This window comes from Chlamydotis macqueenii, chromosome W, assembly GCF_036417535.1.
Source record: "Chlamydotis macqueenii isolate bChlMac1 chromosome W, bChlMac1.mat, whole genome shotgun sequence".
NCBI classification, from domain to species: domain Eukaryota; kingdom Metazoa; phylum Chordata; class Aves; order Otidiformes; family Otididae; genus Chlamydotis; species Chlamydotis macqueenii.
Genome location: NC_141592.1, coordinates 50,582,498 through 50,654,586, shown reverse-complemented (window position 1 = coordinate 50,654,586; position 72,089 = coordinate 50,582,498). Strand labels below are relative to the sequence as shown.

General features: G+C 42.8%; 1 protein-coding gene across 1 annotated transcript; it reads right to left on the bottom strand.

Moving 5' to 3' along the window:
* Positions 1–13,870: 13,870 nt before the first annotated feature.
* On the bottom strand, positions 13,871–68,169 carry LOC104476742 (Golgi phosphoprotein 3). The gene is made up of 4 exons (XM_086769556.1): positions 67,869–68,169; positions 30,380–30,511; positions 19,572–19,686; positions 13,871–14,365 (listed from the first exon to the last, which is right to left on the bottom strand). Exons 1-4 carry the CDS (start codon positions 68,079–68,081, stop codon positions 13,941–13,943), a joined length of 885 nt encoding a protein of 294 aa, XP_086625682.1. The 5' UTR covers positions 68,082–68,169; the 3' UTR covers positions 13,871–13,940.
* Between the last annotated feature and the right edge of the window lie 3,920 nt (positions 68,170–72,089).

Here is a 72,089-nt window from a genome sequence, read left to right as displayed (position 1 = left end):
ATGGAAAGGAGAAACCTTATCTCCCCTATGGGAAGGACCTTTTCTTGTCTTGTTAACAACAGATACTGCCATCCGGACTGCAGAGAAGGGGTGGACTCACGTGTCACGAGTTAAAGGACCCATTTCTGAGTGGACCGTGACTTCGAGACCAGGGGAGACCAAAATAGTGTTACAACGAAAGTGAACCTGGATCGAGGCTGCTGACAACAGAATTAAACACCTCAATAAGCTAAGTAACTGGGAAATTTCATTGTGGCAACTCCTGTAGCAATCTGAAAAGGTTCTAAGTAAACATAATAACAAAGGTTCTTTTAAAATATATTGAAGACTGGTGTAGAGGAAGTATAAACTTTTGGGACATAGCATACAGGTTTTAAAAGGATGGTTAACAACTGCACAGAAATTACTTTCTGATCCCATTTGACCCTTAAAGGAACCACCCCTTTGGAACACCAAAGGTAAAGGAGAGGGCAAGACCAGAGTGGGAACCGGTGCTGTGGTTTCTTAAGTCTGCCAAGGGCTGCAACCCCTTCGGGCCGTGACTACCGAGCACTATGGTCCTAACCGGACCTCTTCTAACCGTGTTAGGGGTGAGATTCCTGACTCTGGTGATGACAGTGAGTAACTGTAGTCAGTGTGTGGTGACCACAAGGAGGGGAAGAATAACCTCCCTGACTTTGGTCTATCATACTATTTATGACTGTAAGGGTCAGAAGTTGGGAAACTGTATTAATAACCGGACGTGGTATACCTTGTGAAACAAAACTGTATGCTATGATCTAAAAGAACTCCCTTATCAATATTAGGTTGAAATTAGAACAAACAAAATCTATGGGACAGGAGAAGACCCAGGCATTGTTTTGAATTTAAAAAATTAAATAAAAGTCTAGAGAATCAATACAACACCAGTTATTGTTTAACTCTTTTTACCATGAGATGCAAACAGGAGTGAAATATGAAATTCCCAAAGTTGCTAAAAATATAGTTGTGAATCTTGCAGAAAACATAGCTAAATCATTAAATGTAACTAACTTATGTTTGTGGTGGAACAAATCAAGGTGAACTATGGCCACGGGAGGCTATGGAAAGCAACATAAGTGAACCCCAAATATGGAAAACAATGGGAAAAGGTAATAGGAAACAATGATGTGTACTCCAAACAAATATAATTGGAAAAAGTTGTTGGCAAAATTTAAGGGACAATGGGAGTCAAGTAGGTAACCTGGAGTGTGAAGGAGGTTACCTATAGAATGAAACTCGGAATAATTGGGATAAGTGGGGAAGCCCCCTGGAAATAAATAATCAATTTAAGAATTGAACCAATGGAACAAATATACCAAATGGTTGGCCAACTCCTGAAGGACATTGTTGGATTTGTGGCAAATCAGCTTACGCATATTTGCCAAAGAATTGGACAGGATCCTGTGTATTAGGAACTATAAGACCCAGGTTTTTTTTCCTGTTACCCATAAATAGGGGAGAACGGCTAGGGGTTCAGGTGTATACTGAAGCCGAAGTGTTAAGAAAAAGGCGCCATAAGCGAGACTTACAGATTGGAAATTGGAAAGATAACGAATGGCCTCCTGAAAGAATCATTGCCTATTATGATCCAGCTACATGGGCAGAAAATGGATCCTGGGGCTACAGAACCCCAATATATATGCTTAATAGAATAATAAGGTTACAAGCTGTAGTAGAAATAGTTGTAAATAGAAACGGAAATGCACTTGGATTAATTGCAAAACAGAACACTAAGATGAGAACTGCCTTATATCAAAATCGCTTAGCTTTGGATTATTTGCTAGCACAAGAAGGGGATGTTTGTGGAAAATTTAATCTTAGTAACTGATGTCTAGAAATTGATGATGAAGGAAAAGCTATAACTGAGCTTGTAAAGGAAATGAATAAAATTGCGCGTGTTCCAGTTCAGACTTGGAATGGAATCAATTTAGGGGAAGTATGGGAGACTTCATGGGCAGTGATTGGCTTACAAAAATTGGAATAGTTATATTGGGAATATGTGGAGGATTATTAATAATTCCATGTTTAATACCTTGCTGTACTAAGCTAATACATTCAGTGATACCTATTGATCCAGAACCAGGGAAAGAAAGAAACCATTCCCTGAAGATAATAAAAACAAAAGAGGATCCAGAATTAACATCAATTCGGCAAGTGTTAGTATATGGAATCTTTAATTATCCTGTTTGTTCTTCTATAGCCACAGGCTTAGGGGAAACAGGAAGATATGTACATAGTTCCATAAGTTTTGTTTCAAGTTATAAACGTCTTTGGGAGGTTTATTTAAGGTATTAAAAATGTGTTTGGCAGGATTCACTCCTGCCTTAGTAGTTTGACATAATTAAGGATTTTACCTGCTTAACAGCGCTGTTTGCATAAGAAGGACACTTGACAATGGAGGGAACAAAAGGCGGGAAAAGCGGGCTGGGGGCTGATGACCACAGGCTTGTAAACAACCCCAAATATGGGATCAGCCCCTTCTGTACTTTTAGCCAATTAACACCTGTATAGTGGCTAGTGATACGCTCTTGGCCAATCAGTACCTGCCGTGAACGGTGTGAGTAACCAATGCAGTGTAGATTGTGAGCTCCCAAAAAGGAGACAGGCACGATGGGGGGACCGGGAGAGGTTATAAATACTGTAACTGTAAACAAAGGGGTGTGCGTCTTGGTGGAGCGAAGACTCCCAGCGCACCCAGCGCTGTTTGCTTGTTTCTATTCAATAAATTGGAAACTATAATTGGAATCCTGTTTTGGGACTCAACTCATTTATAACAGTCAGGATACTAGCCTTAGAAATGTCGGACACTTGCACAGTATCAGCATCAGGTTAACCCTATCTGCCGGCTCTCTTGCCAGCCAACCACCCCATGATGCACCGGAGCCCCACCCTGGGGAAAGCAGGGCATTACACGGATACCGTCAAGCCAAGCCTTCAATTTAATGCTGCGCAACACAGGGTTAAATACCCATACACCTGCTACGCACACGAACGCACCCTCCCCCTGCACTCATGGACTTATCCGTGCCTAGCGCGCGAATCACCGTGGACCGCCCCTTCTGCATACATGCAGCCCTGCTAACGTTACCCCACACTATCCAAATAAAGCACGAAAAAGAAGCATAAGGCTCCCAGTCTCTTGTTTTCCTCACATCAAGGTAGGCAGGATGTTTTACCAGAAAATCTGATTTAGGCAGAACCTGTGACGCACAGTGGGGAAACAGATACAGCTTTTGGTCAAGAGACTGGAGTAGATTTACTAGCAGTCTCTCTTCACCATGAAAGTCACATTTACTAACAGTAAAGTACCATGGGATAAAGCGCTACAGGGAAGAGGGGCCCAGGAAAGTTGCTTGATATTCAAGAAGCACCTCCTCCAACTCTGGAGCAATGCATCCCAACAAAGAGGAAGTTGGGCAAAAACGCCAGGAGGCGTGCATGGATGAACAAGGAGCTTCTGGACAAACTTAAACACAAAAAGGAAGCCTACAGAGGGTGGAAGCAAGGACAGGCAGCCTGGGAGGAATACAAAGAAATTGTCTGAGTAGACAGGGATCAGGTTACGAAAGCTAAAGCCGTGACAGAATTAAATATGGCCAGGGACATCAAGGACAACAAGAAAAGACTCTATAGGTACGCTTGGGATAAAAGGAAGACCAGGGAAAATGTGGGCCCTCTCCAGAAGGAAAAAGAAAATGTGATTACCCGGGACATGGAGAAGGCTGAGGTACTTAAGGAATTTTTTGCCACACTCTTCACTGGCAAGGGCTCTTGCCACATCGCCCAAGTCACAGAAGACAAAAGCAGGGACAGGAACAATGAAGAACTGCCCACTGTAGCAGAAGAGCAGGTTTGGGACGATCTAAGGAACCTGAAGGTGCACAAGTCCATGCGATCCTCAGCAAGTGCACCTTCAGCAAGTTTGTAGATGACACCAACCTGTGTGGTGCAGTGGACATGCTGGAGGGAAGGGATGCCACCCAGAGGGACATTGACAGGCTGGAGAGGTGGGCCCGTGCCAACCTCATGAAGATCAACCAGGCCAAGTGCAAGGTCCTGCACCTGGGTCATGGCAATCCCAGGCGCAAATACAGGCTGGGTGGGGAATGGATTGAGAGCAGCCCTGAGGAGAAGGACTTGAGGGTGCTGGTGGACAAGAAGCTCAATATGAGCAGGCAGTGCGCCCTTGAGGCCCAGAAGGCCAACCGCATCCTGGGCTGCATCAAGAGGAGTGTGGCCAGCAGGTCGAGGGAGGTGATTTTTGCCCCTCTACTCTGCCCTGGTGAGACCCCACCTGGAGTACTGTGTCCAGTTCTGGAGCCCCCAACACAAGAAGGACATGGACCAGTTGGAGAGGGTCCAGAGGAAGGCCACGAAGATGATAAGAGGGCTGGAGCACCTCTCTTATGAGGCCAGGCTGAGAGAGTTGGGGCTGTTCAGCCTGGAGAAGAGGAGGCTCCGGGGAGACCTTATAGCGGTCTTCCAATAACTAAAGGGGGCCTACAGGAAAGACGGAGAGAAACTCTTCAGCAGGGTCTGTTGTGGCAGGACAAGGGATAATGGTTTCAAAATAGATGGAGGTAGATTTAGATTAGATATTAGGAAAAAAATTTTTTACAATGAGGATGGTAGAACACAGGAACAGGTTGCCCAGAGAGGTGGTGGAGGCCCCATCCCTGGAAATGTTCAAGGCCAGGTTGGATGAGGCTCTGAGCAGCCTGATCTAGTGGGGGATGTCCCTGCTCCTTGCAGGGAGGTAGGACTAGATGACCTTTAAAGGTCCCTTCCAATCCCAATGATTCTATGATTCTGTGATTCTTGTATAGGTAGCTGATGATGCTACTGAACAATATTAGCCCCAATCTACTACTGGAGCCCAGTGGTTGTGATGGTTTAGCCCGAATCACCACACAGTTTCTCGCTCACCCTCCCCCTCCCCAGGGGGATGGGGGAGAGAATTGGGAAGGAAGGAGAACTCGTGGGTTGAGATGAAGACAATTTACTAAAATAACAAGGGAAAACTACAATAATAACAGAATATAAGGATATCAAAAATATACAAAGTGAACAATATGTGTTTTCTCACCACCCGATGTCCCAATGACCGATACAGCCCGTCCCGAGCAGCGATCACGGAAACAAAACCGAGCAGCAAGCAAAGGAGCAAAAGGGAGCCAGCAAGGTAGGGGGAACAATGCCAACAAAACAAGCAGGAAAGATGGATGCCAGGAAGGCAGATACCCACCCTTGCCTGCCCCCACTTATATACTGAGCATGACGTTTATGGCATGGAATACTCTCTTTGGCCAGTTTGGATCAATTATTCTGTCTGTCTTTCTCCCAGCTTCCTGCATCTGCAAATTAGCGAGACTTGGAAAGCAGGACGGTGTCCTTGGTCTCATTCACAACAACTGGTATCATCAGGGTGTTTATCAACATTCTTCACACACGAAATACAAGACATACCAGCTACTGAGAGGAAAAATTAATTCCATCCCTGCCAAAACCAGGACAGTGGCCCAGCCAGTTTTCACCCCACCTAACAGTCCAGTCTTCCAGCCCATACTTCCACAGCTTCCTTCCAAGAGTGCTGTAAGGATGATGTTGAAAGCTTTACTGAAGCCAAGACATTTCTACTCTTCCTGGCTCACAAATCCTTAACCCTTGCACTGACTTTCAACCATGTGATCTTGGCAGCAGGTCCTGTCTCTTCTCTACAGAAGTAAAAGAAAATAAAAAGAGGATACTTCAGTATGATCAAAATATTACTTTGCTTCCTCTTAACAAAAAATGTAAGTTAGTTTAAATGTCTATAAATGCTGTGTACAAATTCCCCTGCATGTCAGTGCTGCTTGCACAGAAGGGATTCTGTATGTCTTTGGCTCTGTCTCAGATTTGAGTATATTAAAACACATGTAAATCTTCAGTTGAATCTCAGAAGGAAGCTCTCAATAGCTAGTGCCTAACATCAGGCAACAAGCCTGCAGCAAGCCATTTATTAATGCAGTGAATTTAGCTCCATCTCTTGTTTGCAATGTATCCAACAAACAGACCTCAGTTGTTATTCCAAATGTGTTAATAATTGCATTTTATTTCAGGCCTGTTTTATTTGTACATATTCCAGTTTATGGAAGGTCATATGCACCCCCTTGTTTCAAGTACAATCGTTCACCCACATGATGTGATGTAGGGCATGAGAAGACTTTGTTATGGTAACCTGGGATAGTTCACTCCTTCCCGTCCAAGTATGTAGAGTCCCAAGCATGTTTTATCTCATCGTCACAGTAACCCAGGATAGAATCATAGTAGATAGTTTGCTTCCCCCTCATCTGCACCTACTTTTGCAGGGGCACCAACATGAGGGCCAGCTGCGGATCTCAGAATTCAGACAACAGGACCTGCATTACATCAGCAAGTTCACTAATGAGCAAAATAGGATATTGCATACGTATGATATGTTAATCAGCACAAGTTGTATTATCCACCCCAGTGGCACTTTCCCTTGAGCTTCACTCCCGAGCAGGGCTCTGCTGTGTTGAGTCCCTATTTTGACTAGTGTCAGTGTCCTGGGAGTCCCACCATGGTAACACTATGCTTTCAATAAAGCCAAAGCTTTCATTTGCTGAGTGTTATGTGCTTCATCCCTGAGGGATCCACATCTGCTTTTCACTCCTAACATGTGGTGTTTTCCTGGATGACTGAAACCTTTGTGAACAGCCAGCTGTTCCTCTCCCACACAGGCACAAGCACAGCCACAGACACATCTGCAGCATATTGACCGTTGAGCACAAGCCAGACCCCTCAATGCACAGCTCTCCAGTCTCCTCTGCTGTGCTCAGAGAAACTCTTCAACTCCAAAGGTCTCCTTGGTGCACATGGAGTGGGACCACTGGGAGAGCAAGGGGAAGATGCTCAGGTCTATCATGGCTATTAGGGTTCATAGCCTGCCCGGATGGAGAGCAGCACCCACATCACCCAAGAGGCAGTAAGTCTTCCTAGCCTCTGGCCCATGGCCAACTCCACTTTCACCATGGGTGGGGAAGGGGAAAGAGTAATGAAGCATGTATCTGTACAAGATCTTTTTGAAATGTCATTAAGAACATTGCATAAGATTAACTGTCTCAGCTATCTCAGACCTTTTCAGGAGAGGAAGCTCCCTTGGACCGGTTTTTGTTCAGGCACCAGCATAACTTCTCTGTCAAGGGCTCTGCTTACTTTCACAGCTGAAGCGGGTTACTGCAAGATTGCTGCTTGGAGAAATGACCTGGTTTTGCTAAATTTCTTCTGCAAGTCCTCCAAATGCAGGGTCTGAGATTTTTAATGGTGTATAGGCATTGTTCCATTTAGCACTGCAAAACTTATACATAACTTAGCTAAATCTTATTTTCAGAAGTGACTGAGGTCCTCAGGAGCTTAAGGAGTCAGAGCAGCATTTTAAAAGCTGGTTGGTTGAAACATGATTTGGTTTCATTTTGTTCTGGTTTTCTTCAGTGAAGGGTGGCTGAGGTGGTAGCTTCTGGAAGAAGCTGCTAGAAGTTGCTCCCCTTTGTTCAGTGGACTCGGCCGGGTCTAGGGCAGACCCGCTGCTGGCCAAGGCCGAGCCAATTGGTAGCAGAATGTTCCATGATAACGCCTCTGCAGTAACATATTTAAGAAGGGGAAAACAGAAAAAAAAAAAAAAAAAAGGAGAGAAGATGTGAAGGAGCTGAGCGGGGGCAGAGAGGGGAAGGAGCGAGCCTTGTGGGCCTTGCAGGCCTCACCCTCTGGACTCCTGCCGGGCAGCAGACTGGGCCTGACTCAGCCCGGCCCGGCTGCAAGAAGTGAAGAGGAAATGAGAAGTGAATGAGATGCGAAAAGATCCTGAGAGGCATCTGCCAGCCTGTTGCGTAGAATTTTTCTTGTGAGAGGAACAGCTGCAGACGCCAAGGTCAGTGAAGAAGGAGGGGGAGGAGTAATGCGGATCCTGGCCAAGATTCCCCTGCAGCCTGTGGTGATGACCATGGTGGAGCAGGTTGTCCCCCTGCAGCCCATGGAGGTCCATGGAGGAGCAGAGATCCACCTGCAGCCCATGGAGGACCCCAGGCTGGGGCAGGTGGATGCCTGAAGGCAGCTGTGGCCAGTGGAGGGCCCGCTGGGACAGCTGTTCTGGAGGGACTGCACCCCGTGGAAGAGATGACCCATGCTGGAGCAGTTTCAGGAAGGACTATAGCCCGTGGGAGGGACCCCACGATGGAGCAGGGGAGGAATGTGAGGAGTTCTTCCCCTGACCATGAAGCAGCGGCATAAAACGTGTGATGGACTGACCATAACCCCCATTCCCTTTTCCCCCCTGTGCTGCTCGGGATGGGAAGGTAGTAGAGATAATGTTAAGCCTGGGAAGAGGGAGGGGTGGGGGGAGGTTATCTTGCTCTCTGTCTCATTATCCTGCTGTTTGTAGTAATAAATGAATAGTTTTCCCCAAGTCGAGTCTGTTTTGCCCGCAACGGTAACTCCCCGTCCTTATCTCAAACCTTGAGCCTTTTTCCTATATTATCTCTCCCTATTCTCTCAGAGGGTGGGGGGAGTGAGAGAGAGACTGCGTAGTCTGGCCCCGACTGAGGCTGAACTACAACACATTTGAACAGAGAGGAAACAAAGAAGGACCTACAAAGACACCCTGTCAGTGGCAAAGAAAGCTTATGAACTGCCTGTCATTTCACTTTACAACAAACCACCAAAGTCTTCTCCTAACGCCTACCTTCAAGATCAATACCAGGGCAAAGGGGAAAAAAAACCCAAACAAAAAAGCCCAAGGTTTAAAGAAATGTACAAAAGGAAGGGGCAACACATGATAAATGCTGAAGGACTAGTACATTATATGATGGCAAATCCTTCCTGAGTAGACATCAGATGCACCAGATGGGAAGGAATTGAGTAATGTATTGGGAGTGAAGAAAGCAAACAATTTAAGTGTCTATAACTTCCATAAAAATAAATGGCCAAATAGAGAAGATGCTTTTTAGAGCTGCAACACAAACTCAGCTCTTTTTTTTTAACAAGCAGAGAGCCCAAAAGGGAGGGCTAGGGTTAGGGTTAGGGAAGGCTCTCATTGTAGGAAAAGCTTTAGTAAGAGATAGTAAGTCCTTAGAGCGCTGACTCGGGAACATCTACTCACATTAGAGAACTGGCAAAATCATAATCCTCAGCTGTAAGTCCTCTCTGCTGCACGGAGAACTGCTTGCTTTTGAAGCAAGCAAAGAGAAGTTTCAAGGTAAATTAACATCAGTTTTTGTTCACCTTAACAAACCATGTGTTATAAGCTGTAGCAGGCAGCCAGCTGCTTCAGTTCAGCCACTGAGGCAGCTAGTATTGACAAACATATTTGTTAAAGGAGAGGTTCCTTGAAGCATCAGCAGGGAATCAGAGCAGAGGGGAAAGCAACTCTGAGGACAGCGTAAAGGAGAGTTGAGCTTGAGTTGACTGTAAAACTGAAAGCAATTAAAGGTTAGTAATAAAAAGGTAAGAATGGAAACATCTAAGGTTGGAAATCACTACAGATTGTTCACAAAAGAGGAATTCACCAAGCAACAGGGAAATGAGAAGAAACAGAGAAGACCAGGGGCCAAAGTCAAGAGAGGAAAAAAGCCGAAACAGCAAGTTGCTTGGAAGTACAGAAAGGTAGGAGGGGGAAAAAAAAGCCAAAGGCTACTACTCATATCTTTCCCTATTTTTTTTCTGCTGTCTTGAGAACCATCTTTTCTTCTCACTGTTTCTACAAAAGCTCCTTCTTCCCCTGAGTCAGATGGCATTTCTTACCATCAGCTTTTCACAGGCTTTGTGCTGCTGCTTTGTAGGCAGGAGAAAACAAATCTCAATGGAAGGAAACTCCAGATCTTATTCAGAGATTAACACAGGCAGCAGTTCTGACTATGTTTCTTCCCCATCCAAAGATCCTCCCCTCCTACCCAAGAAGGTCACCTTTTACACACACCTGAAATCACATTTTATATTTGACACTTACAAAGCACTTGACAAGAAATGAGATGCTAAGTAATTAAACTGTTGTATATATTAAGCATTACCACAGAATAAATGAGTTACTTTTCCAAGAAATTTGTACTTCTCTGAGTCTGGAAAACCCCTTCCATATAGAAAAATAGATGGACACAATAGGGGAAACTAGGACATAACAGGATTTGACTACCTGAAGTGCCTGAAGCCCAGTTTAGGCAGAACTGAGGCTTTGATCTTAAAGTTCTGTTTCCCAAACTGGTAAAGACCAGAGCCTCAGGAAAAATTGGAAATTACTTTAAAAAATGAAAAAAAAAAATCCTTTAAGTATTGCATGCATGTGATACACAGTAACCATTTGCAGTTCATAGCTTGAAAGGGTGCTTTATTTCGTTTTGGTACAGATTCAGTCCAGTTTACAGAGAACACATTAGTTAATACATATCTTCACTTTGTAGGAGAAATGGCCATGAACACATGAGCACTCAGTCACCAGCCTTTTATAGCTAATTTATGCAACTTTTGCCTCTACAGCATCATGTATGGCACACAGGTTTCACTAACATCCCATATAGAAGCACTGTAACATAATCTCTAGAAATACAGGAGAGGAGGATATAAATCTCAAGGACTGTAAAATTATATATATACTGCTTTTGGATTTATCTTTCAGAATCATGTTTTTGACATTAACTTGAAAGTTTGTTTTAAATGAATGAGTCCCTGAATAATATATGTTCTTCCTTGAGGTGCAGGTTCAAGTTCAGGCTATGATAGCAATCTTCACTTTAAGCAGCCATTAAAAGCTAAGGACTTGGAGCAGCCAAAACTATCTTAAAACCAGGCCTTGGTGAGCTGCAGTAGCAGCTAATAGGAAGAAGAGTACCTGAATCTCAGCAGAACAAAGCAGTTTCCCATATTTAATCATTTTATTAGAACCTGAAATACCAACGAAGGCAAGGATGTTTGTTAAATCAGTCCCTGTAAACCTACCAAACTTACCTTCATTGTTAAATATGAAGGTAAGTTTGTTAATATGTTAAATGTCTGGTAGCACTCATGAGGCTTTGGATTTTTTAAAGCACAACATAGGATTCAAGACTCCAAAAGCTCATCTATTTCCCCCACACATACAGGCTTATGCCAGGTGGTCTAGCAAAAGATACTGTCACTCTTCACAAAGCCTTTGTTACTTACATGAAAGTTCTTTGATACACTCAATACAAACTCTCCCCATCACAGACAGAGGCTCTATCTTTAAGCAAAATAAAGCTGATAACTGCCTACAGTATTTATCTTCTATGTGAAAAAAACAAACAAACCCAAAACAAAACAACAAACACTCTCTCTGCAAGGGATTGAAGAAAGGTGACTTTTTCTTTAAACCATGTTGGCTGTAAGGGTGACAAAAACCCAATATCCTCCACAATGTAACATGAAACCTGCAGGAACATGAAAAATACTGACAGAACGCAGATGAGAGGACAGAAAAGGGACTATGAAAGATACTTTCAGTCTGAAGCATGTTTCAAGTAGCTTACATTTTCAAAGCCATTTTAAAGTTTTGTGCACTCAACTTGCTCGAGAATACTCCACTATTTTTTCTGACTTTTCCACCTAATTACTTTTCTCTCCTCTCAAAGAGCAACAGAAAATGAGAAAACAGATCACAGGAGAGAGAGACAATGAAAGCAGTGAGTTAGCATATACTATCAAGTACAGAAAGTATTCTGTAAGCTGTCAAATATAAGAGCAACACAGCAACTTTCATTTTCCCTCCACTTAAAGCAAATTTTGAAAATGTTTAAAAGAAAATGTCCAAAGTTCATGCCCAAGCTCCTCAAAGTTTTAAACACAGCATCTTACAACTGGGAGAACACCATTTATATTTTATTATTTGTAAACCAAAGTTTGAAATACCTTACAATATACTTCTAATTTAATTTTTCTAAAGAAACATAATTTAAGAACTGAAAGAACAGTGTGACACTAAATGTTAAGGATCATATTTTAAAAACCTTTATTAAAAAAAGGTTATATTCATAGGTATGATGAATTTAAGTTGCATTTTAAAGTCAACTACTTAAGCATCTAAATGATTTAAAATGAAGTGCAAAATTGGAAGTCCAGTTACAGATGAGACTGTAGAGTTGTACTCAAGATAGAAGAGGTCTACCCATGGCAGGCACAGCTGCACACTCATAAGCTAACTTAGTCTGTCTCAGCCATGAATCCTGCAGATCTGAGTGACACTGTTGATTAGGTCAGTTTGATCTACTTAATATAAACTCTCCCTTTCTAATAAGAAGGATATTAACTAAAGCTTTCAGTTAAACAATAAAACCTTTCTAATTAGCAACAAAAAATAAAAAGTATATGCTTGCTCTGTTTCAGGCACTTTTAAGATCATAGTTTATTTACTGTAAGTAAAAAGCTAGTATACAGATTAAGGGATCCCTTAAATTTCAACTCTACAGTTATATACCATCTAGTATTCTTGCTCTGAATATTAACAAAAAAAGGTTTCTAAATACCTGTTATGAGAAAAAAAAAAAAAAACAAAAACCCAAAAAAACAATGCTTAATTTGTTCAATGCATAATATTTACACTGTGAAACCAATGGGAGATAACAAGCAGTGGCAAAGAGGCAATAAATTTTAAAAAGCCAAAGTTTTATATATTTTTTTCACAATAGTGTGCTAATCAACATAATTGTATATAAAAAATTAAAATATAGCAGAGCGTCCCATTACAGAAATTTTAATCATCTGAACTGCAGTCATTACTTGCTAACTATTTACATGCAACACCTGCTAGGACCAACTTTTTGTTTTTAAAGTGTAAAATATATTACTAGGTTTAAGAGACAAACACTAATTTGTGTACAAACAAAATAAAAAACTGCACTCAAGAACGGTACTGGTCACAAGCCTCTTCCATACAGGAGGGGGGAAAAAAAAAAGTACAAACTATGATAGAAAGTGGTCTCTTTCTATACACTAAATATCAAAGGCAATGCATAGACTGAGAATACGTAGATGGCAAACTCGGTAGACACTGGAAACAAATAGCTTTCACATATATGCTCTTTATAGGAGGCCTTTCTTTCCATCAAATGGCAACAGCTGATAGAAAATAAGGGGCACCAGGTATACAGCTAAGTAGATCTTGCAAAATACTAAGATGGGGCAGTTGATAATATACAATTTGAACTATATATACAATATAATGAAATCTATCCCATCCTAAAACTGGTTTATGAAACAATTGAACCTTTCTACACTAGCCTTATGACTCAGCTATCATTCTAATGATAACATTAGAAGTATACAAGAGACTTGCATGAAAAGTAAAATTTGTGGGGCATTTTACAGGACAAAGCTGCTTAATGGCATTTCTGCTTTTAAAGTAAATTTGTTAGATATAATTGAAACAATGTCTGTGTATAAAGTGTCCTGGCTAACACTTCAACATGGAATTTGGTGATTTTAAAAGGCCCTTTTTCAATCTGTTATGAATTGTACTGCAGAAGTATTGATGCATGCACACATCTGTGTCAGCTGAGACTAGTGATCCAACTGCATGCACATTTCCTCCTTGAGGTACTTTCCATGTTAAACTACTTCAATAACAGTAAGATGAAAAACAGATTAAACAGTTTTTCAGATAACTCAAACTGAATAGGAAACAGAATGCCAATATGGCAGTAAACCCTTTTTCTGTTGTTTTTAAACAGGAAGGTCTCTTGTACCAGCAGAATCCTGCTTACAGATAAACAGAGAAGGAGGGAATGCACCACTTATAATTCCTATTAAACAAAAGCTGATTCATCATGTGAGAAGGTACAAATTACAGAAAACATGAATAGTCAATAGAAGAAAAACAACTGGTTTACATGAAAGAAGAGAGAACACTTCAGTCCGAACAGTTATTTTGTGAAAGCTGCAACAACAGCCCACAGAATCTCATTCGTGTTGGCTTTCATACATTCAACCTCAGGGTCTAAATCCAGAAGCTGCCGCACTCTCTTTGTGGCTAAGTCATACTGCTCATCCAAAAGGGGGGCAAAAGCGTTCTCCAGAACATCTGAAGCATGTGCTAAATAAATGAGTGCCAGCAAGCGCTTGTCCATGCGGTGAGGGTCATTCACCCATTTGTCAAGAACTGCTTCCTGAACCTTCTTGATGAGGCGCTGTTTGATATTGTTGTTGGTGAGAGGGTGCGTAGTCATGTCAAAAAGAAGGAAGTTCTGTTTCTCTGTTGTCAGTACACCTTTTTCCACTAGATTCTTGGCTAACCGTTCACGGACATTTCGCAATTGGTAGTGCAACTTCAATGGGTTCCATGTTTCACCTAAAAAAAACAAGCAAAAAAGCCAAGAGTCAGGCAAAGTTTAAGCTGTACTATTACAGTGATTCTCCCCCCCCACCACTGCAGAATGAGCTGTCAAATTCATATTGCTGACTATTATACTAAGATATTGTGCTCATGTCAGCATTTCTCTGATCTCTGACCTACCCAGATATATGATTCTATGATTCTATATGCATAGAGACAGAGACCACAAAAGCCTCTGAGGAGTTTCAGTGTACATTTAAGGTTTGGATAAAATGCTAGCTAAGACATGTCTTGATTAGGGATATGAGAAGGTTCAGAGGAGGGCCATGAAGATGATCAGAGGGCTGGAGCACCTTTCCCATGAGGACAGGCTGAGAGAGTTGGGGCTGTTCAGCCTGGAGAAGAGAAGGCTCCGGGGAGACCTGATAGCAGTCTTCCAGTACCTCAAGGGGGCCTACAAGAAAGATGGGGAAAGGCTGTTCAGTAGGGCCTGTTGTGATAGGATGAGGGGCAATGGTTTTAAAATAGAGGGAGGTAGATTTAGATTGGATATTAGGAAAAAATTTTTTACAATGCGAGTTGTAGAACACTGGAACATATTGCCCAGAGAAGTGGTGGATGCCCCATCCCTGGAAATGTTCAAGGCCAGGCTGGATGAGGCTCTGAGCAACCTGATCTAGTTGGAGATGTCCCTGCTCCTTGCAGGGGGGTTGGACTAGATGACCTTTGAAGGTCCCTTCCAACTCTAATCACTCTACGATTCTATGATTCTAAATAAGCACTCTTGTACTGAAGGAAAAGAAAACAAGCAAACAAAAAAACCACTCCCCCCCCAACAAACCACCAAACAAAACACCACACACAGTCACGAAGAAAAAGTTAATAAAAACAAAAAAAAACATCTCCTCCAATCTTGTCCATTTGTCTACTTCCAGCCTTTTATAAATTCAGAAGCTTCCTTCTCCCTTCCTGCTCCCCACCAGGTGAAGCAGTGACATGCACTGTGTGAGTGTGGGTGTGCACATTACACATGGGCACATGTTTGGCAGAGCTTTGATGTTTCTATAAAAATTATTTCTAATGTTTTTTTGTTAAGACAGCAGAACTGGGCACTTCAGAGTGTGTGCACTTAGAGGAGGGAATTTTAAAAGCACAAAATCAGCATCAATAGCTACTGAGAAAGCTAAAGTTGCCAAGCACCGAGAAATCCATCTTTGCTTAAAAGTTTACTTAAAAGCTAAAATTTTAGTTCCAGCCTACCTAAGTATTTATTGTAAGTATTAAAATCCCTTCCTGATATAAAAGAGCCTATGCATTTTAAGAGGCTAGAGAAGGAACTGCATAAAGTATTTCTTAAATAGATGGAGTTTTTCCCATAAATGATGTGAGAATTTCTATATCAGAAAGCTTTTAAAAAAATCATTGATAACGAATAATAATAATAATAACGCACAGATTACTTTAAGGTTTCTCCCATTGTAATGGAAGGTGATGTACACTGTATCCAAGTAACAGACAAGCAAACAAATGAGTTGACACCAACTGCATAGTGACCCACCCAAGCCTGAACTCCAGAAGTCCCTGTAGGAATCACATTCTCATTGAATGTGATTCCCCAGCTTGACCGTGAATGAAGCTATCACACACCAAAAAAAACCCATAATTTCCTAGATGTTTCTAAATTTGTTAGGTGGATGTAGCTATACAATAATATATATTAAGTACTGTGGTGACACCTTGTTACCAATCTCCTCAATTACACAGGCACTTGCTTGTTCAAACACAATGTTTATTACATCTAGAGGAAGACCTGCCATCTTGATCCAAACTTCTATAGTCCCTTGTTCTGGTTTTGTTAGTAAGGGGGGGCCCAAGGTGGTAGCTTCTGTAGGAAACTGCTAGAAGTTGCTCCCCTTTGTTTAGTGGACTCGGCCGGGCCTAGGGCGGACCTGCTGCTGGCCAAGGCCGAGCCAATTGGTAGCAGAATGTCCCGTGATAACACCTCTGCGATAACGTATTTAAGAAGGGGAAAACAGAAAAAAGAGGAGGAGAAGATGTGAAGTAGCTGAGTGGGGAGCAGAGAGGGGGAGGTGCGAGCCTTGTGGGCCTTGCAGGCCTCACCCTCTGGCCTCCTGCCGGGCAGCAGACTGGGCCCAACTCGGCCCAGCCTGGCTGCAAGAAGTGGAGAGGAGATGAGAAGTTGAAGTGAATAAGATGTAAAAAGGATCCCGAGAGGCGTCTGCCAGCCTGTTGTGAGGAACGGCTGCAGACGCCAAGGTCAGTGAAGAAGGAGGGGGAGGAGTAATGCGGCTCCTGGCCAAGATTCCCCTGCAGCCTGTGGTGATGACCATGGTGGAGCAGGTTGTCCCCCTGCAGCCCATGGAGGTCCACGGAGGGGCAGAGATCCACCTGCAGCCCGTGGAGGACCCCACACCGGAGCAGGTGGAGGCCTGAAGGAGGCTGTGGCCCATGGAGGGCCCGCTGGGACAGCTGTTCTAGAGGGACTGCACCCCGTGGAAGAGATGACCCACGCCAGAGCAGTTTCACAAAGGACTGTGGCCCGTGGGAGGGACCCCACGCTGGAGCAGAGGAGGAATGCGAGGAGTTCTTCCCCCGACGATGACACAGCAGCGTAAAACAACGCGTGATGAACTGACCGCGACCCCCATTCCCTTTTCCCCCCTGTGCCACTCAGGGAGGGGAAGGTAGTAGAGATAATGTTAAGCCCGGGAAGAGGGAGGGGTGGGGGGAGGTTATCTTGTTCCCTGTCTCATTCTCCTGCTAATTTTAGAAATAAATGAATAGTTTTCCCCAAGTCGAGTCCGTTTTGCCCGTGACGGTAACTTTAAGGATTTCTCCCCGTCCTTATCTCAAACCTTGAGCCGTTTTTCTTATATCATCTCCCCCTATTCTCTCGGAGGGTGGGGGGAGTGAGAGAGAGACTGCGTAGTCTGGTCCCAATCGGGCCTGAACTACAACATCCCTATACTTGTTTCCCTTAGAGGCTGTCTTATAAACAAGATCAGCCTGGCAAACATCGCCTTAAATGTCCATATAAATATTTCCATGATGGCTTTGAACACTAACTTAAAGCAGCATTCTTCGCATCACTAATTATGAATAGAGTAGCTATTTTCCAGGATCAGGTCTGTCCTGGTTCTGGCCAGGATAGAGTTAATATTTACCTGAGCTGGGTGGAGAACTGAAGCCGGTAGCCCCTATGGCTGGGATAGTTAACTAATTAGCTAACAGCTGGGGTTCATTTACCCAAATTAGCCAAAGGGCTATTCCATCCCATCTGACATCATGCTCAGTATATAAGTGAGGAGGGTGCTGAAGGGAGGCCCCCTCCTAGTTGGAAGAGACTGGGTGTGGAGATCTGTTGTGAGCTATTGTACTGTATTTGTGTTCCATCACTCTCTTGTTTTCTTCTGTCATTACTGTTAAATTTACTTTTTGTTCAATCTCAACCCGCATGTTTGTTTTTTTTTTTCCTGGTTTTCTTTTGTTTGTCAAATCTCCTCCTATTCTCTTGGAGAGTGGGGGGAGTGAGAGAGAGACTGCGTAGTCTGGTCCCTGTTGGGGCTGAACTACGACAAGGTCCTAAAGGAAAATTCTAAAAAAGTTACATTTACAAAAAACCCAAAACAAAACACCTAATTATTTTTCTTCAAAGGGCAGTTCTCTAAACTACGGGAAACCCAAAGAACCCTAATACCATCCAAGAACTAGTAATTAAATATTCATGTGTAAGTAAAAATGATTGATCTAAGTCTCAGCCACAGCACTGACGATAACTATCTTCCAAGAACCCTTAGCTCAAGGAAAACCTACAACTTTGTTCATTCATTAGTTGACCTTTTTTGAATCAGTACTAACTTGATGTGTTCCATACTGTGAGAGAAGGTGAAATGTCAGCACAAATTAAGTATTTGGGACAAGAAAAATTAATTGTTTTTGCAGGCTGTAAAAGTGAAGGAGAACTGAGCAAGAACTAAACTGCAAGGCTATGCAGCAGCCATGCCTCCTACTGACAAGGGCTGCTTTGTTCTCCTCTCTCTCCTCTGCCTGACAGTCAAGGAGCAAGAGGGGAGGGATGGCAAGGGCACCAAGTATGAACTGTATGCAAGTATGCAAGAAAGGCTGCTTCAGGTGGTGCAGGATGAATGGGAAGAACATAATGAAAACAAGAAGGCAGAGAAAGCTGGAGAGATTTTGCTCATTTTTGAAACTCTTACTTATCTGTTGTTACAAGTAACAAATAGATTTAGATAGACAACTTCAAGTCTCATTATTTCCTACCTCCCAAAGTCATATTGTTGACAAAACAGTGGGTTTTATTCCTGCACTGTTTGCACAACTAAATACAGCTCTGATCTACTCCAGGGAAGCTGCATTTTGTGCGTTTCATCACCTTAGTGATGAATTTTAGCTACAGAAAAAAAAACCACAAATAAAACCCCAATAAAAGCATTACATGTTAAAAGATGGTCATTGTTAATTTCAGTTTAATTTATGCGGCCTGAGAATACAAATGTTGTCGAGGTATATGAAAAGTGTTAACTGCAATTGTAAAGATGAAATCTAATTGACATTTAATTATTTTTTTTTTTGCAACAATTTATTAGCTTTACAGGAAGAGCTGTGTGCAAAGTACTCATCTTGAAGATTTTGTTTTGAACAACTAGAAGTATCTAATATTTGAAAATATTTTTTAAATTTCTCCAGTTAATGGAAAAATAGAAAGAACTCCGGACTCTTTATTGTTTCTTTATGATTAATGGCCAAATCACCCTCAATTTTTACATCTGAACAGTGAACTCCTTATCTCCTTTCTTTATCAAAAGATCTGAATACTGAATCCATACGGCTATACTCCAAACTTCCACTAACTCTCATTTCCAATTACAGAGAAAGGCAGTTATATCTCCAGGGTGCAGTGCTGATTTACTTCAGGATCAGCGGAAGACACCTTTTTCACAGAGTAGAGATGTCCTCTGACACTTCCATCTAGATTCTTTCTGTACTAAGTTAAGTCAAAAACAACATTTACTTGTATTTGTTTAAAGGCTACAATCAACAAGAGACTACTCTAAAGGACACACTAATTAACTTTTTTTGCATACTTTCTCCTCAAAAATCTTACAGTATAATCTCTAGTGATGCCAGATAATTAGCTTTACTGGGGAGGGGAAGCAAATACATTATGTTCAAGGCTTACCACTAAGCAGTTCAATCCAATTTTGTACTGTTTCAGGAGGCTGGGTCTCTTTTACGTGTTTCAGAGCTTCATCAAGCAAAACATCCCCCGTAAGAGCATCTGACTTGCAAATCACCTAGGACAGAATAAAACGCAGTCAGTATTTTGACTTAATTCATATACCATAAACATCCAACAATAAAAACTGGAAAAATCTACCTATTATCAGAACCAAGGAGAATTTTAAGGAGTGAGGAATCTTCTCTAAGAATATTCAAGTTTAAAAAATACCTAGTTGTTAAAAAAAAACTATTTAGGATTTTAATTACAAAGCTACATTAAGTCTTAAGTTATCTATAACCTAAATAAACCTTAACTGACTAAAACTATAGTATTAATAACATGCTTAATACCTAATTTTTTAAGGGAGATAATCCACTAACCTGGCCAGGTCCTTCGCTTCCTCCCCAAAACAAAGTATACTAGTGTTAAATTGCTCTGTGATGGCAGTCAATTTTACTGCTTCAAGTCAATTTATTGAGAATACTACAATTAAACAATTAGGCCACATGAAACTGAGAAATCAATTAGAAACTGAAAAAGCAGGAAATCTGGTTTTCTTCTTCCATATATTGATTGATAAAAATAGGTTCAAGACAACATCTATAAGTTTTACAGCTCTGAAGAACATGTTGACCAGCAACACTATGTTCCATTCACTAACAGTTAAAATACACGTATTAGGAAAAATATGTATGTACCAATAAACCCCTTAATATGTAATAATAAATGTAATATCACTTAAGTTTGTTATTTAATAATTTTTACAATTATTTGAGTTCTTCCCCCAAGAGAGCGGAAAAAAAATTAACAGTAATATAATAAAATGTAAGAATTTGAGTAACTGCTTGTTTACCAGTATATATATCTATCTATCTTCAAGAAAAGAAGAATTACTACTGTTTCAAAGCTATTTATGAAAATGATGATTAAATCTGGCAATTTAAATAGTTTTACAAGTTAGCACTTTATAAGCATCAGGAAAAAGATAACAGGCAACTGACACATCAAAACAATTCCACATGTACAAGAGAAGCAGCAGGTGAAAGATCTTATTTTTAGTAAAGCTTCACAGTGTCAGAAATGTGTCCAGGAAAAGCTTTAAGTGTCCTATTTAAATATATCACAAGTTCAGTTCTGTTCCATAGTTCTAATAATCTTTACTACAAACAATAGAGGAGTACAATACATTTTCATAGGGTCTGTAGATGACCCCGAAATGAGTTGCAATGGTAAGACAGCTGGCAAGATAATCTCAAACTGGAGATGTGTACAAAGGTTAAATTAAAAAGAAATGCAAAGTAGTATAGTTAGGATGAGAAAACAGAAAACAAATATAAAAGACATAATAAACTACGATATAGTTCAGAATGGCAAAAAAATATCTAGTAATTCTAGCAGTAGACTACAAACAAAAGCCAAGTCTTTTGACAAAATAAGAATTTCATTCTAAGCTGTATTAACAGGAAATTGCTGGAGAGATCTTTGTGAATACCTAACAGGTCATAGCTGGAACATCATGTCCAATTTAGATGGTGTTTATAAAGCACAGAAACTAAGATTTTGTGTGAGGGATTTCAGTGATGGTCCATGTAGGGCCACTGTGGGAAATTACAAGCTGCACACAGCTGTGAGAACATGACCTTGGAGAGGGGAGCTAGGAGGGTTGTTATTGAGCAGTATGTTGCTGCTATCCAGGAACCGCTGTTAGCCAGCAGGGCACGTACTTGACAGGCCTCGTTGCATGTGCTGGCCACGCGTGCATCAACACCTGGTCAGTACTCTTCCACTGAATCTGCTGAGGGTATAAACAGAGGTGGCTCGGAGCGGAGTGAGAAAGCACCCAGAGCACACTCTACGAACAACAGGGGACGCCCTGAAGGTGCTGCGCCTACCTCCCTTCTCTGCTCTGACCCCGCTGATCATCATCCTCCTGCTCGGCGGCGTCTCTGCCTTAGTCAAAGTGGTAAGACTCTCACAAAGGGAAAACAATACACTGGTAACTGCTCATGCTAGGAGCTGTAACTGCTTATGCTGGTAACTGCTTATGCAAGGCTATAATAGAGCAATAAATACTGTTGTGCTTTTGAATATCATATGTTGGGTGAACTTTGTGCATAGGAATCCTACGAACCGGTTACATAAATTGGCGACGAGGATGGGATTCCTGTAGCACAAACGACCCAGGGAGTGGGAAGTACGGAGCGAGTGGACGGGGCTTGGTCAGTGGGGTGCATGCTGTGCCAAGAGTGCACTGTCCCATGTGGGTGGGGAGCAAGGAGCCCTCAGTCTTTGGAGCTTGGACTCCCTGTGATAGAGGTGGCGTGTTTGTGTGTGTGTCCTTTGTGTTGACGGTGTCATACTTATTTTTTTGTGTGTGTGGTTGTGTGTCCTTTTTGTTGACAGTGTCATACTTTTGTTACTGTTTGGTGTTGTTGATGTGGACTTAAGCTTATTCCAGCTGATTTATATTTGTACTATAGCTTAGTGTTTTTGTGTGTGCAGTGTCGCAGGTCAACCCCGTTAGAACAAGTGATACATCCAGATTGATATTGTTGCCGTGCAAGGCGCAGCATTAAGTTGTAAGATGTTTAAGTGGAAACGGATAGGCAGTGCAAACAGACAAATTAACAGATTATAGTCCGGAGGAAATTACAAGTTTCCTAGACAGGTATAGGCAGTCTGTGTGTATATGTATAAGCATGAAGTAGATGGTATGGAATAAGGGGTGAATACTGTCCTGATTTTGGCAGGGATGGAGTTAATTTTCCTCTCAGTAGCTTTGGGTTTTGTATGTGAAGAATGTTGATAAAAACACTCTGATGATCAGGGTTGTTGTTAATGAGACCAAGGTCACTGTCCGGCTTTCCAAGTCTCATTAACGTGCAGGTGCAGGAAGCTGGGCCAAAGACAGACAGAGTATCGGTCATTTGGACATCGGGTGGTGAGAAATTATACATTGTTCTTTTTATATATATATATATTGATGTCCTTATATTTTGTTATTATTGTAGGTTTCCTCTTAGTAGTCCCGTACAGGGAGGGGAAGGAGGTGGAGATGGTGTTAAGCCCGGGAAGAGGGAGGGGTGGGAGGAAGTTATCTTGTTCCCTTTCTCATTATCCTGCTTTGGTTTTAGTAATGAATGGTTTTCCCCAGGTTGAGGCTGTTTTGCCTGTAAGGGTAGCTTTAAGGATCTCTCCCTGTTCTTGTCTCAAACCTCAAGCCTTTTTTTTTTTTTCTTCTGTGCCCGGTGAGCGGCCACTAGTAGATATGCAAATGCTTATACTACTATTTGCTATGGAACACCAATCGAAATACAATCAGACAATGGTTCTCATTTTAGAAATCATACAGTAGCAAATTGGGCCGCTGAAAGAGAGAGACAGTGGGTGTGGCATTTACCTTACCACTCACAGGGTGCAGGATTGGCGGAATGCCTTAATGGCCTATTGAAACAGCAACTGCATAGATTAGGAGGTACAAAATGCATGCAATGGGTACATCATCTGCCCACCGCCGTGCGTGTGTTGAACAACCACACGGTGGCAGGAGATAAAATGCCCCTCCTACTGATGAAAAATTACCAAGCCAGGCCAATAAAAGTACCACTCACTCTGTTGCAATACCCTGAGTGGCACTGAATTTGCATTGACCACTGAGTGGGAATTCTTATCTCTTTATTCTGATCCCTGCAGGCCTTTTGGCACCTGTGTATTTCTGGATGATGCCCCCACTCCACATTGAACCCAACCCTGTATTGCAAATGTTTGCGGGTGCATGTGTTTGGTATCACCCCCCTGGGAAGCCAGGACCAGTTGCAGCTGAAGTGGTGGCTGCTGATGATTCACAGGCCATCACCATTGCCCTTACTGGTGAATCAAATGAGTTGCATGTACCTGTGCAGCAACTGAGATGCAGAGAATGAAGAAAAAAAAAAAAAAAAAAAAAAAAAAAAAAAAAAGACAAAAGGGGTGGGGGGTGGGGGGGGTGTTAACCTTGTTTTTTTCTGTTTTTTTTTTTTTGTTTTGACAGGTTTATGCACACACATTTCCCCTGTGAGTAAAACGTATGGGTGACACTGGCAAAGGTGACCGGACAAGATACCCTTTGTCTCAGCACAGCGACTCCCCGGAACCCACTTACAATGAGCTTGGTAGAAGTACCCCTCACCGCAAGTGAGTTCACCAACACAGTTACACAGTTGCCCAAACTCGTAAAAACACCAGGGGTTGCCTGAACTTATAAACCAGTGGGACAGCTGGCTGCCGTATCTGGGTAAATCACCTACATTACCCCCACAAGAACTTCAAATCCTGGGAACATTGGACGCAGACAATTGTACCTATTTCAAATATACTAGTAACACTACAAGTGTTGTTTTTTTTCTGATTTGTTACTTGATGTAGATAGTATACACCATGCTACGCTTCAAAATCACACTGCTATTGACTTTTTACTCCTAGCTCATGGATGTGGATGTGAGGACTTGGATGGTTAGTGTTGCATGAACTTAAGTGACCCCTCAAAGTCCATCCATGCACAATTGCAAGAGATATGCCAATTGAACCAGCAATTAATGGAAGCAACTGGATGGAACCTGTTCACTGGATGGACATGGGGGTGGGGTTGGTTAAAACAGCTACTGTTGATCTTGTGTGTAGATGGTATTTGTTTGCCATGCCTGGTTTGTTTTATACCATGTCTAGTTAGTATTGTTTGGACTATCGTTGATACAGCTTTACACTGATTAAGAGTACGGGTTGTGGAGTACCACAGTGTCCCAACTACGGACCACGTGGTGGCATGTGTGAGAGATTTCAGTGATGGTCCGTGTAGGGCCACTATGGGAAATTACAAGCTTAAGAGTGCAGGTTGTGGAGTGAGTACCACAGTGTCCCAACTACGGACCACGTGGTGGCATGTGCGAGGGATTTCAGTGATGGTCCATGTAGGGCCACTGTGGGAAATTACAAGCTGCACACAGCTGTGAGAACATGACCTTGGAGAGGGGAGCTAGGAGGGTTGTTATTGAGCAGTATGTTGCTGCTATCCAGGAACCACTGTTAGCCAGCAGGGCACATACTTGGCAGGCCTTGTTGCATGTGCTAGCCACGTGTGCATCAACACCTGGTCAGTACTCTGCCACTGAATCTGCTGAGGGTATAAACAGAGGCGGCTCGGAGCAGAGGAGAGAGAAAGGACCCAGAGCTCACTCTACGAACAACAGGGGACGCCCTGAAGGTGCTGCATCTACCTCCCTTCTCTGCTCTGACCCCGCTGATCATCATCCTCCTGCTCGGCGGCGTCTCTGGCGTAGTCGGGGTGGTAAGACTCTCACAAAGGGAAAACAATACACTGGTAACTGCTTATGCTAGGAACTGCTTATGCTAGTAACTGCTTATGCAAGGCTATAATAGAGCAATAAATACTGTTGTGCTTTTAAATATCATATGCTGGGTGAGCTTTGTGCATAGGAATCCTACGAACTGGTTACAGATTTTAATAAAAATCAGCAAGAATGAACCAATCCCCAATACCAGGCTAAAAAGAATGACATTTGTTTAGATCTAAAAAGAAGCATGTAAGATATTTTTACAAAAAGAGTATCAAACAGTAGTTTAGGGTGTCTACTTTAGGAAAAAATAAAATATGCCAGCTTGTTATGGAAGATGGAGGATGTATTGTCAAAAACTTCAACATGCAAATTAAACATCCAGTTGCATTCAGTGGAGAATTTTAAGACTAAACATCTGCCAGGGAGGGACCAGAGAAACCTGATTTTCTGTTACTACATCAAGATTAAATGGTGTCTTGAGATGCTGCCCAGATCTTCATTTTTAGAAGCTGAAGATCACTCCAACCATAAATCTCAGATATTTGGTTTTAAGAAAAAAACCTATATTTTAATCCAGAAAATCCCTATTTGAAACTAAACACACACCAATGCATATTTATCTTCCTGATTTATAAGCTTGCACCATAGCATCACTCAAAACCTTTATTAACCACATATAATAATGTTACATATCTTCTAATTTTATATCAAGACTCAAGTTTTGGAAGTTTCGCTTCTTTAATTATATAGAAGCATACTTTAAGTTGGATTTTTAAGCTGCTACATTGTGGCTATTAATACCCTCCCTTCAGATATGTTGTGGTTTAGCCCGAGTCACCACACAGTTTCTCGCTCACCCTCTTCCTCCCCAGCAGGATAGCAGAGAGAAATTGGGAAGAAAGGAAAACTCATGGGTTGAGATGAAGACAGTTTACTAAAATAACAAGGGAAAACTACAATAATAACAGAATATAAGGATATTAAAATATACAAAATGAACAATGCACGATTTCTCACCACCCGATGTCCCAATGACCGATACAGCCTGTCCTGAGCAGCGATCATGGAAACGAAACCGAGCAGAAAGCAAAGGAGTGAAAGGGAGCCAGCAAGGTAGAGGGAACGATGCCAGCGAGCAAGAGAGATGGAAGTCCCCCTCCTTGGCTAACTCCCACTTATATACTGAGCATGATGAAGCAGATCCTTCACATACAAAATCCAAAACACACCGGCTACTGAGAGGAAAATTAACTCCATCCTGTCGAAACCAGGACAAACCTCAACATTCATTTATTTGTTTCTAAAAGTGATACCAGTAGATAGGACTCCAAAATGATGCAATGATTACATAGTCTGAAGCCAAATTTACAACTATGTTGCAACATAAAATATGTCATATTGACTTTCATAAGTTTCACTAACATTCATTAAGTCCTTATCTGCCAGTTTCCCAGTCTCATTTGTCTTTCTATGGCATTCAAGCATGGATTTAATGCATCTTGATCGCTTCTGAAGTTGTGTCTTAGAAATTGCAAAAAATAATCAGCAAAGATCCACCTCATTTAATGCTTGAAGTGGAAATCATTGTAGCTAGCAATATTTTAAGTCAACTGTGTAACCAAGGCCACTGTTAGCTGGTTATAAATTCATATTACTGCCCAAGGAACTAGTTCTACCTTCTTCTTGTTCTTACCTTATTGCTTGTGCCAGCAGTCTCACTTGTGTCCCACCTGATAACAAGATCAAGAAAGTGATTGTGGCAGGTACACCCGTCCTAGGCTAGGAAGGTTCTAGAATCATGTGGCTGTTGTACAGTGGAGTCTTCAGCCAATGAGAACTGACGTAATCATATATGACCACAGATCAGATTCGACTAGGGTATAAATGGAGCCCCTGCCGGAGGGTGAGCTTGAGCCAGTCCTCCTTGGAGCAGTGGGTCTGCAGTTGGGAACTCTCCCCTTAGGTTGGGACGCTGCCTAAGCAAACTCATCAAGATTGAGAGCCCTCCCTTTGTTAGGTGAGTGATTGTGCATTTTGGATCATCAGAATTCCTGAGTGCATTATTAATTCCTGAGTGACATTTTGAACCTGTGAATTGTTCATGATATCAGAGTCTCAAAGTAATTTTGGTTAAAATGAAGAGCTAAGTTTGAATTCACTATCAGTTTGTTACAAACAAATCCTGTTTGAGTTTATCACCTCATCTAATTTAATTTTTGTGAGTTTCTGTGACAGTGATTCAAATAAAACCTAAACTGGTTGAGTGTTCTGGTTTTGTTAGTGAGGGGAGACCTAAGGTGGTAGCTTCTGTAGGAAACTGCTAGAAGTCGCTCCCCTTTCTTCAGTGGACTCGGACGGGCCTAGGGCGGACCTGCTGCTGGCCAAGGCCGAGCCGATTGGTAGCAGAATGTCCTGTGATAACGCCTCTGCGATAACTATTTAAGAAGGGGAAAACAGAAAAAAAAGAGAGAGGAGAAGATGTGAAGCAGCTGAGTGGGGGGCAGAGAGGGGGAGGCGCGAGCCTCATGGGCCTTGCAGGCCTCACCCTCTGGCCTCTTGCCAGGCAGCCAACTGGGCCCAACTCGGCCCGGCCCGGCTGCAAGAAGTGGAGAGGAGATGAGAAGTGAATAAGATGTAAAAAGGATCCTGAGAGGTGTCTGCCAGCCTGTTGTGAGGAACGGCTGCAGACGCCAAGGTCAGTGAAGAAGGAGGGGGAGGAGTAATATGGCTCCTGGCCAAGATTCCTCTGCAACTCGTGGTGAAGACCATGGTGGAGCAGCTTGTCCCCCTGCAGCCCGTGGAGGTCCACGGAGGGGCAGAGATCCACCTGCAGCCCGTGGAGGACCCCACGCCAGAGCAGGTGGAGGCCTGAAGGAGGCTGTGGCCAGTGGAGGGCCTGCTGGGACAGCTGTTCTAGAGGGACTGCACCCCGTGGAAGAGATGACCCACGCCGGAGCAGTTTCACAAAGGACTGTGGCCCGTGGGAGGGACCCCACGCTGGAGCAGAGGAGGAATGCGAGGAGTTCTTCCCCCGACGATGACACAGCGGTGTAAAACAACGCGTGATGAACTGACCGTGACCCCCATTCCCTTTCCCCCCACCCCGTGCCGCTCGGGAGGGGAAGGTAGTAGAGATAATGTTAAGCCCGGGAAGAGGGAGGGGTGTGGGGAGGTTATCTTGTTCCCTGTCTCATTCTCCTGCTAATTTTAGAAATAAATGAATAGTTTTCCCCAAGTCGAGTCTGTTTTGCCCGTGACGGTAACTTTAAGGATTTCTCCCCGTCCTTATCTCAAACCTTGAGCCATTTTCCTTATATCATCTCCTCCTATTCTCTCGGAGGGTGGGGGGAGCAAGAGAGAGACTGCATAGTCTGGTCCTGATCGGGGCTGAACTACGACATTGAAGAAGTGAATTAGTTTTCAGCCAGAGTGGTTACCTGACAAGTCTGCACAAACACTAGTAACCACCCAAGAGAGACTCCAATAATAAGCTTCTTTGCAAAGACAGGACTACCCTTCTCAGCTGCAGCACAGGCTGAAGTGACTGAAGCCTAAACTCCTCCCTTCAGACCATGGCTTGAAGATACAGAGTTTCGAGTCACAAATCAAAGCTTCAGTTTTAATGAGATTTTACCTTTCCACAAAGTCCCAGAATGGAGTAGGGGCAGGGAGGGCTAGCCTGAGGGGCAGAAGCTATATAAAAATGGTATTGCCACTGAAACTCCACCTCACTGAATCACAACCTTGGATGCAACTAGACAGCTCATTCCACTCACTAAGCACAGTATTTAATTCACAGAGAAAGCTGAGGGCAATGGGAGCAAAGCCTGCAAAAGGGAGATGAGGGGGACACTTGGTAGAGTTGAGACAATTAAATCTAGCAAACACAGAAATTAGACTGAAATTTAGTGTTAATGCAAAACTTCAAATAAGGTATAAAACAACATAAGTCATTCATGAGAAGGATTTCTAAACTGAGAGAGGTGGGGCAAGCAGAGAAGAAACATCATATGTATCAGTAGTTAGGGATTTTATTTGCAAGAAATTCCTTAAGCAGAAATCAATCTTCACTTGAATTTTATATTAAGCCTTTTTCATAGAACCCTCCTGCCTGCAAAAAGAATCTCTTGATTGCCTTACAAAAGCAGAAAGAACAAAGCATTTAATATTGGGTAGCTTTTAGCTCTCCTTAAACAATGGGGGAAAAAATAAAAATTGAAACAAACACACCAATCCACCCCCAAAAATCACATAATAAAATTTTAAAAAGGAAAACAATAATTTTGCTTGTACTCTTTATTGAAGATATGCACAGGTTATTTTTCCGTTTTCCTGAAAAGACACAGTTAAAATTTCAGTTAGATAGAGCTGACAAGGTTTGTGTAGAATGAAAATAACTGCTAAAGAACATTCCTGAATGCCTAAGGAGCCAAAAGCTTTGGAAGAAAAAAAAATTGTACAAACCAATGAATGCTGAATATGCTTAAATTAAACTAAGAGAAGTAGGAGCTGTTTGTCTGAACAGAGGTTTGATTCTTCAGAAGAGGAGGAAGCTGGGAGAAGGTTGGGGAATTTGTAAGCTTTCCTTTAAAACATTTAGCAAGGGATAATATTGACAGGGAAATGTGCCATAAAAGAGAATTTATTTGTGACTGATAGACAAGAGCTGACCATGTTTTCAATAAACTTATTTTACAAGTATCCTCTAATGCTGATGAAGTAAAAATTCTTCAGTGTGACTTTGCACATTTTGTACTAAGAAAAAAAATCCAGTGGCAAGAGTAATAAAGGCGCCTCAAATCTTCAGCCTAATTCAATAAAGAACCTTAAAAATTCGCCCATCTTAAAGGTCAGTGAGTACAACAAATTTAACACACTGGTCACATGCTTAAGCTAGATACAGTTTTGTGTTCTCAGGGGCCCAAGGTACAAGGATCATTTCCTTCCCATGCATTGTAAGTGCTAAGTGCAACACTGTGTACACCAGAATTAAACTGGTGACTTGCAGGATACATCTGGCAGGCTGTCAGTTAGCCACCCCTCTCAGCCCCAGCCCACATCTCACCAACACTGCAAAATCCAGTTCCTTCAGCAGATTACAACTGGTGCTACTGGCTCAGCAGCAACCACTGCCACTGCACCCTGGCCAGAGCTACTGTCAACTGTGCAAAGTTACCAACGGTAGCAGGAATACATCAAGAGAACAAACAGAAGCAGAGAACAAGTACAGATGATTTTACAAGGCACTTCAGCTCACCGTTTAAACTCTTCAGGTAATAACTTTCTGCATCTAACTTAAGTCACTACTCAGAATCCCTATCCCCATTTAAAGAAAACACAGTTTTCTTTTTCTTACAACCAGTTGTAATTTATAGCTACTGTATTGCCTGAAGCATGACACAAAAGTAAATGTGACCATTTTCCTCCACTTACCTTTCTTGTTAACAGACTTTTGCGCCTCATTCCACAAGCCTCTAACTGAAGACGCCCTCGCAATGCCAACTCAATTAACATACAGCCACGCAATCCTGAGGAGATGCAATCATTCCAGAATGATGTGTAGCCCTGTGAAGAATGAAAGACAGTAAGATATTTCCATCTTCACTTGAAAGCAAATAGAAAAAGAGGCTTACTGCATTCTCTAAGCAGTTCTCCGGTCCTCATATACTTTTGAAGTAGCATCACTAGTCAACTACCATTCCTATACTGAAAACATGAAAGAAAAAACAGACTCATCCCCTATTAGTTTCAACACTTAGTCTCCTCTCTTTGAAGAGCAGAGAAACTTCAGGAAAGTGATACAGACCAAAACAGTAAGATATCAAGACTACGAGATATAAAATGTAGTTTATATGTAGTTGAAATAAACTTATTACATTTTTAAGACATCAAGCATTTGGCATTACCGACATCACACAGGCTTATTTGAATTTCCTGAGAAATATTAACATGATTTTACATCTATAAACAATATGGCACCAATGAAGTAATAATAACCTGAAAAAACTGATATTATATAAAATATGGAGTATATTGTAAATTCAAAGTCCAAACACAAATGTGGCAATCGGCACAAACCACAGAATAGATTTTTCAGCTTGAATATAGTAAACCAAAAGACAAAAGTTTTCAAGCAAATATTTGGAACTGCTACTATTTTGTCATTAAAATCCTTTGAAAACATATATTTCTAAAACTTGATGCATGTTTTTATTATATGGACTGCAAAACTGCAAGCCACATTTATTCTATGAACCACGCCACATCTACCACATTTTTTTCATCTATATTTGTACATTGACAGCTGTCTGCTTAAATGGCAGAACAGAATATTTGACCCAATACACTTACTCAATATCTAGAAATACATGTATTGATTTTGGTACTCCACTGTTCAACAATTATGACCCCACCCTCCCAAAAAACCTTATAAAAAGGATGCTATTTTAATTACAGAGTAGTCAACAGTTAAATACTAAAAACCATGCAAGAACAGTATCTAAGATGAAACAAAATAATTCTGAGAAATTATTTTTCTTTTGAAAAATGACTGCAGAAACACTTGGTATGATCCGGAAAGACCTTCCAAAACTCCTCTAGTAATGGATCTCTGTGAAAACATCGATTTTGGGATTCATTAGAGAAAAGTACAGGAAACAAAAAACAAGAAAAAAGAGAACACTCCCTTTCATAAAATGTATACTAATCAGTAACAAAGACTAGCTTAAATCAAGAGCAACACAATTTTATTCTATTTGCAAATAAAAGCTGCCAACGTATATAGATATCAGATGCATACATCTGAAGTCTGCTAAACACATAAACCAGTCAGTAACACATGCCATTAAATATAGATTTACAGGAATATGATAATATTTGTTTCCATTTAGCACTTAGCTATTTTCAAGAGCTGTATTATACAGATGACCAATACTTCCGAAAATTCTACAAAGCTCTGAATCTCTAGAAAGTAATTACTGAAATATGTCACAGACACATATTTTAAAGGTCATAAATATAAGGTTGGAAAGGCATTTGAGAAGTTATCTAATAAGCCTTCTACTCAGAGCTGATACTTTGCGAGTATCAGCTACTCTCATAAGTCAGTCATTCTGTAAATTAAGATTTTGGTTGGCACCAGACATTTCTTTGCCAAAAAACATGCAAGATAAGGTGTAGTATTTGCTTGATGGAAAAAAAACCCAAAACAAAAATAAAAAAGATGACTCCTACATTCTATTATTTTCAATCAAATAGCCTCTTCACATAAAAATAATTTTTGAAATCAGACAACACACATGCAAACTAAAAACCTATTGGACAAACTTACAGCTGTGGCATGACAAATATACACTTCTTCCTATTCACAAAAAGTGTTATATTATTATATATATATATGGTTGGTGACAGCCAACATGGCTTCACCAAGGGCAGATCATGCCTGACCAATTTGGTGGCCTTCTATGACAGGGTGACAGCATCAGTGGACAACAGACGAGCAACTGACATCATCTACCTGGACTTGTGCATTTGACACTGTCCCGCACAACATCCTTCTCTCTAAACTAGAGAGGCATGGCTGTGATGGACAGACCACTCGGTGGATAAGGAGCTGGCTAGATGGCTGCACTCAGAGAGTGGTGGTCAACGGCTCAATGTCCACGTGGAGACCGGTGATGAGTGGCGTCCCTCAGGGGTCTGTGTTGGGCCTGGCCCTGTTCAACATCTTTGTCGGCGACATGGACAGTGGGATAGAGTGCACCCTCAGCAAGTTCACCAATGACACCAAGTTGTGTGGTGCAGCTGACACACTGGAGGGGAGGGATGCCATCCAGAGGGACCTTGACAGGCTGGAGAGGTGGGCCTGTGCCAACCTCATGAAGTTCAACCAGGCCAAGTGCAAGGTCCTGCACCTGGGTCAGGGCAATCCCAGGCACAAATACAGGCTGGGCGGAGAAGGGATTGACAGCAGCCCTGAGGAGAAGGACTTGGGAGTGCTGGTGGACGAGAAGCTCAACATGAGCAGGCAATGCGCCCTTGAGGCCCAGAAGGCCAACCGCATCCTGGGCTGCATCAAGAGAAGCGTGGCCAGCAGGTCGAGGGAGGTGATTCTCCCCCTCTACTCTGCCCTGGTGAGACCCCACCTGGAGTACTGTGTCCAGTTCTGGAGCCCCCAACACAAGAAGGACATGGACCAGTTGGAGAAGGTCCAGAGGAGGGCCACGAAGACGATAAAAGGGCTGGAGCACCTCTCTTATGAGGACAGGCTGAGAGAGTTGGGGCTGTTCAGCCTGCAGAAGAGGAGGCTCCGGGGAGACCTGATAGCGGTCTTCCAGCACCTCAAGGGGGCCTACAGGAAAGATGGGGAGAGACTGTTCAGTAGGGCCTGTTGTGATAGGATGAGGAATAATGGTTTTAAAATAGATGGAGGTAGATTCAGATTAGATATTAGGAAAAAAATTTTTTACACTGAGGATTGTAAGAACACAGGAACAGGTTGCCCAGAGAGGTGGTGGATGCCCCATCCCTAGAAACATTCAAGGCCAGGCTGGATGAGGCTCTGAGCAACCTGATCTAGTGGGGGATGTCCCTGCTCCTTGCAGGGGAGTTGGACTAGATGACCTTTGAAGGTTGGAAGGGTCCAACCCTAACCATTCTATGATTTTATGATTATTATGCAAACAATTCAACCACTAGAAATTTGTTTCCCTTGTTTAGTAATGAAACTGAATTTATTTTGAAGTTATTATTTTTCAATGAAGTGACATTAACTGCACCACTCCTGGCAGTAATTACCAGATGTAAACTCCTCTGCTCCAGCAGTTATTCAACAGTCCTCAGGCTGTGGGTTGCAGAGAAATACAGGATCATAGGATAATTCAGGTGGGAAGGGACCACAGGAGATCTCCAGTCCAACCTCCTGCTCAAAGCAGGTTCAGCTATGAAGTCAGATCAAGTTGCTCAGGGTTCTATCCAGGCAAGTCCTGAAAACCTCCAAGGATAGAGACTGCACAACCATCTAACAGTTTTTAATCAAGTGATCCTGAAAGTCAGCTCAAAAAGATTATGGTCTTCATAAATGGAACTGCTTGCTCTAGTGGGCTAGATGACATTAAAGTCACAGAACGTATACTGCCTCACCTTCTGTTTTGGTTTTTATTTTGGTGTTTATTTTTCCCAGGCTCAGAGTTTGCAGGTGATCCACAAGAGAAGGAACATCATATTTCAATATACAGGGATTATACTGCTATTAAACAGTGAGGAAAAACATATATTATTGTTCTGGTTTTGTTAGTGAGGGGGGGCCTAAGGTGGCAGCTTCTGTAGGAAACTGCTAGAAGTCGCTCCCCTTTGTTCAGTGGACTCGGCCGGGCCTAGGGCGGACCCGCTGCTGGCCAAGGCCAAGCCAATTGGTAGCAGAATGTCCCGTGATAACACTGTAATAAACTGTGAGCTGTTTGTTCATCAAACCATGTCAGAACAATGGAGAGTTATATGAAATACACAAAGTCGGCCACAAGAAAGTTACATTAAATACACAAGGTCAGCCACAGGCACCTGGCTATGTAAAAACGGCATGCAGGACTGCAAAAGGAGGGAGCGGGGGGGGGCTCATAAAGATGAAGGGTATAAAACCAGTAACTTTCTAACCATATAGTTTGAAGAAGCAATTAGTGGGAGGGGGAAGTCTGGTTTGGAGCAAGAAACAGTCTCACATTATCTCGAGGGAGTGAGGGAGTGATTAAAAGGAGCAAGGATTCGAAAACAGGATGGCACCCATCACATAAATCTCCTTGTTCAAGAAGGACACGAATCGGCTCAGACTGATAAGGACACTGCCAACTTGTGGGAACAGCACATTCCAGGCAAAGGTGAAAAGTACACCGTGAAGAAGACCTACGGCCTTCCTCCCAAAAGACCCCCGAAGACCCTCGCCCACAATTCCTGGGAGAATTTGCGCAAGGACTGATAAGCTAATTAACATACGAAGCGAGAGTAGGTGGGTTTAGGTAATGAATATGTATAAGCATCAACGAAATATTTATTGTTTTTACTGTATAAGAATGGGGCGGTTTGCTATCTCGGCGCGCGCCGTTGGCGGAGCAGGAGACTCCCCGGCCGCCCAGCGCTGTTTTGCTTACTGGTCGCTTGCTTTAATAAACCAAATTTTTAATTGGCCAATCTCTGTCAGTTAATTGGACAAAGAGGGCAGATAAACTATAACAATTTTGGTGCCGTGACTCGGATAAAGGCAATCTGGCCTGAGGTCCTTGGCAGGGGAGGCGCCCCGCTGAATAAGCGGCCCTTGTCAGGGTGCTTCTATGCTAAATCCTTTACCGACGAACCTTAAATTAGACAGTAAGCAAATAAAACCGGTTAACCCCATAATCTTTGTGCACGAAGCCCCGGACGAAGACGCAGGACGCGTGAGTATAGGCCGGTTATCCGTTCGGTTGGGGTTGGGTATCCTGAAGCGTGCTTGTGTGAGACGTCCATTGGGCTCAGTAGTCCACCGGGCAAAGTGAGTGCGGACCCTCAGTAGTGCGGTTCCCAAACCCCGCGAGGGGCTGGGCCACGAACCAGGGGAAGTGAGTGTGTGAGTGAAAGAAGGCGCTTCGGAAGATGGGACAGAGGAAAAGCAAGCCCTCTGATCCCATGGGTGGGTCTGGGGTCCAGGTGAGGCTCCCGCAGATACCACCGGATAGTCCATTAGGCTTAATGATTAAACATTGGGATGATTACCCCTCTAGGCGGGGTAAGGAAAAAGTAAAAATGATTCACTATTGCATGGAAGTTTGGGGTGGTAAACAAATTAGAGGGGACCATCTATATTGGCCTGTATTTGGGTCCTTTGAAGATTGGATTTGCCAGGCCCTAAACATCTACATACATTCAAAGGAACCTTTTAATTTAGAAGAAAGTGAATATGCACATTTGTGGATTGGGTCAGAGACCAGAGTGAATCTATATCCCTTAAAGGAAAAGGAAGGGGCTAGGAGAAAGAAACAGAAGGACGAGGAAGGGGTTCCTACCTCACCTCCCCCTTATATTCCACCACCCCCTCCTCCACAGCCTTTGGCGCCCCCCCCACTAGTGGCACCAAGGTATGAGAATGACTCTGCTCCTAGTTCCCCTGAGGAAAATAGGGTAGTAACCCGTAGCCAAACCAGACGGAGGGAGGAGCGGGCAGAGTTATATCCCCTTAGAGAAATTGCGATGGGGGGACCTCAACCTGGCATGGGGTATGTATCCATCCCACTTAACTCAGGGGATGTGAGAGAATTTAAAAAAAGAGATGGGGAGTTTGTTGGAAGACCCCCTAGGGGTCTCGGAAAGATTGGATCAGTTCCTAGGTCCTAATATATATACCTGGGATGAGCTACAAGCAATTTTGAGTATTTTATTTACGTCTGAAGAGAGAGATATGATCAGACGAGCTGGAATGAGGATATGGGACCATCAACATCAAGGGGGTCCGGCAGCAGATATAAAGTGGCCAATCCAGAGACCTAATTGGAATAATCAGAATGAAGTTGATAGAGGCCACATGTCCGACTTGCGGATAATAACTATACAGGGAATTAGAGAAGCTGTTCCTCGAGGACAAAACATTAACAAAGCACTTAATGAACAACAAAAGAAAGATGAAACCCCTACAGAATGGTTAGAAAGACTAAGGAAGAGTTTACAATTGTACTCCGGGTTAGATCCAACCACTGATTTAGGGCAAGCATTATTGAAAACTCAGTTTGTGGCTAAGTCATGTATTGATATCCGGAAGAAATTAGAAAAGATGGAGGACTGGCAGCAAAGGGGATTAGATGAGTTACTCCGGGAGGCGCAGAAAGTTTACGTTCGGAGAGAGGAAGAAACTCAGAAGAAACAAGCTAGGCTTTTGGTTGCAGCAGTAAGGGAAGGACAGAGAGGTCCTCCGCCCAGACGGAATACAAACCTTAACCCATCAGGACCCTCTGGAAAGGAAAGTAGGGACCAGAGAGGGGAGAAGGAAATGAGGACCTGTTTCTATTGTGGAAAGACGGGGCATATTAAGAAGGATTGTAGGAAGAGGATGATGGATGAGAGAATGTTTAAAGAAGATTAGAGGGGTCAGGGGCTCTATCTGCTGGGGACCCGGGAGAAAACTGAGCCCTTGATAAAATTAAAAGTGGGTCCCCAGCGACAAGAAATAGAGTTCCTAGTGGACTCTGGAGCAGAAAGATCTACTGTTCAAAAATTGCCCCGGGGGTGTGAGACATCCTCGGAGAAAGTAGAAGTTATTGGAGCAAAAGGAGAGCCTTTTGGGGTTCCCGTAATAAAAAAATGTGGTTTTGGAAAGTGATTCTAAATTTGGGGTGGGGTCCTTGCTGTTAGTGCCTGAGGCGGACTATAACTTATTGGGCAGAGATTTAATGATAGAATTAGGGATTGGCTTAGAAGTCATAAAAAATGAACTAAGAATTAAGTTGTGTCCTTTACGGACAGTTGATGAGGGGAAAATAAACCCTGAGGTATGGTACACTCCGGAGACCATTGGAAAATTGGATATTGAACCTTTTTCAGTGACAATAAGAAACCCAGAAATACCAGTGAGAATAAAACAATACCCCCTACCGATGGAGGGGAGACAGGGATTGAAACCTGAGATTCAAAGGTTAATTGAAAAAGGAATATTAGAACCTTGCATGTCCCCTTTTAACACCCCCATCTTACCTGTAAAGAAACCTGATGGGACATACAGATTAGTGCATGATTTACGAGAAATTAACAAACGAACGGTTACCAGATTCCCTGTAGTGGCAAACCCTCATACACTTTTAAGCCAGCTGGGCCCCAATGATCAGTGGTATAGTGTAATTGATTTAAAGGATGCCTTCTGGGCATGCCCCTTAAAGAAAGATTGCAGGGATTATTTTGCTTTTGAATGGGAAGACCCGGACACTTACAGAAAACAACAATTACGGTGGACCGTTTTACCTCAAGGGTTTACCGAGTCTCCAAATTTGTTTGGACAGGCATTAGAACAAATATTGAGGGGGTACGAATTAGGTGGGGGGGTGACCCTTGTCCAGTATGTGGACGATTTACTGTTGGCCGGCAGCGATGAGGAGGCAGTTAGGGAGGAGAGTATTAGGTTGTTAAATTTTTTAAGTTTACAGGGATTAAAGGTGTCGAAATCAAAACTGCAATTTGTCGAAAAGGAAGTGAAATATTTAGGGCACAGATTGAGTAAAGGAACTAAGAAGTTAGACCCAGAAAGAGTTCAGGGCATATTATCATTGCCGGCTCCAAAAACTAAGAGACAGATCAGACAATTGCTGGGCCTTTTGGGATATTGTAGACAATGGATTGAAGGCTATAGTAGGAAAGTAAAATTTTTATATGCTAAGATATCTAAGGATGGCCTATTAAAATGGTCTAAGGATGATGATGAACAACTGGAAGTTTTAAAAATGGATTTGGTAAACACTCCTGTTTTGAGTTTACCGGATGTCAAGAAACCATTTTATTTATTTATTAATGTTGATGAAGGAACAGCATATGGGGTGTTAGCGCAAGAATGGGCAGGGAAGAAAAAGCCTGTAGGATACCTTTCTAAATTGTTAGACCCTGTAAGCAGAGGATGGCCTATCTGCCTACAAGCTATAGTGGCTGCGGCTCTGCTAGTGGAAGAGGCTCACAAAGTTACCTTTGGGGGAGAACTGAAAGTATTATCACCCCACAATATTAGAGGAATTTTACAACAGAAAGCTGAAAAGTGGATTACTGATGCCAGGCTCCTGAAGTACGAGGGTATCCTGATATCTTCACCTAAACTAGAACTTGAAGTTACTGGTTTACAGAATCCAGCACAATTTCTGTACGGGGAACCGTCAGAGGAAATAACTCATGATTGCCTGCACACTATTGAAGAACAAGCCAAAATTAGACCAGATTTGGAGGAAGAAGAGCTAGAGGATGGGGAAAAACTTTTTGTAGATGGATCTTCCCGGGTAACAGAGGGGAAAAGAAAATCAGGATATGCGATAATTAATGGAAAAACATTTAAGGTAATAGAATCAGGGCCCCTGAGTCCCAGTTGGTCGGCTCAAGCATGCGAGTTATACGCAGTTTTAAGAGCTTTACAATTATTAGAAGGAAAAATCGGCACCATCTATACGGATTCCAAATATGCCTTTGGAATAGTGCATACATTTGGGAAAATTTGGGAAGAAAGAGGCTTAATAAATTCCCAGGGAAAGGGATTGGTTCATCAGGAGTTAATAATTGAAATTTTGCAGGCTTTACGGAGGCCAGTAGGAATAGCAGTGGTCCATTTAAAAGGGCATCAGCGGGGATTAACTCCACTGACAAGGGGAAACAATCTAGCAGATCAAGAAGCAAAACGAGCGGCTTTAATGATCTTCAAGGAAAAGAAAGATAGAAAGTTTCCTTGCAAGGATTGTTGGAAGAGCACACTTCATTGTAGCTGTGCGAATCCTAATTATCAGTTTTGTTGTGTGCATGGGGAAGAGTACCACCTGTACAGCTTCACTGTGCAGGAGAAAGACAAGTTAGTCCGAATGGGGGCAAGGGAAGTCAAATCTGGAGAATGGGAACTTCCTGATGGACGAGAGGTCATTTCAAAAACTATGGCTATAAGAATCATGCGCAAGTACCATGAAAACACCCACTGGGGGGTTCAAGCACTAGTAGATCAATTTGCCATAAAATATGCTTGCATTGGGGTATATAATATAGCAAAAAGAATAATTGGAGATTGCCTAATTTGCCAAAAAGTGAACAAGCACCAATTAAGAGAAAGACCATTAGGGGGAAGAGATTTGGCTCACCGACCCTTCGCCAAAATTCAGATAGACTTCACCGAACTACCGAAAGTAGGCAGGTATAGATATTTGTTGGTAATAATAGATCATTTAACACACTTTGTAGAAGCATTTCCAACAGTCAGGGCCACTGCCCAAACGGTGACAAAACTATTGCTTGAAAATGTGATACCTAGGTATGGCTCTATTGAAACTATTGACTCTGACAGGGGACCACATTTTGCTTCAAAAATCCTAAAAGAAGTTTTTACTGCTTTGGGGACCAAGTAGGAATATCATACACCCTGGCACCCACAGAGTTCGGGAAAAATAGAGTGGGTAAACGGTGAGATAAAGAAACAACTGACCAAATTAATGATGGAGACCAAATTATCTTGGGTAAAATGCCTTCCCTTAGCCTTATTAAATATTAGAATCCAACCTCGCACGGATGTGGGAATCTCCCCTTTCGAAATGTTATACGGAATGCCTTATGATTTGGAGGTTCCCCAAGATCATCCCCAGGCTGAAAATTTACAACTGAAACAGTACATAATCCAACTCATGTCTATGAGGAAACAATTGCGAGATAAAGGCTTAGCAGTACAAAGGCCTCCGTTGGACATTGCAATACACAATATACAACCTGGAGATAACGTTTTAATTAGGTCATGGAAGGAGTCCTCACTAACTCCCCGCTGGGAAGGGCCTTATCTTGTTTTACTCACTACAGAAACCGCCATCCGGACTGCTGAACGGGGGTGGACCCATGCCAGCCGGGTAAAAGGACCCATCTCCGAGGAGCAGTGGGAGAGCTCTGGAGACCCGAATACCTTGAAATTAAAACTGCGAAGAAAAAGACAGACTAATAAATTGAACTGAGCAACGAACATGTATCGGTAAGGCGGAGACGCTTCGCTTGTTAACCTTTTTTTTACAGAAGAACCACACTTGGAGACCTGGAAAATACATGGATACGTAAGGACTATATTGAAATCAGAATTGTGGTTGTAATTGTAATTATCATTATATATATGATCCTTTAAGAAAAGTGATGTGTCACATAGTTCATATTAATTGTAGTAATAAGTTTGGTAGTAGCAGGGAAGGAACTTACATATCTTTGGAAGTGCCGAAAACAGGAGTAGCCTCGTTTAAACAATTTAAAAATAAAATACCAAAGTGCTACTCCCAGGAGAATCGGGAGCCGAACAGAAAATAAATAAGTGAGGGCCGATTCACTATCACATTTCTCCTGAAGATTGTCCTTGCCACCAAGAAGATGACATTCCTCGTAGCTCGAAGCAACCGAGTTGACGAGCGAGGTGGAGGGACAAGGTGCTGTGGAGAACTGACCCCTGTCACTGCAGATGATTTAAAGGCCCTCCAAGTGAAAAGGCCCCGAGGTTCCAAATGGGAAAAAGGCACTAGTCAAATTGGCTTAAAACAAAATTGGAGGCTTCACCCTTTTCGGTACGTCCTGACTATTCTGTTTTTAATGTTACCACAAACATGGGGGAAACTGAGCCACCAAGCTCATCAGCCATTCGAATGGACACTGCATCAAGTGGGCAATGATGATGATAAAGTCATACAAACTATAATAACTCCAGGGGCCCCTGCCTTTAAGACCACTCTGTGTCAGTTAGCGCCAGTAGATGGAGCGTGTAAAAATGAAGGTACACCATTTTATCTATGCCCGAGCTCTAACCCTGGGAAATCGTATTGTAACCAACCAGGACAACATTTTTGCGCATACTGGGGTTGTGAAACAATTGCTAACCGGTGGATTCCAGAGCCTGGAAAAGATCCCTTCTTGAAGGTATCTTGGGCCCCTTATGGATGTAAGCCGCAAGTGGTACGTACACTGGATAGAAGTGGGTCTGTCAGTATCGCAAAGTGGAGTTGCAACTACTGGCACTTGAATGTGACCCGACCTCAGGACCCTAGCTGGCTAGTAGGAAGAACTTGGGGAGTTCATTATTATAAGGAACTAGGGCAAGATAGAGGTGGGCTAATACACATTAAAAAGAAACCAGCCTCGAATGATCCACTGCCAGTAGGCCCCAACCAGGTCCTCACTGATGATTTGGCTAAGAAAACAGACCCCGACCAGACATTGACTGATAGTTTGGTCAAGGAAACAGAGGGTGATGTAACGAAAGTTATTGTAATGAATAGTACCCAAGCCATCCAAACCCCTGACGAAAACTCTGGGGATAACCCTCTTTGGAAACTGATGCAAGCCAGTTACCTGGTATTAAACCACACAAACCCAAATATGACCCAACATTGCTGGTTGTGTTACGATACTAGACCTCCCTTCTATGAGGCAATAGGCATCCACTCAAAGGCGAAAAGGGTAAATGGTTCAAACCCAACACAATGTTTATGGGATTCTGAAGGTCGAAAACCAGGCCTGACGATGCAACATGTATCGGGACAAGGGAGATGTATTGGGAATGTACCCCCAGAGAAAAATAAATTATGCAAGATAAGAGCTTCCCTGAAAGGGAAGCCCCCTGCTGATTGGCTAATACCAGCCCGTAACACCAAATGGATCTGCTCCAAAACTGGAATCACTCCCTGTTTATCTCTTAAATTGTTCAACGAATATGAGGAATATTGCATCCAAGTGATGATAATCCCCCGGATCATATACCACCCTGAGGAATTTGTGCATAATAACCAGAATACCCAGAGTCACCACTTACAGAAACGAGAACCATTTACCTTTACGGCTTTGACAGTAGCCACTTTGATAGCTGTAGGAGCAACAGGCGCGGGCACAGGAATAACATCATTGGTCCAACAAAAGCAGAAATTTCAATCACTTAGAATAGCAGTAGACGAAGACTTGGTAAGAATTGAACAATCAATAACTGCCTTGGAAAAATCTGTTAGATCATTATCAGAGGTGGTGCTACAAAACTGAAGGGGGTTAGATTTAATGTTTCTACAACAAGGTGGGCTATGTGCTGCCTTGGGAGAACAATGTTGTGTATATGCTGATCACACAGGGGTTGTAAGGGATACTATGACAAAACTTCGGGAAGGCCTAGAAAAACGAAAACGAGAACAAGAAACGCAACAAAGCTGGTATGAGTCCTGGTTTAACCACTCTCCTTGGCTTACCACATTACTATCTACCATTGCAGGACCCTTGATTATATTAATACTGGTATTAACTTTTGGACCCTGTATATTCAATAGAGTAGTTACAATTGTAAAAAACAGATTAGAAGCAGCTCATTTGATGCTTATGAGAGCCAAGCATGAACCTCTGAGAGGAATACCGGAGGTGGAGGAGACCCTCATTTTGAGCCAGCAGGTGCTTAAGCGATTTGATGAACAAAATAGTGAAAAGAAAAAGGGGGGATTGTAATAAACTGTGAGCTGTTTGTTCATCAAACCTTGTCAGAACAATGGAGAGTTATATGAAATACACAAAGTCGGCCACAAGAAAGTTACATTAAATACACAAGGTCAGCCACAGGCACCTGGCTATGTAAAAACAGCATGCAGGACTGCAAAAGGAGGGAGCGGGGGGGGCTCATAAAGATGAAGGGTATAAAACCAGTAACTTTCTAACCATATAGTTTGAAGAAGCAATTAGTGGGAGGGGGAAGTCTGGTTTGGAGCAAGAAACAGTCTCACATTATCTCGAGGGAGTGATTAAAAGGAGCAAGGATTCGAAAACAGGATGGCACCCATCACATAAATCTCCTTGTTCAAGAAGGACACGAATCGGCTCAGACTGATAAGGACACTGCCAACTTGTGGGAACAGCACATTCCAGGCAAAGGTGAAAAGTACACCGTGAAGAAGACCTACGGCCTTCCTCCCAAAAGACCCCCGAAGACCCTCGCCCACAATTCCTGGGAGAATTTGCGCAAGGACTGATAAGCTAATTAACATACGAAGCGAGAGTAGGTGGGTTTAGGTAATGAATATGTATAAGCATCAACGAAATATTTATTGTTTTTACTGTATAAGAATGGGGCGGTTTGCTATCTCGGCGCGCGCCGTTGGCGGAGCAGGAGACTCCCCGGCCGCCCAGCGCTGTTTTGCTTACTGGTCGCTTGCTTTAATAAACCAAATTTTTAATTGGCCAATCTCTGTCAGTTAATTGGACAAAGAGGGCAGATAAACTATAACAACACCTCTGCGATAACGTATTTAAGTAGGGGAAAACAGGAGAAGAAAAAGGAGAAGATGTGAAGCAGCTGAGCGGGGGGCAGAGAGGGGGAGGCGCGAGCCTCATGGGCCTTGCAGGCCTCACCCTCTGGCCTCTCGCCAGGCAGCCAACTGGGCCCAACTCGGCCCAGCCTGGCTGCAAGAAGTGGAGAGGAGATGAGAAGTTGAAGTGAATAAGATGTAAAAAGGATCCTGAGAGACGTCTGCCAGCCTGTTGTGAGGAACGGCTGCAGACGCCAAGGTCAGTGAAGAAGGAGGGGGAGGAGTAATGCGGCTCCTGGCCAAGATTCCCCTGCAGCCTGTGGTGAAGACCATGGTGGAGCAGGTTTTCCCCCTGCAGCCCATGGAGGTCCACGGAGGGGCAGAGATCCACCTGCAGCCCGTGGAGGACCCCACGCCAGAGCAGGTGGAGGCCTGAAGGAGGCTGTGGCCCATGGAGGGCCCGCTGGGACAGCTGTTCTAGAGGGACTGCACCCCGTGGAAGAGATGACCCACGCCGGAGCAGTTTCACAAAGGACTGTGGCCCGTGGGAGGGACCCCACGCTGGAGCAGAGGAGGAATGCGAGGAGTTCTTCCCCTGACGATGACACAGCGGCGTAAAACAACGCGTGATGAACTGACCGCGACCCCCATTCCCTTTTCCCCCCCCCCGTGCCGCTCGGGAGGGGAAGGTAGTAGAGATAATGTTAAGCCCGGGAAGAGGGAGGGGTGTGGGGAGGTTATCTTGTTCCCTGTCTCATTCTCCTGCTAATTTTAGAAATAAATGAATAGTTTTCCCCAAGTCGAGTCTGTTTTGCCCGTGACGGTAACTTTAAGGATTTCTCCCCGTCCTTATCTCAAACCTCGAGCCGTTTTTCTTATATCATCTCCTCCTATTCTCTCGGAGGGTGGGGGGAGCGAGAGAGAGACTGCGTAGTCTGGTCCCGATCGGGGCTGAACTACGACAATTATAACAGTCAGTGTCATCCTGAACATTTTTCAATCCATTAAACTGATCTTTCCAGATATTTCAGGCAGATAAACTGATCATTTTTGGCACTTACTGCAAAGACCTCAGACAACTGAAGGAATCTTCACAGAAGGTCAGTTTAGCACACAACAGTCTAACTAAATCATCCTTTAAATTAACTCAGACTTCCTGGTGTAGATGAAACAGAGTAGAAGCAGACATTTATCTTCAACATTGCAAAAAGCTCCTTGACATCTACTTTAAATGGCATACAGCATAATTAGAAAAAGGTGCACAAAAGACATGCTGAGTCTAGTTTTGCTGAGCAAAGCACAAGCTCTTGCAGCTTCTTGCTACTTACTGTAGGAATATCCCAGCTCAGATCTGCATACAAAGCAGTGTAAACATATACTAGGACCCAGTCTCCTACAGATGCTGACATGCAGAGCGCAACAGGAGGCAGGGTTCATACACATAGTCCACAGGAAAGGAAAGGACAGGGAAGAGACCCTGAGTGGAAATGACCTACCAACGTCCCTTAAAACTTTAACTTACATTATTCCCTAACAACGTCCTTTCCCAGTTTGCCTCCAAGATCCTTGACTTGTTACATGACATAAATGTTGAAAATTAAATATCAGTATGAGGTGATTCTTGCTAACTGTAGAACTGTAGTCACATAGGTTAAGTTTTATACGAAATCTATTTGTCCTTAGAGGGAGTGGGACCCTAGAGATATTATAATACGCATTTGTTAGAAGCTAGCCTAGCATATCTTTAATACAATGGTAAGTCCCAAACACCCCCAAACACCACCTGCAGAAATAGGCCCTGAGCCATCACTTTGGAGCCAGGAAAATCAAGGAGCATCGCGACCTGTTCTCAAGACCGTATATGGAGATTTCAAGGAGGAGTTTGACCAGCGAATTTGAGGAGGGGGCGTTTTGATGACCACCAAGACCACCAAAAGACCCTCGACTCAAAAGACTGGGCATGCGCGAGTGGGTAGGGAAATGATGTAATGGTTTCTCAGAAAATTTATGTTTATGCGTATTATTTCTTGGAATTTAATGAATATGTATAATTAATGTGTATTTAACCCGTGCTGTTGATCAAATGGGTGCGCACGCTAGGTGGAGCGATCCCCCGTGCGCCCAGCGCTGCAATAAAGAAGTGCCTGCTTCTTAACTTCTCATTGCTGTTAAGGAGTTTTATTCCGGATTTCGGTAACAGTTTTGGCGACCCAGATGGGACCTTGCGAGTGAGACTGAACGAGATCGAGTGTTGATCGAACTCCAGCCGGCACCGAGGTATTCTCGGGGAGACCCATCGCTCTCGACTCACAAAGCTCCTCGCAACGTTCCCTGGAGAAAAGGGTAAGGCACTTCTTCTTTGAAATCTGTCTGGTCTGGATAGCCTGCCCATAAGGCGCGGCGAAAGCTTCCCAGGGTTGGGGCTCAGAGGGTACCCGTTTGGTTTGGAAGCCTAGGCGTCTGCCCGTAAGTCATAAGCGAAAGCTATTGCTGGGTTGGACATTTGTGTATTTGGGACAATTGTCATTTGCATTTGTTTGGTTTTTGTATTTGGGACAATTGTCATTTGCATTTATCTGGTATTTGGCATTTAGTCTAAATTGTTTAAGAGTAAGAGTATGGGGAGTATTGGTAAGATTTGTACATAGCTTGGAAAGGGGCCCCAGGGTGTTTTAGAAGTGATTTACAAGCTGGTAATTGTTGCTTCAGTGCGTTTTTGTTTTGTTTTGTTTTGTTTTTTAAGGCTGTATGCATGTGTTGCAGTGTACGGGACTTGAATGATATACAGTATTGCATTTGGGGTTTTAAACTTTTCTTGGTGACGGGATTGACTTTGTTTGTAGAACAGTGTTATTGTCTTTTTGGTACCAAAAACTCCTTTGTAAAATATGGGAAAACACATATCTTCTATGTCTACCTCAATGGTAGGGGAAATATTAATGAAGTCTCCACTGGGATGTGTTCTTAAACATTGGGAGGATATAAGGGGAGACCCAGTAACTAGAAAAAAAAATTGATACAATATTTTACAGTTGATGTTATCTTGTAGAAGGGAAGGAAAGTGAGATGTGGTCCCCGATGTTGATTTGTTCTTTACTTTGGGAAATCATCCCAAGTGGCAGAAAGATTGCAGATACGTCCCCAAGGATCCGATGGTTTTGGCATAAAAAAAAAAAAACAAAAAAAAAAAAAAAAGGAAAAAGGTTGAAAAGATCCTGGCTTGTAGTATAGAAAGTGATGTTTAAAATGTGGAACTGAAGAGGAAAACATAGAATTCATGTGTTAAATTGCTGTGCTAAATTTCTGTATTATCTTTATGTGTGGTCTGGAAGTGTTGATGCAGGTTTAACAAATGAAACAGTAGAAAAAGGGGCCAGAACACCGAACCCCTGGTGGGAGCTGTAGAGTGGGACAGTTGAATTATGAGGGTTTCAGTCCTATTGCAGGGAGAACTGGAAGCTGACAAGACCAGATAGAACAAGGAGCGGCTCAAGCCTTGCCCCCCCTACCACTTTGACAAGCAGTAGGGGAACAAACCGGGGATGAGATCGGGGTGTGGTAGAGGAATGGATAAAATAACTGCAATAGGAGAGAGATTGGGAATATCAGTGTGCAAAGTGTGAAGCATGGTGGCACTGGAAAAATGAATGTCCTTATTCTGAAAAAGAAACAAAAAACTGGCAGCACAGCAGATGCCTTTGTCAGAGGTGCAAAGAGGACTGGGGGAGAATTCCCCAGCAGAACCCCTGGTTACAATCCAGCTGGGGACCCAAACCATGGATTTTCTATTTTGATACTGGAGCTATTCATTTTAAGTACTTGTAGAAGAAAATTGAGTAAAAAGTATGTAGACAAAATTGGTGCCACAGGGAAAGCTGAAAATAATTTTTTCATTCAATCCTTAACTTTAAGGTGGGTAAAAATGGGGAACTGGCCAATTTTTATACATGCCAGTGTCCTGTTGCCTTAGTGGGGAGAGATTTATTGAGCAAATTGAAAGCACAAATTAATTTTTAAAACTGTGACATTCAATTAAATATACCCTAATCAAAAGCCAGAGAGGCAAGAATTTTTATGTTGCAGACAACTTCAGAGCCATATGAAATCCCTCAAGAAGTGGACAATGCAGTAACCCTTTGGTGTGGGCTGGCGAAGTTCCCGGACATTCAAAAGCAGCAGAACCGGTAAAGATTTTTCTAAAGGAGAGCACCAAACCGGTAAGACAAAAACAGTACCCTTTAAAATTAGAAGCTAGAAGAGGTCTTGAGAAAATGATTGAAAATTTAAAAAAAAAAAAAAAAAAAAAAAAAAATCGACTATTAGTCGAATGTGAATCAGAATTCAATACTCCCATTTTACCTGTGAAAAAGCCAGAAAGTGAGGAATATAGGTTAGTACAAGATTTTAATAGCAATAAATTTAATAGTTCAAGATATTCACCCTATAGTGGCAAACCCGTATCCTTGTTGACAGTTTTAAAAGAAAATCACAAGTGGTTCGCTGTATTGAACTTATAGGATGCCTTTTTCTGTATTCTTCTTGACAAAAATAGTCAGGCATATTTTGCCTTTGAACTGCAAAATCCCACAACTGGGCAGAAGACTCAGCTCACCTGGGCAGTGCTACCTCAAGGATTTAAAAATAGCCCAATGATCTTTGGAAATCAATTGGCTAAGGAATTAGAAACATGCAAAATAATTTATCCTGAAAGACTGGTGTTGCAATATGTAGATGATATTTTAATAGCCACAGAAACCAGAGAAGAATATTTCAACTTGACTACTAACCTGCTAAATTTCTTGGGCCAAAGTGATAACAGATTTTCCAAGAAGAAAGCACAGATTGGAAAAGAGACTGTCATGTATTTGGGATTTGAAATCACACAGGGACAAAGACAACTTGGAAATGAGAGAAAAGAGGCAATTTGCCAAATGCCGGAGCCAAAAGGAGCTGCAAACATTTCTGGGAATGGCTGGCTGGTGTCACCTGTGGATTAAAGGAATTGAAGGAGGGACCCCTTGTGTGAGAACCTGAAGCTCAAAAGGCATTCCAGAATGTAAAGGTAGCTCTGATGTTCACTCCTGCTCTAGGGTTGCCCGATTTAACCAAACCCTTTGAACTGTTTGTTCATGAAAGACAACATTTGGCCCTCAGAAGAATCCTTTCTCAGAAAAATGGAGAATGAAGAAGACCGGTTGGTTATTTCTCCAAACAATTGGACAATGTTAGCTAAGGATGACCAGGTTGTCTATGGGCTGTAGCAGCAACTGTCCTCCTGACTTAAGAAGCTTGTAAGCTGACAACGGGACACCCAAGAACAGCTTATGTACCGCATATGGTACTTTCTGTTCTGGAACAGAAAGGAGGACACTGGTTATCCCCAAGCAGGATGCTCAAACATCAAATTGTCCTGTTGGAACAAGATGATGTCAAATCGAAAACAACTACAACAATAAATCCTGCCATCTTTTTAAGTTCAATAGAAGAAGAAGTTCTAAGTCATGACTGTCTACAGACCATCAAACAAGTTTATTCCAGCAGAAGTAACAGAAGAGTGAACATACCTGACCCAGAATTCGAGATATGTACTGATGGAAGCAGCCTCGTGAGAAATGGAAGAAGATTGGCTGGATATACAATAACAATAACAAACTCTGTTATTAATGCAAAGCCGCTCTCAGTGAACACCTCAGCACAAAAGGCGGAATTGATAACTAGCCCTCATAAAAGCCCTAAAATGGACAGAACATAAAAAGTGAATATATGGACTGATTCAAAGTATGCTTTTGGAGTAGTACATGCCCATGGAGCCACATGGAAAGAAAGAGGAATGCTGACAGCACAAGGAACATCCATTAAACACCAAGAAGAAATTCTGCAATTGCTCCAAGTGGTGCAGAAACCCAAAGAAGTTGCAATAATGCACTGCAAAGCCCACCAATTTGGGAATTTCCCAGTGAATATTGGAAATAAATTAGTCAATAAAAAGGCAAAGAAGAGAGCAGAAAAAGGCATCATGACAATAATACCAGTTAAAGAAGTGAAATTTGAACAACAAATCCCAAATTACAGTAAGGTTGATTTGGAATTAGCTAAATCAATTCAAATAAATATGAAAAATGATCATTAGTCCTAAAAATCAAGTTGTGGTCTCACCACAATCAAAGCTAAAAGCATAGAAAAATTCATTGGGAAATAGAGGCAATGATCAGTGATTTAAGAAGACAGGTGATTAGTGTTAGGATGATAAAGCTAATAAAATCAGTAACAAAAAGCGTGAAACTTGTTTAAAGAATAACCCGAGAAATATTAAATAACCACCCCCAGGAACCATATATATGGGAAACTTGCCTGAAAATTATTGGCAGATTGATTTTTCAGAATTGCCACAACAAAATGGATATAGATATCTATTGGTATTAGTAAATATGGCCAAAAGATTTTTTCCTGTCGCACCAATAGGCAAGAGAAGTGGCTAAAAATATGTTAAAAGAAATAATATCATGGTTTGGAATCCCCAAAAGAATATAATCAAATAGAGGTCCTCATTTTGTGTCTGAAATTATTCAAATATTGAGGAAAATTCTGGGAATCAAATTGAATTTACACACTCCTTGAAGGCCACAATCTAATAGACAAGTAAAATTTGTCAGAAAATATCTTTAAAATGGCCTCATGCTCTTCCTTAAGCACTTCCGAGAATCAAGATTCAATCCAGATCTAGGACTAAAATTAGTCCATATGTTAATGTATGGAAAATCTTATCAGACTCTAACCCTTGTTCAAAATGTGACTGCTACTGGGGATAATGAAATGGAATTGTATTTGATATCCCTTGGAAGAACTCTGATATGGATATAGAACTGCCACAGAGCCTCTTTCTTTAGATTCCCCAGTTCATCATTTCAACCAGGAGATTACGTGTACCTGAAAATTTGGGAATCAGAAAGTCTTCAATAAAAATGGAAAGAACCATATCAGGTGCTTCTAGCAATATATACAGCCCCTAAATTTGAAGATATTGATTCTTGGATTCATTATTTGAGAGTCAAGAAGCACAGCCTCCAAAACAGAAACAATGGATTTCTAAAGAAATATGTCATTTAAAGTTAACAGTCTCTCATTTTTAATGAATTAGACAAAATCATATCAAAATAATGAAATCTATCAAAGGAATTTTAGTAGTAATGCTAATAATACTTTTTGTTTTACTGATTATGGAGATTAGTTATAAGTAAATGAGACTTATTGAAAAAATTAAATAAGTCTCAAAGGGGGGAAATGTTACATGACATAAATGTTGAAAATTAAATATCAGTATGAGGTGATTCTTGCTAACTATAGAACTGTAGTCACATAGGTTAAGTTTTATACGAAATCTATTTGTCCTTAGAGGGAGTGGGACCCTAGAGATATTATAATACGCATTTGTTAGAAGCTAGCCTAGCATATCTTTAATACAATGGTAAGTCCCAAACACCCCCAAACACCACCTGCAGAAATAGGCCCTGAGCCATCACTTTGGAGCCAGGAAAACCAAGGAGCATCGCGACCTCTTCTCAAGACCGTATATGGAGATTTCAAGGAGGAGTTTGACCAGCGAATTTGAGGAGGGGGCGTTTTGACGACCACCAAGACCACCAAAAGACCCTCGACTCAAAAGACTGGGCATACGCGAGTGGGTGGGGAAATGATGTAATGGTTTCTCAGAAAATTTATGTTTATGCGTATTATTTCTTGGAATTTAATGAATATGTATAATTAATGTGTATTTAACCCGTGCTGTTGATCAAATGGGTGCGCACGCTAGGTGGAGCGATCCCCCGTGCGCCCAGCGCTGCAATAAAGAAGTGCCTGCTTCTTAACTTCTCATTGCTGTTAAGGAGTTTTATTCCGGATTTCAGTAACAGACTCTCAAACTTCACAAAGCTATACTTAAAACAGAATAGGGTCCTAGGACTTGCAAAAAAACATTTATAAGGATTGCTAGAAAATATAAGAACTCCTGCATAGACAAAGAACTAATGTAATTCAATAGCTCAAACATTATCTCCTCATCTGTGAAAAATCTAGTGGGATCATCTGTTTATGCTATAACAAAGCCATAGCAAGACAGGCAAACTATATAGACAGAAAACTCATAAACATTAGCTCTGACAACGCCATAGCATTCTGAATTTGGTGGCTATTCAAATATTTTGTTGAAGCACTCAGTATTACAGAATAAGAGCTATTGCAGAAGTATTAAAGTACACTTCTACAGAACACATTTGTGAGATATGTTCACCTGATTCGTGTTAATGTGAAGCAATACTAGGGTTGCATGGTGAAATGTGACCCTCTGTGTATATGGAATCTTTAATTATCCTGTTTGTTCTTCTATAGCCACAGGCTTAGGGGAAACAGGAAGATATGTACATAGTTCCATAAGTTTTGTTTCAAGTTATAAACGTCTTTGGGAGGTTTATTTAAGGTATTAAAAATGTGTTTGGCAGGATTCACTCCTGCCTTAGTAGTTTGACATAATTAAGGATTTTACCTGCTTAACAGCGCTGTTTGCATAAGAAGGACACTTGACAATGGAGCGAACAAAAGGCGGGAAAAGCGGGCTGGGGGGCTGATGGCCACGGGCATGTAAACAACCCCAAATATGGGACCAGCCCCTTCTGTACTTTTAGCCAATTAACACCTGTATAGTGGCTAGTGATACGCTCTTGGCCAATCAGTACCTGCCGCGAACGGTGTGAGTAACCAATGCAGTGTAGATTGTGAGCTCCCAAAAAGGAGACAGGCACGATGGGGGGACCGGGAGAGGTTATAAATACTGTAACTGTAAACAAAGGGGTGTGCGTCTTGGTGGAGCGAAGACTCCCGGCGCACCCAGCGCTGTTTGCTTGTTTCTATTCAATAAATTGGAAACTATAATTGGAATCCTGTTTTGGGACTCAACTCATTTATAACACATTGATTTCCAATTTTTCAAGACACTCAATTTAAATTTCTGGATATTTAAAATCCATAAGTTACTCAAGAGATTTCACAAATCAAAGATCATTTGTAAAAATGTTTTTTAAAAGACAGGTAAGAACACTTTCTCCATCTCTGAACCCAAAAGGCACTGCAGCAATGACTACTATAATTTACTAAGTATGTAAACAATCAGAATGAGAAGATTCTAACATGACTAGACCGCCTGAAGGTATTTGGCAAAGATTAGTGCCAAATCTGTTAGCAATTTCTACACAATCAATGCTGCTTTAAGAATGTCTACGAAACTTCAAAATCATTTCACTTAAGCACAAAACAGCCAACCTTCAACTGAGCAGTCATTCAGTTACCTCTTACATTGTTCTACTCAGCTTCCAGGCAATTGTCAAGCTAATTATATTAATTTAAAAAAAAAAAAAAAGCCCATATTTTTCTCTATCCTAAGTGTACATTAAAGCCACTCAGCAGTAGCAGTGCAAAAACTACAGTTAAATTGCAGATGCCATTTCACACGTATAGACGATACACACCTCAAAATATTGACTGAGAAAGTCTCTTTAACGGATTACAGAGTGAAGGTTAAAAAAAAAACTTCCTTCATAAAATGAAGACAAAATACTTATATGAGACCATGTAATGTTTTACTTCAGAATACTTTATTTGATTTACCCATAAGAGTTACTAAAAATCTCTTCCCATTACAGAAATACACATTCTATCTCTAATTTCCTGTTAACTCCTAATAGGAGAACAGCAGTTCTACTATACCTGGCACAGACCAGAAAAGGGTGGGGAAGAGTGAAAAATCCGTTAAAATCTCAGATTCAAAAAAAAAAGGAAGAGAAAAGAAGCACTTGCAGATTTCCAACCCTGAGGCTTCAAGATACACACATGGTAATAAAACAAATGATGTGTTTAACTTACTTGTTAAGGCCATCTGTTTACAGAACCTTCTATGGCACAACATAGACTGTGGCTGCCAATGCATTCCCTGATCTAATCCAATGAGTCTCAAACTATTACAGATTACTTTGCAGACCACAGAGTCATGGCAAATAGAAATCAGCTTTAAATCAGTCTTTTAAAAAATCATCATAAAGCCATGTAATAGTCTGAAAAGATAACTGAAGGTTACAATAGCCTGCTGTCGTAGCTCAGCCCCCCCTCACTAAACAAAACCAGAACACCTGCTCACCATAAAATAAAATATTTATTTTAGTGTTATATAACATAAAATGCTTAATCAATATCATTTTAGGATAATATGATTTTTGAAAATTAAATATCAATATCAGGTGATTCTTGCTAACTATAAAACTGTAGTCACATAGGTTACATTTTATATGAAATCTGTGTGTCCTTAGAGGGAACAGGGAGTCTTAGAACTGCTACAACATCTCGTTTGTTAGAAGTTAGCCTAGCATGTCTGGGGTAATTAAGAAAGGTGGTAGAACAAAGGTAGGCCTCAAACACCAGCTGTGAAAACAGGCCCTGAGCCATCACTTTGGAGCCAGAAAATCAAGGAGCAATGCGACCTGCTCTCAAGACCATATATGGAGATTTTAAGGAGGGGTTCGACCAGCATATTCGAGGAGGGGGCGCTCCAACGACCCCCAAGACCACCAGAAGAACCTAAACTCAAAAAACTGAGCATTGCGCAAGTGGGTGGGGAACATTATAATGATTATTAGGAAATCTGATGATTATGTATTACTGCTTCGGAAGTTATTAATGATTATGCATGAAATCACTAAATATATTCTGTCCAGATTTCCAGACCGGCATGCACGCTAGGTGGAAGGATCCCCTGCGCATCCGGCGCCGCAATAAAGAATGCCTGCTTCTTAATGCTACATTGGTGTTAAGGAGTTTGATTCCCGATTTCAGTGACATTAGCAACAACAGGTCCCTCAGGCCCATCCTCAGACCCACACAGACTTGTATTCAGTATTAGAGGTCAGTGTTAGGTCAAAGTCTTGGCCCTGACTCAGATTCAATTTACATTTATGAAGAATCACAACAGCAGAGCTTCTCTGAGATAATGCATGTAACACTACCCAGTCTAAACTTCTCTTTCTAAATGCCTTTTCATTTTATATTTTGACTTAATAGTACTCCTTAAACCCTCATCTAGCACCCTCTACTTAAAAGCAAAACAAAAGATCTACTGTAACCAAACTGAAATAAACCAAAGTGGAACCTTCTGAAGGAGAAACATCACCAGTTACCCGAAACCCTGAATTCCTGTCCTCAGGAAATTACAAATTCTTATTTTATAAAAGGCATTGTCGTAGTTTAGCCCCACTCGGGGCCAGACTACGCAGTCTCTCTCTCACTCCCCCCACCCTCCAAGGGAACAGGGGGAGATAATATAGGGAAAAAGGCTCAAGGTTTGAGATAAGGACAGGGAGAAATCCTTAAAGTTGCCGTTATGGGCAAAACAGACTCGACTTGGGGAAAACTATTTGGTTATTCTTAAAACCAAAGCAGGATAATGAGAAAGAGAACAAGATAACTTCCCTGCACCTCTCCTTCTTCCAAGGCTTAACATTATCTTGCAAGCAAAATGAAATTGTAAGTAAAATGTTTCATTAACTTTTTTTTTTATAATAGAATAGGTCACTGTAACCTTTGGAATGTACAGCCATGGCCAGAACCCATCACCCTTGAAGAAAATGAGAGATTGATACCAGACCGAAAGAACAAATTGATAGAGTTGGCTCCAAGCTAATGGATGATGTGGTCCAATTGTAATCACTATAACAGTGTGTGAAAATGTAAACTAACCTTGAGAAAAGGAACAGCACAGTCGTAAAATTTAGAAAACAAAATTCCTTTAGGGATGCTCCAGGAGGTGCAGAGATAAGATTTTCACAACTGTGCCTGGCACACCCCGAAGGAGTACAGATAAACCAGCAGACACTAGCTGAAACCAAGATAAGGAGCTTAAGAAACATACAAGCAAAGCGATGAGTCAAGACAAAACCCCCAGAGGACCACAGACCCATTTCACTACACATGCGCAAAGGACACTTAAATATGCTAAACAGTTCCAGGAAATGGAATGAATATACTAATGATTTCTCAGAAAACTTATTACATATGTATGTAACAGGACAAAATAAACTTTGACTGAAACCACATTCGGCATGCACGCTAGGAGGAACTATCCCCCACGCATCCAGCGCCGCAATAAAGAATGCCTGCTCTCTAAATCTCCAAAATGAGAGTTTCTTTTGACCGACTTTAAGGTAACATTTTGGCACCTGAACAGGGACACTCTGCCGTGTTTCCCGTGGATCTGGGGAGCCTCTGGGACCTTCATGCCGGTGTCAGGAACCTTTCCTGAGAAGGAACCAGAGATCCCGGGACTGACTCGGGACACTGGTAAGACCCCTGATTTATTTTCTGAAAGGTATTCTTTAAACTTGTTTGCCTATCCACATTAGTCACAGGAGACATTCTGTGCAGTGGATAGAGGTTTGTTTGGTTGTCCAAACATCGTATTTGAATGGAGGTCAGGATCACGGGTACCACTGCCTCCAAAGGGGGATCCCGAAAAATCCCCATTGGGTTGCATTTTGGAACACTGGAAACAAATTGGTGGACCCTCGGGTGATTCAGTTACCCAGAAGACTTTGGTACTGGCAAATTTCCCATCTGGCAAATTTGATAATGGAAATCTCCATTAGGTAAATGGTTAACGCGTTATTAATAATTATTGCTTGTGTGTTGTATTGGCTGTTTGTATCTGTGATACTACTTTAGTTAGTACTGGAGCATCTTATTCTGTGCTAAACACTTGTTGTGGTTTTGTTTAGTGAGGGGGGCCTAAGGTGGTAGCTTCTGTAGGAAACTGCTAGAAGTCGCTCCCCTTTGTTCAGTGGACTCGACCGGGCCTAGGGCGGACCTGCTGCTGGCCAAGGCCGAGCCAATTGGTAGCAGAATGTTCCGTGATAACACCTCTGCCATAAAGTATTTAAGAAGGGGAAAACAGAAAAAAAAAAAGAGAAGAGAAGATGTGAAGAAGCCAAGGTCAGTGAAGAAGGAGGGGGAGGAGTAATGCGGCTCCTGGCCAAGATTCCTCTGCAGCCTGTGGTGATGACCATGGTGGAGCAGGTTGTCCCCCTGCAGCCCATGGAGGTCCACGGAGGAGCAGAGATCCACTTGGAGCCCGTGAAGGACCCCACACCGGGGGAGGTGGATGCCTGAAGGCAGCTGTGGCCCGTGGAGGGCCCGCTGGGACAGCAGTTCTGGAAAGACTGCACTCCGTGGAAGAGATGACCCATGCCAGAGCAGTTTCAGGAAGGACTGTAGCCTGTGGGTGGGACCCCACAACAGAGCAAGGGAGGAATGTGAGGAGTTCTTCCCCTGACCATGAAACAGCGTCGTAAAACAATGCGTGATGAACTGACCACAACCCCCATTCCCTCTTCCCTACTGTGCTGCTTGGGGGGGGGAGAAGGTAGTAGAGATAATGTTAAGCTTGGGAAGAGGGAGGGGTGGAGGGAGGTTATCTTGTTCCCTGTCTCATTATCCTGTTGTTTGTAGTAATAAATGAATAGTTTTCCCCAAGTCGAGTCTGTTTTGGCCATGACGGTAACTTTAAGGATTTCTCCCCGTCCTTATCTCAAACCTTGAGCTGTTTTTCTTATATCATCTCCCCCTATTCTCTCGGAGGGTGGGGGGAGCGAGAGAGAGACTGCGTAGTCTGGTCCCGATCGGGGCTGAACTACGACAACACTTCAGAAGGATCGCTTAGTCAAGAAACAATGATGGTTATTGGTGCCACAGGGGCTGGGGAAAGCTGTCCATTCTTTAACCTAATTAAGTTAGGAAAACATTGGGTAACACACCAATTTTATATCTACCAAATTCACCTAAGGCATAATTGGGAAGAGACTTATTGGAAAAATTAGAAACAGAGATCAAGCTTGAAAAAGGAGAAATATCTATTAATGTAGGCCCATCAAAACTAGAAGAAGCCGTTGTTTACTTTACTGATAATATAATATCTAGCATTCCAGGTGAAGTAGAGGATGCTGTGATTCCTATCGTGTGGGCACATGGAATACCTGGATGGTCAAAGGCAGTAGAACCAGTAAAAATAGAACTGAAGGTTGTATTAGAAAGTTGAATATGTTAATGTTTTGTGTATAAATAAAAGGTGATTTGGAGATTTGGTGTGTGCTGTCTTGGGACAGGCACCCATACCTGTGCATGTATGCAATAAAAGAAAATACCTCCACTCTGTGTGTGGATTGGCTCTTTGCGCATCGTTTTGGGACACCATCTATACTGAAGCCATTTATGAGCACAATCTGCTCAGAAAACACAAAGGACATAATGCTTAAGGTATCATGCAGGATATGCATCACTACCTTGAGCTCCTCATTTTGGACCTCTGCAATGATTACCCTAATCATTATAAATTTGAAGTTACATTATTTAAATCAGACGGGACAGCAATAGCATCCCTTTCTGATTCTCTGATGCAACAGCAAGTTCTTTCAGAGGTGTCTACTATCCTATTGTTAGCCAGTACAAAGCATAGACAGAACATAATAATCCAAAATCATCATATGTCATCCATTTGAAACCTACTGCAAAAAAAAAAAAAAAAAAAAAAAAAAAAAAAGACAGGCAGAGACAATTTATTTCAAAATATGGGCTGTGGTGAGTTGTATTTCATAATGGATTTGATTACAATTGTGACAGAACCCTCACTTTTTTAGTCAAGGCGTTCCTGTCTGAAGTAACAATTTTTTGATCTACAGAAAAATAGCTGGGGAAGTGTGTTAGTTTTGTTGGGTGTTGGGGGGGGTGTTATGGTGGCAGCTTCTGCAAGAAGCTGCTAGAAGTTTCCCCTTTGTCCGGTGGACTGGACCGGGCCTAGGGCAGACTCAGCTGGCCAGGGCTGAGTCAATTGGTGGCAGAATGTTCACTGATAACCTCTCTGTGATAATGTATTTAAGAAGGGGAAAAATAATTTTAAAAAGAAGATATGAAGAAGCTGGAGCAGGGGCAGAGAGGGGGAGGCACGGGCCTTGTGGGCCTTGTGACCCTCATCCTCTGGCTTCCTGCCAGGTGGTCATCTGGGCCCGACTTGGCCCAGCCTGGCTGCAAGAAGTGCAGAGAGGAGATGTGAAGAGAACCTGAGAGGCATCTGCCTGAGCCTGACTGTGAAGAATTTCTTGTGAGAGGAATGGCTGCGGATGCCAAGGTCAGTGAAGAAGGAGGGGGAGGAGTAATGCGGCTCCTGGCAGAGATTCCCCTGCAGCCCGTGGTGAAGACCATGGTGAAGCAGGTTATCCCCCTGCAGTCCGTGGAGGTCCACAGTGGAGCAGAGATCCACCTGCAGCCCGTGGAGGACTCCACACCAGAGCACATGGATGCACCAGAAGGAGACTGTGACCCCTTGGAGAGCCCATGCTGGAGCAGGCTCCTGGCAGGACCTGTGACCCTGTGGAGAGGAGCCCACACTGGAGCAGGTCTTCTGGCAGGACCTGTGACCCTGCGGTGGACCCACACTGGAGCAGTCCGTTCATGAAGGACTACACCCCATGGGAAGGATCCATACTGGAGCAGTTCGTGAAGAACTGTCTCCTGTGGAAGGGACTCCACGCTGGAGCAGGAGAAGAGTGTGAGGAGGAAGGAGCAGCAGAGACAATGTATGATGAACTGACTGCAATCTCCATTACCTGTCCCCCTGCGTGGCTCAGGAGGATGAGGTAGAAAAGTTGGGAGTGAAGTTGAGCCCAGGAAGAAGGGAGGGATGGGGGGAAGGTGTTTTAAGATTTGTTCTTCTTTCTCGTTACCCTACTCTGATTTTGATTGGTAATAAATTAAATTAATTTCCTCAAGGTGAGTCTGTTTTGACCACGGCAGTAACTGCTGAGTGATCTCCCTGTCCTTATCTCAACCCATGAGTCTTTCATTATATTTTCTCTCCTCTGTCCAGCTGAGGAGGGGGAGTGACAGAGTGGCTTGGTAAGCACCTGGCAGCCAGCCAGGGTCAACCCACCACAAGCCAAATGCTAATGTCCAGCTTTTCAAGCACGTACACATACATACATACATAACAGAGATGCATCTCTTCATTAAAATGAAGTTAATAAAAAAAACTTAGAGGAGGCAACTAACACATACACAATGCTGAACCCTTAAGAGATCCCTGAACAAATAAACACTTAAGAGAGAGACTGTTCATTTAGGAATGAAAAGACAAACTTTGAGCCTAACTTTCACCATGATTAAGTGCATACACGTGCAGATAATGACTTCAAATATATGTGTGGTTCTTGCAAAGATACCTTCCATCAGGGTCCAATCTGTATTCTCCATACTTTGTGCAAAATAAAAAATGCAGTTAATTTGTTCCATAATCCACAAATTGATTTCTACACTACCAGCTATTGTCACTGAGCATAAAATCTGACATTTATTTGAAAAAAATGTTTAATTAAAACTGGTGCTTAAATCCTCCACATCAGATATTTAGCTCAAAAAAAACCCCAAGGCTTCCCACAGCAGTAAGCAAATATAGCAGGATCAGAAAAATAGCTCACATCCTGCCTAGATACAACAACCAGAAACTTACAACACAAACCTTGCACACATTTAGTGTCTCCTAGTGGTGAGTTGACCCTGGCTGGCAGCTAAGCTCCACACAACTGCTCCCCTAATCCCCCCTCCAGCAAGATGGGGGGAGAGAATAGGAAGAAGAAGAGTGAAAAAAAAAAAAAAAAACCAAAACCCAAAAAAACCAACCATGTGATGCAAAGACATTCACTCACCACCTCCCACATGCAGACTGATGCTCAGCCAGTCCTCAAGCAATGACCACGTACCAACCCCCTCCCCGCTTTTTATTGCTGACCATGACACTATACAGCATATATCCCTTTGGTCAGCTGGGGTCAGCTGTCTTGGCTGTCCCTCCTCCCAGCTTCTTGCATACCTTGAGCCTACACGTTGGGGGCAAGCAGAGTGAGAAACAGAGGTGGCCTTGACACCGTGCACTGTTCAGCAACAGTTAAAACATGGGTGTGTTATCAACACTGTTTTGTGTTACCAACATTGTTTTGGTTAAAAAAAAAAAAATCTAAAAATCTAAAAGCTAGCACCATACCAACTGCTATGAAGAAAATTAACTCTACTCCAGCCAGACCCAGTACACTAGTCTTAAAAACAGTCTTACAGTCCTTCTAACACAGACAAAGCAAGTCTAATATTGTCTGACTAAAGAATAGGTGGAAGTTTCACTGACTTTGACTAACTAGGCCATATTAAAACTACAATTCACTCCTCTGGGCTTATAAATATACTATATCTGCCCCCAAATACAACAACTGTCCCTCTCTCCTACCTTTTCTTCTACAGTTGTCACAATTTAAAACACTACGTAAAGCACTGTGTTATTTCAAACTGGGGAGCTTACTTCCCCATCCTCCACTGGATGAAAAACTGGACGTGAGCCGGCAACGTGCACTCACAGCCCAGAAAGCCAACAGCATCCTGGGCTGCATCAAAAGAAGCATGGCCAGCAGGTCGAGGGAAGCGATTCTGCCCCTCTACTCTGCCCTGGTGAGACCCCACCTGGAGTACTGTGTCCAGTTCTGGAGTCCTCAGTACAGGAAAGACATGGATCTGCTGGAGGGGGTGCAGAGGAGAGTCACAAAAACAAGGGCTGGAATACCTCTCCTATGAAGAAAGGCTGAGAGAGTTGGGGTTGTTCAGCCTGGAGAAGAGGAGGCTCTGGGGAGACCTTACAGCAGCCTTCCAGTACCTAAAGGGGGCTTATAAGAAAGGGAAAAACTCTTCAGCAGGGCCTGTTGTGACAGGATGAGGGGTAATGGTTTTAAAATAGAGAGAGGTAAGATTCAGATTAGATATTAGGAAAAAATTTTTTTACAATGAGAGTTATAGAACACTGGAACAGGTTGCCCAGAAAGGTGGTGGAAGCCCCATCCCTGGAAACATTCAAGGCCAGGCTGGATGAGGCTCTGAGCAACCTGATCTAGTTGGAGATGTCCCTGCTCCTTGCAGGGGGGTTGGACTAGATGACCTTTGAAGGTCCCTTCCAACCCTAATTATTCTATGATTTTAATTAAGATAAATGCTACAGTACTTGAATTATTTTATTATCAAAGAACACCTGAAGTAATATCACTTTCTTTAGCGTAAAATGTTAGTTTTCAGTTCCTTATTATGCTGGTTTTGGCCGAGATAATTTCCTTCACAGTAGCTAGTATGGGGCTATGTTTTGCATTTGTGCTGAAAACAGTGTTGATAACACAGGGATGTTTTAGTTATTGCTGAGCAGTGCTTACACAGAGTCAAGGCCTTTGCTGCTTCTCACACCACCCCACCAGCAAAGTAGGCTGGGGGTGCACAAGAAGTTGGGACGGGGGACAGCTGACCCCAACTGACCAAAGGGATATTCCATTCCATATGACATCATGTTCAACATATAAAGCTGGGGGAAGGAGGAAGGGGTGGATGTTCGGAGTTATGGTATTTTGTCTTCCCAAGTAACCATTATACATGATGGAGCCCTGCTTTCCTGGAGATGATGCTGAACATCTGCCTGCTGATGAGAAGTAGTGAATGAATTCCTTGTTTTGCTTTGCTTGGGTGTGTGGCTTTTGCTTTACCTATTAAATTGACTTTATCTCAATGCACAAGTTTCCTCACTTTCACCCTTCTGATTCTCCCCTCCATCCCATTGTGTGGGGAGTGAGCGAGCAGCTGTGTGGTGCTTAGTTGCCAACTGGGGTTAAACCGTGACACATGATTACTTCCCTTCTAGCAATTAACAGCAATACTTTCTCATACATACTTCATGGAAAATTTTTAATAAAAACAGCTTGCTACAGGAGAGGAAAAAGAGTTACAGTTTTGTTTTTTTAAGAGCACTAAGAAAAATTGAGAAGTATCACTAGAAATGCTTTAACAATGTTTTTGCCTTTGTCCTACACTAGACAGTTTGACATGAAAGAAAGGACTACACTACACTCAAAGTTATCCATGAATAAATAATATAGATTACAGATTAGCCATGTTGTAATAGCAAGGATAACCATAGTAGCTGAATGCACAACCATTAAATACAAACACCATTTCAACACAAAGTCAACTTGTGTCCAAAGTGCTGCTTCCAAATCAGCATGTTATCCTCCAAAGAGCCCAAAAGCAAGATTTACTCGGCAACACAGTAAAGAGGCACTTTACTGCATCCTATAGCACACAGAATTTGGGTACTCCTCCTCCCACACCTCCTATCTTCTGCTAATCTGTAATTTATGTATGGACGTGAAATAAAAAAAGGACCAAAAAGGTAGGCAACTATGAAAGAAAATTTTTTATCACAGACCTTACATACTTTGTTGTTATTAGGCCCTGAACATTTTGGCCAGGAAAGTGGTTGAGTCACCATCCCTGGAGGTATTCTAAAAGATGTGTAGACGTGGCACTTAGGGATATGGTTTAGTGGTGGACTTGGCAGTGTGAGGTTTACACTTGGACTCGATCTTACGGGTCTTTTCCAATCTAAATGATTCTATGATTTGAGAAAAAGCACGCTTTTGTCAAGGTTTCACCACATTCATACATCATTCTTCAACAGAAATGCAAATTCCCAGTAGATGCCTCTTCATGTTTCACTAATTTGTCTCAGAAATTTTCCAGCAAAACTTGGGAGCTTTTGAGTTGACATCCATTGATATTCAGGCTGTTGCTGAAACTTTTTTGGGGGAGGAAGGGGGTGGGGGGGAAGTGAGGAAGGGGAGGAGACAAAAAAAAAAAAAAAAGACTGAAAAGATATGAAGACTATTGAAAACTCGGTCATTTGTTAACACAGGCAAAAATTCCCAGACTTCTACATCATAACATGAATTTCACAGTGCCAAATCTTAAAATCAGGGAAAGTGCCACCGATATTTTGAACATTTTCAAAATTCCTATTTCACCTGTGGTGGTTTAGCCCAAATGTCCTGGTTTTGGCAGGGATGGAGTTAATTTTCCTCTCAGTAGCTAGTGCATTTTGGATTTCAGATGCCAAGAACATTGATAAAAACACCCTGATGATACAAGTTATTGTTAATGAGACCAAGGACACTGTCCGACTTTCCAGATCTCATTAAAGTCCTAATACTGTATAACCTAATACAGTATTTTATTTTGGTATTTTTTATTCCTATAGCAACAGGCTATTGCTATATTCTAAATGGATTAACAGGATTCTCTTTCCCAATCATGTTTCTGAAGGGTTTCCAAATAAGTTGTAGGTGTTCTTGTGATGCTCCTTTTGTACCAGTATATTACCTGTGCCTCCAAGGATATTGCATGTCATGTTATGCAAGCATGCACATACTACAGTACATACCCCTTAAAACCTATCTTGACCTTGAAATACAGAAATAGTTACATATACACAGAAGATACAAATGGAAGAGGAACCATTGGTGGAAAAAAGAGCAACCAGTCCATATATATAAACTAATTTTAATTAGGTCAAATGGGAAGGAAAAGAAAAATACCACGTCCAGGAAGCACACGTAAATGCAGTTAATTGTGTTCAAGCATTAAGAATGGGATTGAGGTGTGTTGTGTTTTAGGGCAGCTCAACATTCCCATCACTGAACCCATACTGCAGCAATAGCCAGGCAACAACTCAAAAGTTTTGCTGTGGTTGTTACAATCACTGCACTATCCTGAAAGCAGGATTCACATAACTATCTAAAAATCTCCTAGAAACACTAAACTCAATCCATCACTTTCTGAATATTCCTGAAAAAACTCTCTCCTATAACTAAAGGTTCTGCCATCTACACTTAAAATTTATAAATGGTAGCTCCTTACATGTGAGGTTTGTTTTTTTGTTTTTGTTTTTTTTTTTAAACACAATTTACATAGTGCTAAGTCATATCCACCAGTGTTTAATCTTAGAAATAAAATTACCCCCAAATCCCTGAAAGCTAAGTTATCATGCAGTTATCAGTGACTTTTCTGAGAAATAAGCTATTTTTAGGGAAATACTCTTAGGCCAATTCAAACTCCTTTATTTTATTTCTTTACTTAAAACTCAACACTAAATTATTTTATCCTGTTGCAATAAAAAGGAAGGACGTTATCAGTTTTAAATTTACTGGCTTTTAATTGAGCTTAAAGCTCCCTTCCCTGCCTTTGCCTTTCCCCTACACTCACACAACTATACTTTACAGAGCCTATATTGCTTTTCGCTGCTTGCCGTCATGACAAAATCTCACACAAACGTAATGGAAAAATCAATTCTATTGGAAGCAAAAACTTTATAAAATGCATTTCCAGATGCATAAAGTACCTAAGTTTTGCTTACTTATTAGAACAACAGAGAACAAACAACCACCCACCACCACCATCTTTGAAAGTGAATCTATAGTCTTATTTTCAGTTTTAAAAGGGGAAAAACCACGGAGACAAAGTGGTTTACATAGCATAAGAAAGAAGGGTACAAGCAGACAGAAAACCAAAATACAAACCTTAGCGATTCATGTCTAACAAAGCTCAAAAATTGTGCATGCTGCAGTACATAAGCCCCCTACCCTAGAGACGACATTATATATCATTATTTTTGTCTGATGTCTCAACTGACAAATCTCAAGGCAGTCATGAATATCTGTGTCACTATCATCACTTAGTTCCTTTTTCCAAACAAAAAATATTAGATTATCTGCAGTGTGCGTCACTGCTGCACTTAAAAAGTGAGATGATTTAAAATTTTGATGCACACACCAGTGCAAAGCTGGATTTTTAAACCCAGTGTTAATTATTAACTTTTGATATACTAGGAATACTTGCACTGCATATTCTTTCTAGGCAGACAGAACATTCCCTGCCTTGAAATCTTTACAGTCTAACGTCCACAAATTGAGAAGATTTAGCACACAATCATGGGGGGGGGGTTAAAAGATCACACATCTACCCCACTTTCCTCAACGCAAGACCTCCTACGCAATCCTGCCAGATATCTGTCTTGTCACACCTAACTTACTTTCCTGTAACTATTCAGGTGTGTAGAAAGAGAAACGTGCATATGCATAAGTCTTCAGATTCAACAGGTTGGAAGAACACAACACTGTGAACATCTACTGACTTTATTAGTATGCCATGGCGAAGTCCATTTGAAAAAAAAAAAAGGATTACAAGAATATGACCCAAAATACACAAGCTGAGATTGAAATAAAAAAGTTTCTCTTCACTTCTTGTGGCCGGGCTGAGTTGAGTTGGACCTAGATGGCTGCCCAGTGGGAGGGTGAGAGCCACAAAGGCTCATGCCCCTCTCTGCCCCCGCTTCAGCTTCTTCACATCTTCTTTTTTTTTAATTTTTTAAATTTTTTTCCCCTTCTTAAATACGTTATTGCAGAGGCATTATCAAGCAACATTCTGCCAACAACTGGCTTGGCCCTGGCCAGCAGTGGGTCTACCCCACTGCTGTTTAGTGAGGCTGTTTAGTAGGGCCTGTTGCAATAAGACAAGGAGTAATGGTTTTAAAATAGAGGGGGGTAGATTTAGATAAGAAATTAGGAAAAAAGTTTTTATGATGCGAGTTATAGAACACTGGAACAGGTTGCCCAGAAAGGTGGTGGAGGCCCCATCCCTGGAAACGTTCAAGGCCAGGTTGGATGAGGCTCTGAGCAACCTGATCTAGTTGGGGATGTCCCTGCTCCTTGCAGGGGGGTTGGACTAGATGACCTTTGAAGGTCCCTTCCAACCCTAACCATTCTATGATTCTACCCTAGGCCCGGCCAAGTCCACTGGACAAAGGGGAAACTTCTAGCAGCTTCTTGCAGAAGCTGCCACTGTAGCCCCCCTTCACTAAACAAAACCAACACACACTCAAATCAATGAACTGGCTTCATTAGTCTACTTATCACAAAAAAAAAAACCCACCCAACAAGTTTCTTAATTAAATTTATATTATAACTCATATCTAAAATAAAGGCATATTATGCTTCACCATACAACACATCAAACTAAACTGACAGGACTGACTCTCTACAGTATGCGTACTTTTTGTATCGATTACCTCTTTCAAATGAAACAAAAAATCCAGCACACTGGTAGAAGTATACCTTCCTCAATGACTGTTATTCACAGTATGATAAAACCCAATTAAGCTATAAATTCAGTAAAAACACAGAATTACATAATAATGTCATTTCCTCATTTTTACATACTTCTCATTATTCAAGGCTCATTTTTGTCAAATGTATCTCCCCAAAGTTTAAGATGTTTTTAACATGCATTAGTCTGGAAAGTCTTATTAAAAAGGGCTAGCAAGCATCCTAAAGCACCCGAGAACCCCATAAGTACCATACAGTTGTGTCTGACAAAATACATCAGAGTAGACAAGTCTCCCACGTTAGAGCTATGGGCAAGTATAGGAGTATAAATATCACAGGTCTAATCAGGGCCTCCAAGTCAACCACCAACACTGTCAAAGGCTCCAGGTCCACGTCTTCCCCCAACCTCTATGCTGCCTTCCTCGAGACGCTACGAACATTAGAGCCCCTCTGCAAACCCTGCATCCAAAAGGCGATCTGAAATCTCCACCAGATTCCCTCTCACCCAACATACAAGCACCCTCCCCACCTCCTCCAAAATCCCGAGCCTGTTCCAGCATGCGCCCCTACCCCTAGCAACATCACAGTCCTTGTCTCCAGCAACGCCTCTGCCCTAAACCTACAGCAACACTCTCCCAGCAGCGTCCTTGCCCCCACCCCACCCGCACCCTAGTGCCACTTAGGCTCCCCTTCCCCATCAAAGACCCCGAATAACCGATGTCCCCTCAGACACCCCCTCTCCAGGGACCCCCAGCACCACTGGGACTCCTCAGCCACCCTCTGCCTAGCGCCGTTCACCTCGGCCTACCCCAGCCCCGCCGCCCACGGCCCCGGCCCCAGCCGCACCTCACGGTCCTTGAGACCCAGGAGCAACACCTCTTCCATGAGGGTGAGCCGCGTTTCCTTGGAGTCGCCCTTCTCGTCGTCGCCGGGCTCGTCCCGGCGGCCTTCATCCTCCGGGCCACCTCCCGCCCCCCGCTCCTTGTCAGCGGTGGCGCTGCGGGAGGCCTCAGTCCGGCGCTGCACGAGGCCGGAGCTGCGCTGGGTCAGGGAAGTCATGGCTGGAGGCGGCGAGAGGGCAAAGGCCCGCCGCAGGGAAAGGGGTTTGGAAACAGTTCGGGAGGGGAGGAGAAGGGACGGGAGCCACTCCTGCCTCCGCCCTATCCACACTGGCGCAGCGACCAGCCAAAGAGAATCATGGGGAGCAGGACTCGGCCGCGGCAGGAGAGGCGGAGGTAGTGAGGGCCGGCGTCCCCCCTCCTGCGGCGGCCGAGCTGGCGGCGGCTGCTTCTCTTTCAATATGGCGGCGCGGGCTGATGTCAGCGGAGGATGTCGCAGCGGCAGGCGAGGGGGAGGACCGGAAAGGGCCGCGAGTGGGAGGAGCATCTCGCGGGGCAGGAGCTAGGGATGCAGCCCCCTCGACCTCAGGGAGTTAGCCTGTTTGAATGAGGCACACCAAAAACTCAAAACTACTTTTCAAGGCTAAATCCCATATATATTTCCAAGTAGCGTATTTTATTACAAAATAAAGGTACTTAAGATGCAAGGATGGCCTATACCTTTTAGTCCATAATTAGGATATTGTATTTGGCCATATTGAGATATATATAGTTTTTTAAAATAATATATATAATAGGTATCTAAGATAAATAAAATATGTATATAAATATTTTATGCATATATTTTTAGATGCACCCTGTTTACCAAGAGCTCTACATCACTTTGTAAGTCACTTGTGGGTATTCCTCAAGCCAGTACGGTGTCAGTGAACAGAAACCGACCTTGGGAGAGGGATACAATCATGCTTGTTGGAAGAAAGCCATGGAATGAGAAGGGAAGCTTTAAGATACAAAACATTGTTAGCAGAATTTATGGCTTGTTTCAACAGATGTTCACAGAAAAAAACTAGTCACTGGCCCTGTAGATAGGAAAGTTGCTGGAGTTGTTATGTCTGTAATAGTAGAAGAATGCTGTAGTGGAAAATTACTAGAAAGTAGTGAAACTTAGTTTTGCTTAGCAATCATGAATATGTATAACGTGTGATCAGTGATTTTATTGGCTAAGCTTGTGTGTGGCATAACTGTTGATTGGACAAGAATGAAATAAGGATGGTAATGCTTAAGAAGAGAAACATATAAAATCCCACTTGTAAAAATAAACAGGGTCTCGCTTACTCCACAAGTCAAGTCCATGTGTCAATATGCCACAAATGGCACCCAACGTGGGGCTTGAAAATGACTAACTGTCGATCCGGTGGTGTAGCCCAGCTGAACTCAGAAGGTCTCCCGGGAACTGAGCTGAAAGGAAGCGCACTGCGGCCACAGTTACCTCTCGCTTGACGAAGGTAAGCGGCTGGGAATGATGGGGAACAAATTGTCTCCGGAGAAGAGATCTTGTGTAGACACCTTTAAACAAATGCTCCGAACACAAGGAAAAGCTTTAGATGAGGAAGAATTGAAACGCATTCTTTTATGGGCATCAAAAACTGACCCATCCATAAATACCACTAACATTTTATTCTGGTTTTGTTAGTGAGGGGGGGGCCTAAGGTGGCAGCTTCTGTAGGAAACTGCTAGAAGTTGCTCCCCTTTGTTCAGTGGACTCGGCCGGGCCTAGGGCAGACCTGCTGCTGGCCAAGGCCAAGCCAATTGGTAGCAGAATGTCCCATGATAACGTATTTAAGTAGGGGAAAACAGGAAAAAAAAAGAAGAGAAGATGTGAAGCAGCTGAGCGGGGGGCAGAGAGGGGGAGGCGCAGGCCTCATGGGCCTTGCAGGCCTCACCCTCTGGCCTCCCGCCAGGCAGCCGACCTGGCCCAACTCGGCCCAGCCTGGCTGCAAGAAGTGGAGAGGAGATGAGAAGTGAATAAGATGTAAAAAGGATCCTGAGAGGCATCTGCCAGCCTGTTGTGAGGAACGGCTGCAGACGCCAAGGTCAGTTCAGAAGGAGGGGGAGGAGTAATGCAGCTCCTGGCCAAGATTCCTCTGCAACTCGTGGTGAAGACCATGGTGGAGCCGGTTGTCCCCCTGCAGCCCATGGAGGTCCACGGAGGGGCAGAGATCCACCTGCAGCCCGTGGAGGACCCCACACCGGAGCAGGTGGAGCCTGAAGGAGGCTGTGGCCCGTGGAGGGCCCGCTGGGACAGCTGTTCTAGAGGGACTGCACCCCGTGGAAGAGATGACCCACACCGGAGCAGTTTCGCGAAGGACTGTGGCCTGTGGGAGGGACACCATGCTGGAGCAGAGGAGGAATGCGAGGAGTTCTTCCCCCGATGATGATGCAGCGGCGTAAAACAACGCGTGATGAACTGACCGCGACCCCCATTCCCTCCCCCCCACCCCGTGCCGCTCGGGAGGGGAGGTAGTAGAGATAATGTTAAGCTTGGGAAGAGGGAGGGGTGGGGGGAGGTTATCTTGTTCCCTGTCTCATTCTCCTGCTAATTTTAGAAATAAATGAGTGTTTTTCCCCAAGTCGAGTCTCTTTTGCCTGTAACGGTAACTTTAAGGATTTCTCCCCGACCTTATCTCAAACCTTGAGCAGTTTTTCTTATATCATCTCCTCCTATTCTCTCAGAGGGTGGGGGGAGTGAGAGAGAGACTGCGTAGTCTGGTCCCGATCGGGGCTGAACTACGACACATTAATAACCTGGAGGTTTGGGACAAAATAGGTGTCCATCTATGGGACTGTGCTACAAAAAATGATAGGGTTGCCGCTGCTTTATTGAGCCCCTGGAGAATCATTTTTGAAACTTTAAAAGCTCACGTTGGCTCACAAACAAAGAAAGCAGAAGCGGCACCTTCGGCTTCTTCACTGCCGCCTTGTCTGGCAGACGCTGCCACAAGACCAAAAGCTAAACCTGCTGCTGCCGTTCTTGCAGTTCTGCTGCCTGATAATCCTGATGATGACCCAGATGACCCTTTTGATCCAGGGCCTAATGATCCAGAAACGGAGCCTGGTATATATCCTCCTGACCCTCATGATAAATTGGCAGCTGTAAGGGGAGAAGCAAAGCAAGCAGGGGATGTGGATATGCTGCATGCTTTCCCTGTGGTGTATGTGCCTGATCAAGACCCATGGTGGGAAGGTCTCTCATATGCTCTTATTAAGGATATCAGGCGAACGGTGACAGACCATGGACTTGGGGCTCCGTATACAACACATTTAATACAGTCTTTCTGTGATACTCATGTGTTTATCCCAAATGATTTTAAAACTTTGTTTCGCTTAATAATGACGGACATGCAATATACTTTATGGGAGTCAAAGATGAAGCAGCTTGTGGGCGACCAGGCTAATGAAAATTTGACATTAGGGAGGCGCGACCCATTGCGAGCGGTCACTGCAGATGCGTTATTGGGGCAAGGCAATCACAGCACCAACGCCATGCAAGCTAGAATCTGCCAGGCGGGTTTGCAGCAAGTTAAACAATTGGCGCTCCATGCTTTAAAAACCGTCCCTGGAGCGAAGCCAGGGCCAGCGGGAGCCGCTGGAGGAGGAGGTGGGGAAGGCGCCCGGAGACGCCTTGAGCGAGGAGGCGTTGCCCACAGCCCGGGGAAAAGGCCCGCCCGGCCCAGCAGCGCCGCAGGAAGCGCCGCAGGAAGCGCCGGGAGGCGGAGGGGGGGCTGCCCGACCTCCCGCTCAGCAGCGCCACGACACTTACGTCATCAAGCTGTGCGATCGCAGCGTGGAGCTGGGGCAGTTCCCCGAGGGCACTCCCCTCTACCCCGTGTGCCTCGCCTGGATGCGCAACTGCCCCACGGCGCGCGGCCCCCCCGCATCTCCTCCCAAAAGAAAAACTGCTGCGACTACACAAATTGGTGGATGAACAGCTAAAAACTGGTCACATAGTCCCCACTTTCCGCCTTTGCTTACAGATCCACCATAGATATGAAAAAGAGACTCATGAAGAACTGAAAAACAAAACTGAATTTTATTGTAAAACATTTATAAACCAAGTTGTAATAAACTGTGAGCTGTTTGTTCATCAAACCTTGTCAGAACAATGGAGAGTTATATGAAATACACAAAGTCGGCCACAAGAAAGTTACATTAAATACACAAGGTCAGC

Excerpts from the sequence above, each read along its gene's own strand:
- LOC104476742 (XM_086769556.1), bottom strand. The coding sequence starts at position 68,081 with ATGACTTCCCTGACCCAGCGCAGCTCCGGCCTCGTGCAGCGCCGGACT. Across the intron at positions 19,687-30,379 it reads AAAGTCTGTTAACAAGAAAG|GTGATTTGCAAGTCAGATGC; the intron begins GTAAGTGGAGGA and ends ATTCTGTCCTAG. Across the intron at positions 14,366-19,571 it reads TTGGATTGAACTGCTTAGTG|GTGAAACATGGAACCCATTG; the intron begins GTAAGCCTTGAA and ends TGTTTTTTTTAG.